Below are 72089 nucleotides of genomic sequence, written 5' to 3' on the forward strand. Positions count from 1 at the left end.
CGCACAATGTCCCCATTGTGCAAAATCATATAATGAAATAAAAGAGAAATGGGAATTTGCGTTAAAATAAATAAAAATGACATGAGATAGGACTCGGAAACTCACAAGACTTTAAGCGCAGCAAAAGGAAACCTCCCCAAACCAGCGTGAGCTAGGAGGTTTCAGTAGTCAGCAGTGCTACCAATAAGTGCCTGAAAAGACAAACAATACCACGCATAAAATCGAGAAAGCAAAATCGGGACGGTAAAATTATGTGCAAAATTAAGAAAATGGAAGAAATCAGAAATGAGTCGGAAAATAAAGTGGAGAAAAGACTCCCTCAATTCCGCAAAACGACCTAACACAGTAGGGGAAAGGTCGAAAACAGGTACAACAGCTCTGGGCGGTCGATCGACCACATCACCCAGTCGATCGACCAGAGTGAACAGGAACAGAAATTCCTGAGATGCGCAGCTCAGTCGATCGACCATACTGGCCAGTCGATCGACTGAGAAACCTGCTGTAACTTTCTGATTTCGTCTAATTAGCTCAATAAATTGAGCTATCAAGGTCTATAAACTTGCAATTACACACAATAACGCGCCCAAAATTGCGCAAAACCCAAAGCAATAGTCTAAAATGTATAAAATCCTAAGCAAACTTAAAAGAGCGAACGTCTCGCGCACACAAAAGCAATAAAAAGAGTTTAACGAAAGCAATAAAAACAATGTTTTAGAAAAGCATTCGATCAACTAATAGTTGATCAAGAACGGCCACGGAATGACCCACTTGGTCGGCTTCTGGCTACTAGAGGTAGCCTCAACAGTGCTCATATTCTCAGCTGCACTCTTCTCAACTCCAACATCCACAGAACTCAATGGATCAACAGCTTCATCATCCTCCCAAGCAATGACCTCTTCTGGCTCATCAAAGTCCAAGTCGAACTCCCTCACTTTGACTGGCTCATCTTCAAGCTCCTCATCAGTGCCATAGCTAAGACATCCTAAGCCGCCTCTTGAGACGATTGGCTCCCTCACAACTGGAGCAACAAGCGGCTCTTCCTTCCCCAAACCAGCTCCTGCGATATCAGAAATAGACAAATCTTCCTCCAATTTGCTCCCAATCTGGGGCGGAGGGGTCACAACAGGAATAGGCATACCAGGAAGTATAAAATAAGATTTCTTCTCAGAAACCATGTTACAAGTTATTGGCCACATGGGAGCTTTCTTCTTAGCTGTCTGGGCAAAGACAATAGAGTGCTTTCCCACTTTAAAGGTCAAAGTTCCTGAACCTACATCGATAACTACACCAGTAGTGTGCAGAAATGGTCTACCTAATATGATGGGAATGTGGGCATCCTCAGGCATATCTAGTACAACGAAGTCAACAGGGAAGAAAAACTTTCCTATTTGAACAGGAATGTCTTCTAAGACTCCTATTGGCTGGACCGCAGATCGGTCAGCCATCTGTACTGTCATATCGATGACTGAAAACCTAGTCAATTTCAATTTCCTAGCTAGACTCAAAGGCATAACGCTAATGCTAGCTCCTAGGTCACATAATGCCTTCTCAATTGAGAAGGTACCAATATTACAAGGAACGGAAAATCTACCCGGGTCAGCTAATTTATGTGGTGCAGTATGGGTCAAATAAGAGCAAGACTCTTCAGTTAGTGCGACAGTATGCACAGTTTCAAGTGACTTCTTTTTGGACAAAAGTTGTTTCATGAATTTCGTGTAAGCAGGCACTTGATTTACTAATTCAAAGAAAGGAACTTGTACATTTAAGCTACGAATAACCTTTCCAAACTTATTAAATGATACATGTTCCTTCGTCGGCACCAATCTCTCCTGATAAGGGGCTCTAAGAAGTAACTTAGCCCTCTCCTCTAAATCTCGCATGCCGGCATCGGTGGACTTAGGCTGAAAGTCCACAACCTTTTCCTTGTTGTAGCTTGACCCCTCTTCAGACCGTCTCAAATGTGAACCATTAATCGACATAGGGTCGTATTTCGGAACCGGGACTGACCCATCAGCATTCGGGTCTTGCCTCAATGTTTTCGGGGCAGTCGTACCCCGAAACAAGTGGTCCCTCAAGTTGTTAGGCATTGGAGGACGAAAAGAATCACCTTCAGCAACGCTGTCAGTCGATCGACCAGGTTGGTCAGTCGATCGACCAGGTTGGTCAGTCGATCGACCAGGTTGGTCAGTCGATCAACTGACTTCTATAGGAACAGAAGCTGTTTCTTTGCGTGCTTCAGTCGATTGACCGGGTGTATCAGTCAATCGACTGATATACATGGTAGACGCCTTTTTCTTGCTACTGTTTACCACGGCTTTGTTCTTGCTCGGTTCCGCCTCACTTTTTTCAGGGACATCCTCAACCATAGCAGGCCCCTCCAGGGTGGACCCACTCCTCAAGGTAATGGCATTAAGGGTCTCTTTTTGGTCCGTCTGCGTTGGTAAACGTCCCGGAGCTCGAGTTGTATTCTTGCTAGCCAATTGGGCAATTTGGCTCTCCAACATCTTCATCCCGACCTCTCTAGCTTGAGAATCCTTTAGCAACAAATTCTTCAACTCAGCAAGATCGAAATTTTGGGACTGCTGCTGCTGCTGAGGGACATAAGGAGGTTTTTGAAACTGTTGTTGCTTATGAGGGGGCACATAATTCTGCTGCTGCTGCTGTGGAGGTTGAGTCGGATTCAAGACATTCTGGCTGCTCCACCTCAAGTTCGGATGGACATTCGGCTCATAATAAGTGTTTGTCTGCCTGTAATGTTGAAAGGCAGCACAAGACTCAAAGGGACTAGGACAATTGTCTGAAACATGTCCCTCAGCTCCACATCTTTTACAGACGAAAGGACCGTCTGAAACAACATTTACATGATAAATCCCTCCTTTTGAAGCTCCTCCCAACTCGTACTTATCAAACCTTGCCGTGAGAGCCTCTAGTGCAACTACAGAAGGAGATTCAGCAGCTCTCCTTTGATTTCCTCTGGAATTCCCATACTCAGCTTTATGGGTGGCCAAGTCATCAATGATCTTCCACCCCTTAGTCTCTCCCATGTTCTCCTGGAATCTGCCACTGGCTGCCGCATCCAGGATAGCCCTCTGATCGTCGTAGAGCCCATTATAAAACCCATGATGCGGAATGGTTCGCACCAGCTTATTGAAACAGACCCATGCCTCATGAAAGTTCTCGTCAGGCCCCTGTTTAAAGCTCGTGATCTGAGCTCTAATGGCATTAGTCTTCGAAGCAGAGAAGTACTTCTTGTAGAATGCCAAGGCCAAAGAATTCCAGTCGGTGATCCCATTAGCAGCTCGGTCCAGGTCTCTGTACCACTCCCTTGCAGCATCACGAAGAGAGAATATAAACATGGTTTCCTTCACCAGTCCTGGGTCACACCGGTCGGCGGGGGTATAGAAGCGAATAATCAATAAATATCTCCATATGCTTGGCGCATCTTCATTTGCGGCTCCCAATTTGGTTCCTCTCAACCAAGTTGATATAAGAAGGCTTCGGTTCGAATTTTCTATCGGCTCCGTAATTCGAACCCCTTATATAGATTCGCACTTGTCGGCTCCGAGTGATCAGCTATAGTTGCTTCTTGACCATCTCTAGAAAATGCGGAGAAGTGACTGTCTCGGCTGATGAAGTAGAAACTGGAGACGAAGGTGGATCCTCCTCAAATAGAGCGTTCTCGTAGTAACTAGACAGAGTACTCAGCTCTTCCTCTGTCGGCAATACCCTAGATGATCGCCTCAACTTGCGCAAAGTCTTCTCAATCTCAGGATTGAACGGTAGTAATTCACCACCCTGTGACCTGCGCATAAGAAGAAATTACAAAAAGAATATGAGAATAGTTTAAGGAACGAATGTCCCTTAAACTAAGAAACAGACTAAAATAAATCAACTAAAAATTAGAACAATTGCCTCCCCGGCAATGGCGCCAAAATTTGATGCCTGTCGTTATGCACCAAAAATAATATTTATAATTTCCAACTACAACTATAGATAGCGGTAGCAGGGTCGAACCACAGAGAGACAGATGTAATTATTAGTTGTCTAAATTTAGTCCTAAGGTAACAATGTGTGGGGGTTTGCTCTGATTTGGTCTATAGCTAAAGGCAATGAATTATAAATTAAACTAAAGAAATGTATTAAATCAAATATAAAGAAGGGTACTAGGATGGTCGGTTCACTATAGTTTCGGCGGCAGCATACTAAGTAGGTCTAAATCAAACACATAAGGCGGGAAAACAAGAGGTCCTCTCTGTCCACTCTTAACAAGTAGCATCTTCCGATCTCGCTACGGGGCCCTAATATCACTATTACTGACTCTCGTCCTGAAAAGTGACTAATAACCTAAACTTTACCTATCTTTCGATCTCAGCATAGTTTAGTCATTTTAATTGGTGGTCTAACAACTTTCCCTATCTTTCGATCTAATGGGTCAGTCAAAACCTAAACATTCAACTAGTCGCTTGCACTCGATTCGTCAAATATAGAATTAAATCAATTAAAACGAAGGTAACACCTCACGTGGTCAGTCGATCGACTAGGTATGGCGGTCGATCGACCAACACGCGATTTCAGGCCATGTTAATTCTAATGCCGCCTAACTACAGATTCCCTACATCCTAGCACGAATAATTTAGCTACTCATGATTATTACGAAAACAACAACAAGATTGATGAAATAAACTACTGAATTCATGCTTGAATTAAATAAACAAACAAATAACATAAACGATAAATCGGTTTCGGGAGATCTAACCTAGCAATTCTATACTACGAATGAAACTAAACAAACTGAATATTGAAACAGATGAATACCGTATAGAGGAATTGCAGAAGAGAGATCAAAAACCGATTGCAAAACGAACTTTATTAATGAAAGAGCAATAATCTAAGAACCCTAATTATTTCCCTAAAGTTTCTGGTAAAAGACTTGATGATTAATGCTTAATGTCAGTTACGTTATATAGAAATATACGTAACACTTATTTCTAAAACCTAAATACCATGGGCTTTGGAATTCTCGATCTTCTTATTCACGTCTGAATCACGGTTAGGTCGATCGACCATGTTGCTCAGTCGATCGACCAACCTATGCTGAGCAGTAGCTTCTGATCTTCGTACCTTGGTCGATCGACCAAAGGAATCAGTCGATCGACCACTGTAGCTGGTACTTTACTTTAAAAACTTCGTGGATTAGTCTTTCGGGCCTCGAAATGCGCACCAAGCTTGTTCCTTGCGTACATACTTCATGTCAAATGCAATGCAAGATACTCGGGGACGGATTTAGCTCAATATCTACTCATTTCCGCATAAATCTGCAATATTACATAAAAATACGAAAGTAGACGAAATGGGGCAAATAGTAGCATAAACTACATAAATGAGCTCTGAAATGCGTGTAAAATGAGGTGTAAAACATCATATAAAAGACACGCATCATATGTTCACCACATCTATTTATTTTCCAATGTGGGACAAAACATACTAAAATGAACACAATTTTATATATTAAGAACTACACCATCTTTAATATGTCCAAATAATATGAAATTTATACTCTAGTGATAACATTTTTTACAACAAAGCTAATTATATTATTTTCATGATTTTTTAACGAAATGTTTTTGACAAATGAAATGTAAAAGTTTGATGTAAAAATTGGAAATATCACTTGAATATAATTTAGGAAATATACATATTATAATAATTAAAAGATTCTCCACTTTATTTTATACATCAAAATTTATACTTTCCTAAATTTATTGGTGATGATGTGGACGCTCTCAGATCACTCGAAAAAACTCTCTTTTATATATATATATATATATATATATATATATATATATATATATATATATATATATATATATATAGATTGGTCCAAAAGGAGAGAAGCCCAAAGGTAATATTTAATTTAATTTATATTTTAATTTTAGTTTAACAACACGACATTTTATTATAAAAATTAACATATTTAAATATACAAATTATTAAAATAAAATTTTAGGTTATCAAAATAAAATATATTTTTTACAAGTCTATTAACTAATTTTTGGGGGCTTTTGGTTATTTGATTAAAAAAAAGAGTTATTAAGTTAATTGTCTGGGCTTTTGGGTTATGTGTTGGTCTTATGCTATAAAACAGTCTTATAGAACAATTTGTGGTTATTATTAAATTATTTACAGGTAATGGACTATGTGGACCAATTAACATTCTGCCCATAATGATCGGGTCAATTCGAGTTATGGATCAATCTCAAGTTCTTAGTTTAGTTGTCGGGCCGTGTATGGTTCAAGTCCTTCGAATCAAGTAAAATTTTACCAGGTCTAAAAATTATGTACTTATGTCCGTGTATTTTTAGGATACAAGTATACAACTCATACATATGCTCCTAACTCTTAAGTTTTAAGGAGAATTTTTAAGGTCTCTTTAAAGATAGATAGACAGGTGGTCAAAATAATTTTTTGTCTTACATAATGAATCTTGTATAAAAATTTCTAGGATCAAAACTTTAGGCTTCTTTAAGGTATCGAGCACTGTAATTTTATACGCTAAATTGCAATAAACCATGACTATGTCAGAAGCTTCATGATCCATAAATTCTAATTATTTTATAGATCTTTGATTCTGATTAAAAATCGCGACTTAATATAGATGAGAAAATAATATTGAAGGAATAGATAATTGAGTAATTGCACAATTGAGAATTAGTTAGAAAATATGGAGAGGGAGAGAATTAGTTGAATATTTGATTTAGGTTACATAAATTTGGGAAACAAAAATTAGGGGGGAAAAAGACTAAACTAACCTTAGTTATATAATAACACTATACCACATGAGGTATTGTGGACATGGGCCACCCGCGCCGCACACACCCGCGCGTTGATTTTGAGGCGGCGACACTTCTCCCACGGAACCTTGGTTTGCCAAAGCACGTCATGGGCCGTTACCGATTTGTGTGGCATTGAAACCGGTGAAAGGTTGAATAAGCCTGCATTTGTGGAGTCGCCACCAATTTATTGTGGAAAAATTGGAAACCGTTCGAATACCTCATGCCATGTCAAGACACAAAGTAATGACATGAACACTAAGAACTCGTTACCCTTAACATTCTATGTCTAGAATGACTCTCGAGATGCCAATGGACACGGATGTCCGGATATAACTGGAGTAAGGGGTGAGGGTACGTATTAGGAAACTCTTTCATTCGAACACCTAATCCCGCCCGCCTCGATAGCGGCCTCTACTAATGATTAGAGAAATTGTTCATATTTGATATGTCGTCGATGTAATGCATGCAATGCAACAAACATAGATTAATCCTAGCATGCGAAATTAGACTACGTCGGTTAACACGTGTTTTAGCAAACAATTTGGGTCAAAGTAGATGTCAGATTCAATACATGTGAATGCCTTACAATTAAATCATACATAATAATAATTACGATAAACGAATTATAATAATTAAAACTAGTGTAGTTCTCGTACTATAGTACGGTATTTATTAGATTGGAATATGATTATTTGTATAAATTGACTGTACTTTTAATTTAATCTTATAATGTACTAAGTATAATATTATTAAGAGATAGAAAAAAAAGTTTACTTACCATCAAAGAACACATTAAATTACGTTGTTTTGTCTTAAATTGTTAATAATATCCTATAATTTTAAATCATTACATGCATCTAATTTAGTTCATTAATAATACATTAAATAAGATATCAGATCTCTAAATAAAATGCGTATTAATCTTATAAAGTAAACCGGTAAAAAACGATATACTACGGATGTTAAAAGACGTTTACAAATTATTAAATTACATTTTCACTTCTTTTTTCCAATTAATATAGCTAATTAGTGGTGGTGTAAATTCACAATGGCCCACCATCATTAATTTAGCAAGAATGAGAAGATTTGAGCGGTAGAATACAATAGTGGGTCCCTGCAGCTTGAGCGTTGATAAGTGCATATTTTATATACTTTCATCCCCTATATTAGCTCCATTTTATTTGTTATTTAGCACTTATCATAGTGTCATAAGCTAATTTTTGTTGTTCTAGTGTATTTGCTTGTCTTAACATGTTTTTGTAGGAATCTAAGCATTTAGAGGCTTTTTTCTATCATTTTATACACTAAGTTCACTAAGCTAAACAAGACCAAGTGTTGGACTAAGCATGGAGCATTGGATTGGGTTTTGCATGGAGAAATTGATGGATTATTATGTATAATGCAAATGTTGACAACAACCAAAGTCAAGGCCCAATGATCAAATCCAAGTCAAGGTGGAAAGCATAAGATTCCAACATGCTTAGGATGCTTTTTGGGAGCTCTAAAGATCATAGATGAGGCATTTACCCGGGTGATTAAGGAGCATTAAAGTATAAACTTTGGATTCCTCACGCAATTAAGAGAGGAATTAAGAGAAATTACCCGGAAACACACGACCCCGATCGGGGTGGGGTGGCCCTGATCGGGGTTACATGCCCCTTGGTATTTACGTTGCATCCTCCTCTCCTATAAATAGGAGAGGTATTCTTAGGTTTTAGGCATCCAATTTTACGTCCCATTTCCACCTTAGAATAGCCTCAAGCATTATAATTCTCTCATTAGTTTTCATATTTTGTTTTCAATATTGTTAAGCATTTGGTTCTTAAACATTTGGTTATTTTATACATTCAAGCATTTGGTTACAATTTGTTCTTCTATACAAGTTATTCTCTATTAAGGTACTCTTACTTCTAGTTTGCAATTTACATTACTATTTTAGTTACCACATAGTTTACAATTAAGTACTTCATTTTACATTAGCTTTTTCCTTTTACATGTTATATTATCAAATCCATATAAATCATACAACCATGTTTAGTATTTCTTATAATTTAGTTTGCAATTTACATTTTAGTATGAGTAGCTAAATTTCCTAGTCTAAGGGCTAGGGGAGCCATGCATAAATCAAGTATATAACATGATAAAATAGATTAATAATAATATTGTTCATATTGCTTCTATCACATGCTTGTGCCACAATGTTTAATCTTTGTTTAGGGCCCTATTCATTTGATTAAGTTTGCTTATTCGTTCTATAAGTCGAGAGGCACGGAATTGAATTAGACTAAGCATGTATAGTAGGACGACCTAGTCATGGACGAGAGTTTCTCTAGGACCCGACCTATGGTTGACACTAATATCGTAAGGTGGGTGTCTCTAAGCCTAAGCAATTGACAATGTTATTAGTACTGAGTTTATCATGATCATATATTTACCTTTGCATGTGTGACCCGAACCCCTTAGACTCCTCTTTATTTATATAATTTACATCGTAGTCTTTGTTAATCATTAAACAAACCAAACCAAACTAAAAACGAAATCGACCTTGATAAAAATCTATCCATAGCAATTCACGACGTAATTCCCGTTTCCTTGTGTTCGACCCCTATTACTACATTAATTTGTGTCTAGGGAAAGTATCTTTGCATAGGTACACGATAAGCCTATCAAATTTTGGCGCCGTTGCCGGGAAAACGGTTTTATTGCATTGTGAATTGTTGATTTCTATCTTGTTTTTCTTTGTCTTGAGGAACACTTGTTCCTTGAGACCGTTACTCATCATTTTCCTAGAAACTGTTGTCTTATGCCCAGGTCCTCTCGTAGTGGAGAATTGCTTTCACCGGATTCCGAACCCGAGAAAACCTTTAGGAGAAGACGACGTTTTTGGAAGGAAGTAAAAGAAGCCACCTCTCCCGTCCAAGTTGAAAGTGCTAGAAAGTCTTACTTAGACGATCTAGAAGTTCTTGAAGAGGAGGAGGTTTCTAGTTCATCATCTCCACCACCACCACCACCATCTACTATCAAAAAGATGGTGAAACTTTCCGATCATTCAAAGCCCACCGCGGCCATGCTTCCGGCCAGTATCACAACTACTCAATTTACCGCGCCGGAATTCGAGACCAAGCCGGCTTTCATTAGCCTTGTGGAGAGAAAGCAATTTGGGGGAAGTCCTTTGGAGGATCCCAATTTACATGTGCAAAACTTTTGTGACTATTGCTCCATGATCCGTCAAACGGGCGTCACTCAAGCCCAAATAAGGGAGATACTTTTCCCTTTCTCTTTGAAAGACAAGGCCAAACTATGGATCAATAGCCTTGACCGCACCACCTTGGGAATCACCAATTGGGAGACATTGGCTCTTGCTTTTTATCAAAAGTTTTTTCCACCGGAGAAAACTCAAACTTTAAGGAGCCAAATCACCGGATTCCGTCAACAAGCTCTTGAGAGCTTATATGAAGCTTGGGAGAGGTACAAGGAGCTTCAAAGGCAATGCCCACATCATAGGCTAGATGATTGGTTTCTAGTAATAACATTCTACAATGGATGTTGTGTCGAGTCCCGAAGGATTCTTGATTCCGCCAACAATGGGCGGTTTGATCAAATTGACACCGACCTTGCTCATGCCACGATCGAGTCTATGGCAGTCCATGATGCTCAATATGTCAATTCCTGAGTTGTGCCATCCAAAGGTAAAGAAGAATCCTCCAACAACTCCGTTTTGCTAGCTCAAATTGCCTTGCTTCAATAACAATTGGCGGAAAGAGATGCTAAAGATTCCATTCAACAACTCAATATCGTGTCTTCAACAAGCCAAATCATTGTTTGTGACGGTTGTGGAGGTGCGGGTCATTATGCCGCTCATTGCCGAGCTCCTATCGAAGTGGTAAATGCTTTTCAAGCTTTTAGACAAAGTTCATATCCACCGGGTACATTTTCCAACACTTATAACCCAAATACAAAATTTCACCCGAACTTGTCTTACAATAGCAACAATGTGCTTAACCCTCAACCCCCACCACAACAAAATGCCTATGTCCCTCAACAACAAAAGTATATCCCTCCACCGGGTTATCAAAATCAACAAAGGCCCCCACAAAACAATTACCAACAAAATCCACCACAAAATGGCCAACAAAATAATCAAGGAGGTGGTAAACTCGAGGGCATGATAGTCCAAATGCAAAGGGAATTGTTGGCTCAAATTCAAAAGAATGATCAAGCTCATAGTGCCGCGGTCAAGATGTTGGAACAACAAGTGGCTCAACTAGCCGCTTCTAGCTCTCAAAGGAAGAACGGTCAACTACCTCCCCAAGGTGAGCAACCACATGAAACTGTTAATTCTATTTCTTTGAGAAGTGGTACGAGCTATGATGGGCCATCCATGACTTTGGATGATGAGGCGGTTGTTAAAAAGGCCAAGCTTGGGGGAGACGACAAAAAGAAGGCTAGTGAAGAGCCTATTATTAGAGATCGTGTACCATTTCCTCACCGGTTATTGATGCTTAAGAGGAAGAGTAAGCTTGATGCTAAGAATGTTGAGCCCCAATTGCCCGAAGATGATGACAAGGTGATTGTTGAAGAAGTCTCTCCTAATGCTAAGGAGAGTGATGTCGTTCCAACAAAGGTGAGTGTTCCCAATGAGGATGAGAAAGTGAAAGATGTGGAGGATGCTCCTCCCAAGGAAGTTGTTCAAATACCATTTCCCCATCGTCTAGCAAAGCAAAAGGAAGAAGGTAAGTTTGGTAAGTTCATGGAAATGTGTAAGAATTTACAAGTCACCGTCCCATTTTTAGAATTGCTTACCCAAGTCCCCTCCTACGCAAATTTTATGAAGGAAATTCTCTCAAAGAAGCGATCCTTCAATGAGGTTGAGACCATTGCTTTCACCGGAGAGTGTAGTGCACTCTTACAAAATAAGTCTCCCCCGAAACTTAAGGACCCCGGTAGCTATTCTATTCCTTGCACTATAGGCACATATACCATTGATAAGGCCCTTTGCAACCTAGGTGCTAGTGTGAGTGTCATGCCTTACTCTCTTTATGAAAAACTTAACATGGGTGCTTTAAAATGCACAAGTACAACATTGCAAATGGCGGACCGTTCTTTAAAGCGACCTTTAGGTGTCTTAGAAGACGTACCCGTCAAAGTTGGCAAGTTTTTCATACCCGTTGACTTCCTCATACTTGACATGGCCGAGGATTCACAAACCCCAATTATATTGGGTAGGCCATTTTTACGCACCGCGGGTGCGTTAATTGATGTGAAAAATGGGAAGTTGACGTTGGAAGTAGGTGATGACCGGGTTTCTTTTAGTAAAAACAACACCATTAGAAGCCCAATGTTACAAGAGTCTTGTTATTTATTTAGCACTATGGACTCTTCTTATACCTCTACTACGCTTGAATCCTTACTAATGGATCCGTTGGAGGACGATGTGGGTGTTGTTTGTTTTGTAGGTGACGATGCTAAAGGCACTAATGCTAAGAGTGTCAAAAAGAAGAAAGGGAAATTTTATTTGAAAAATTTCAAATGGTTGCGGAATGCTAAAGGAGCTATGACATGGAGCTTGGTTGGTGGCAAGCTCAAGAACAAAACTTGAATCAATTAGCTTCTTACGTCGTGCGGGACGTTAAACCAGCGCTTCTTGGGAGGCAACCCAAGCTTTCTATTGCTTTTGTTTATTTTTGTTTTTAAATTTCTGCAATTTAATTGTTTTTCGTAGATTAGTAATAAAATTCTCAACTTGTCGATGTTTTTTTTGTGATTTCTAGGTGAAAATGAAGAAAGGAGAAATTGGAGTGCATTTGACACGCAACCCCATGCAAAAACCCCGTTCGGGGACGTGGTTTTCGAAAAGCGAGAAAACAATTCAAGTTCATAAACGAGGAAGTTAAAAACGGGAAAATACAGTTAACCCCGATCGGGGTTGGTGGCCCCGATCGGGATCGTGGTTCTGTGACTTCTTGGCCTTTGTTTTGTACGGGTAAAAAAAAAGAAGAGATGGATTTCTTTCTATAATTCAAGCATACCCGACGGTACCTCCATTCTCTTTCTCTACCATTTTTTTTCTTCACTATTATTCACCTAAGTCACAAGGAAACATCTTCATCCCCCGAGTTCATGCTAGCTTGGGGGAGGCTAGCAAGTCGAGTAAGTTTTTCATTGCTTTGCATTTTAGTTTAGATCTTGCAACCCATTAAACATAACCTCTAGTCCTTCTTGTTTTGTGCTTTGAGCCATTTTTATGGTTTGATTGGGTGATTTGGATAGTTGGCACATTGAAGACAATGTGATGTTTAGCTTGGGGGGAGATATTGCATTTGCATATAGTGTAGTTTGCATGTAGTGTAGAAATTTTGAAAATTTTTGAGAGAAATTTTTGCTTGTAGCCTACTTTCCTCTTTGCTTATCCTAATAATGGCTTGTTGCTAATGATTTATTCTTTCATGTTGGGATATTAGCTACATGGGGATGTCTTGACATAGTAGGTAGGAGATGGAGAATGAACCGAATAGGCTTGATCTTGACTTGTGGCAAGCTACAAAATGGTAAGGTAGAGCCTCTTTTGACCGATGCATCCATATCCGGTCTCTCTTAGGTGAGTGTAGGTCTCCTTATGATGTGTGTTTCATCAAAACGCACAAGTATGGTTCTCATGTCATCTCTTGGTAAGCATGCATTCATTTGTTATAGCATTTTGGAGCCATTCACATGATATAATTGCCTTTTTGACCCCTTTCATAAACATTTTCCCTAGCTACATGATAACTTGCCTACCCTTGTTGAGCTAGTAGCTTTGTTTGGTTTTGTTTAGGTGCTCAATTGGGATTTGTTTCAAAGGTTGGAAAATCATGTGAGCTTGGTCTTAATGCTCATAAAACAAAAAAATGAAAGAGAAAGATGAAAAAAAAAAAGATGATGAAAAAAGCAAAAAATGAGAATGAAAAAAAGATTGGAAAAAGAAATGAGAAAAGCATGAAAATGAACAAAAGAAAAGAAGTATGAATTGAAAATAAGAAAAAGAGAAGAAGAAGTTGATGTAAGAAGCTCTCATGCATTATTCATATATTTTGGAGAGTTTTCTTATGATTTGAATTGCAAAATTGGGTTAGAATTGGGATTGAGCATCCTTACAATTTGGTTATTGCTAGCTTGACATTAGCTCCACAATTCATAATTCATTTGTTCCCCCTTCTTACCCATTACGCATTGCCTTCTTCCTACCCATTTGGCTTCTTTATCATGCTTGCATTTGATTGTTTTGGCTTACTAGTTTTGATTGATTACCATATTAGATTGCGGGCACATTATTATAAGTCGAGGATAGTTAAGTGTTTATTCACAAAAAATGTCCTTTCACATAAAAAGAGTTTTGAGTGCCCCGTGAGAGTCCATAAGTCGAAAGATCATGCAAGAGCTCAAAGGTTCATTTAAAGTTTTCTATGCTACGCCGTCATGTAAATCTCAACCATGCTTTGCTTTATTCCTTGCCCATGTTGTTTCGGGTTTCTAAATCATTATGCTTAGCTTGTTTGGATATTGCAATTGATGGGAATTGGTTTCTTGCTTGGGGACAAGCAAGGGTTTAGCTTGGGGGAGTTTGATAAGTGCATATTTTATATACTTTCATCCCCTATATTAGCTCCATTTTATTTGTTATTTAGCACTTATCATAGTGTCATAAGCTAATTTTTGTTGTTCTAGTGTATTTGCTTGTCTTAACATGTTTTTATAGGAATCTAAGCATTTAGAGGCTTCTTTCTATCATTTTATACACTAAGTTCACTAAGCTAAACAAGACCAAGTGTTGGACTAAGCATGGAGCATTGAATTGAGTTTTGCATGGAGAAATTGATGGATTATTATGTATAATGCAAATGTTGACAACAACCAAAGTCAAGGCCCAATGATCAAATCCAAGTCAAGGTGGAAAGCATAAGATTCCAACATGCTTAGGATGCTTTTTGGGAGCTCTAAAGATCATAGATGAGGCATTTACCCGGGTGATTAAGGAGCATTAAAGTATAAACTTTGGATTCCTCACGCAATTAAGAGAGGAATTAAGAGAAATTACCCGGAAACACACGACCCCGATCGGGGTGGGGTGGCCCCGATCGGGGTTACATGCCCCTTGTTATTTACGTTGCATCCTCCTCTCCTATAAATAGTAGAGGTATTCCTAGGTTTTGGGCATCCAATTTTACGTCCCATTTCCACCTTAGAATAGCCTCAAGCATTATAATTCTCTCATTAGTTTTCATATTTTGTTTTCAATATTGTTAAGCATTTGGTTCTTAAACATTTGGTTATTTTATACATTCAAGCATTTGGTTACAATTTGTTCTTCTATACAAGTTATTCTTTATTAAGGTACTCTTACTTCTAGTTTGCAATTTACATTACAATTTTAGTTACCACATAGTTTACAATTAAGTACTTCATTTTACATTAGCTTTTTCCTTTTACATGTTATATTATCAAATCCATATAAATCACACAACCATGTTTAGTATTTCTTATAATTTAGTTTGCAATTTACATTTTAGTATGAGTAGCTAAATTTCCTAGTCTAAGGGCTAGGGGAGCCATGCATAAATTAAGTATATAACATGATAAAATAGATTAATAATAATATTGTTCATATTGCTTCTATCACATGCTTGTGCCACAATGTTTAATCTTTGTTTAGGGCCCTATTCATTTGATTAAGTTTGTTTATTCGTTCTATAAGTCGAGAGGCACCGAATTGAATTAGACTAAGCATGTATAATAGGACGACCTAGTCATGGACGAGAGTTTCTCTAGGACCCGGCCTATGGTTGACACTAATATCGTAAGGTGGGTGTCTCTAAGCCTAAGCAATTGACAATGTTATTAGTACCGAGTTTATCATGATCATATATTTACCTTTGCATGTGTGACCCGAACCCCTTAGACTCCTCTTTTTTTATATAATTTACATCGTAGTCTTTGTTAATCATTAAACAAACCAAACCAAACTAAAAACGAAATCGACCTTGATAAAAATCTATCCATAGCAATTCACGACGTAATTCCCGTTTCCTTGTGTTCGACCCCTATTACTACATTAATTTGTGTCTAGGGAAATTATCTTTGCATAGGTACGCGATAAGCCTATCAAGCGTAATATTAGAAAGAAATATACCGTATAATTTGCAACTTGAGCGCAATATTCATGTTGAGCGGGAATAGTTGAGCGGGATTTCCGTATGTGTGTTAATCTTTTAGTATATAGGGGATAAAAGGGGATTGATATGTTGTAAAGATTGCATAATATATTAGGACTAATTAAATGATATGATGTTATTTTTTCGGTTTTTATCTCTGATGAATTGATATAAGATATTGTACATTGGGGGTAATTTATTGTTATTCGAGATATTGTGATTTGAGATTTTCGAAATACTATTGTTAGCATTGCATAGTTTGAGGGGCAAATTATAGTTTGTTTCCCTATAGGATTGTATAATTAGAAAAGTCGAAGCATAATTTATTTCTATGTATAAGATTTCATGAATTATCACGTTAGAATTTTAGTAATGATGCCAAATCAATGCAAAATCAATTAGTTTAAGCCGAGGGCCAACTTAGAACGTGCCTTGTGCTGTTTACAATCCATAAGGAAGGCCCATCAAAGTGGGAAAACACTTGGGTGGGAAAATACTAAGAGAATTTTATTCTCTTAGTAGTAGGGGGGATTACAAACTTTATTTGATCTATGTCAAAAGCACACTCGAAGACGGGATTTCAAAGAGGAAAATAAAAGGAAAATGAAATATGAATTAAAATATGAAAATATGTCAGATTAGAGGTAATAGTACGAATAATAGTTGATTTAAACCGTAATTAGGAACTACGTCAAAGAGAGAAAGAGTTCAGGGACAGAAACCAACCCAGAACAGGCGCGGCATCTGCTGCTTCCTCTGGAAGAGGCGCAACACTTCCTGCGTCTGTTCTAGAGCTGGGTTCTGGCTGTGAAGTTAGAACCGCAACACTGTTATCGTTCGTTGGTAAATTTAAGATGAATTATCGATATTAGACTTGACTTGAAGTGTTTTGACCGATTATATATATCTGGGCAAGACATAAAACGAATTAAAAACGAGAAATTGCAGCGGTTTACAGAATTATGTTTATACGATGAACTCGTGTCGGAAATACAAAAAAAAGGCGAAACTCGAGATTAGACTAAGACGAAACTGGACAAATAAGACTAGAAAGAAAACCTATGTATCAAATTAGGATTTCCAGAATCTCGACATGAACAAGTCGAAACCACGAAGAATCGATTTGAATTAAAACGGCAAAAACCCGCAAGTATTGAATTACTCGGGATTAAGGACGAATTAAACATTGTAAATAAAAAAGAAGTTGTTAAACATGGTTTATATACTGAAATAACAAAATTCACAAAAAAATAGAGAGAGAAAATAGAGAGAGAAACAACAAAATTCTTCTAATTTTCTAGGGTTTTACTGATCACGCAGCAATGGCTCGATCACGAAAATCTAATAAAAATCCTTCACTTAATCTAGGAGAAAATTCACAAAAAAATGGTTCAGCATCTTCAATAAAAGGAAAGGGTAAGGCAGTTGCACGTCATATCAAGTTTTCATCGCTTGATTTTGAATCGGATTTGGAAAGTATTATTGAGGAAGAAGAGGAGCATGACATCCCCATCTCTGAGCAGGAGGAACCAGTCGAATCTGCGCCGGTGATCCGTCTTACGCAGGAGGATGTTGCTGGTGAGATTTCCTATTGGTCTACTTCTGTTTATTGTTACATCTTAGAAGCAAACCCACCTAGCAATGTGATTAGTGGGTTTGTTAAGCGGGTGTGGCAGGCTAATAGGGTTGATAGGGTTTCTTTCCTCCCGAATGGGATATTCCTTGTTCGATTTACAACCAAAGAGCAGCAGAAAAATGTGTTACAGAATGGTCACCTGATATTTGATAACAAACCCGTAATAGTCAATGAATGGAAACCTGACTCGGCCTTGTTAAAACATGATGTGTCGAAAATACCTTTATGGATGAAGATTTATGGGTTAGATATCAAGTTTTTGGGTGTGAATTGCTTGACCAAACTGTGTGGGAATGTTGGTAAGTACATCAAATGTGATGAGGCCACCACCAACAAAACATTCATGGGGTTTGCCAGGATTATGGTGGAAGTTACAATTGGCCAACAATTCCCAGATTCAATTCAATTTTTTGATGAGAATGGGAACATTCAGAGGGCCAGAATTGTCTATGATTGGTTACCTACTACATGTTCTAGTTGTAAGAGGATGGGACATATTGTTGAGGTGTGTAGGAAAGGGAATGCTAATGTGGGACAGAAAGTTTGGAAGCCAAAAGCTCCTGCACAGAAAACAAAGCAACCTCAACCTCTACCTACAGTGGGTCAGCAGCCTAAGAAACAACAAAAGCAGAGAACATGAAAGCTTCAGAATGCTCCTAGGCAGCCCATTACTCCAATTCAACAGACCCCAGTTCTACAGAGGACTACTCCTCCTGGGAATGGGAATGAAGCACCTGTGCTGACACAATATATGCCAAGAAGATTCATCTCAAGATGTATGAAGGGTGATAATGGGGGGAAAAAGGTATTCACACCTGGTGGCCTTTCATTTATGAAAGCCCTGTCCCTCTCCATTCAAAAATCCAAAGCTGAGCTGATTGAGAGGGTAATGTATGAGAAAGGGGAACCTAGTAAGCAGGGAACTGATAATGGGTAGTTGTGGTTTCTGGAACGTTCGTGGTATGAATAATGCTGATAAGCAGAATAAAATAAAATGGTTCCTTAACCAGAATAAAGTTGGATTATTTGGGTTATTAGAAACAAAAATTAGAAGTAGTAACTGGCAAAAGGTGAAAAATAACTTATGTGAGGATTGGACAATATGCACTAACTCTAGTTTACACAAGGGAGGAAGGATTTGGATGATTTGGGACCCTAACTCCTTTTGTGTGGACGTGCAGGACATCACTGCTCAGTGCATTCATTCTAAAGATAAAAATAGGAGGATTAATTTCTGGCTGACTGTAGTTTATGGCTTAAACAAGGCCCCTGAGAGAGAATGTTTGTGGCTGAAGTTGGGCAATTACTACAGGAAGTGTCAGGGGCCATGGATGGTCTATGGAGACTTTAATGCCATCATGGCACCTCATGAGAGAATTGGAGGGGCCACTGTCACTAATGCTGATGTGCAACCTCTGATTCAAACTGTCCAAGAGTGTGAGCTCTATGAACTGAAAGGTTGTGGTTCCTATTACACTTGGAACAACAAACATGAAGTGGATGAGAAAGTGTATAGCAAAATTGATAGGGTATTTCATAATGAGGAATGGCTAGCTACCTTCCCTTCTAGCTATGCTAATTTCTTACCTGAGGGGCTCTATGACCACTGCCCATGCATTATCAATTTTGAGGAGACAGTGACAAGGAGCAAGGCACCTTTTAAATATTACAACATGTGGTCTATGGCCGAGGGGTTTGAGAATGTTATCACTAGAGGATGGGAGATGGAAGTTCAGGGGACACCAATGTTTAAGGTTATGTCTAAACTAAAGGGTATGAAAAAGGAGCTTAGGAAACTGAATGCTGAGCAATTCAGTGATATTGAGAACCTAACCAAGATCACTGAACTCTCTTTGAATCATTTCCAGACCAAGCTTAGGGATGATCCCTTCAATGAGGACCTTTGTCTGGCAGAGAGAGCTTGTTCTCAGGAACTAGAATTCCTTAACAAGGCCAGACTTGAGTTCTTAAGACAAAAATCTAAAGAGGCATGGTTAAAAGAGGGGGATGATAATACCTCTTATTTTCATGCAAGTATTAAGAAGAGAAGAGCTCGAAATAAGGTTTACCAGGTGAAAGATATGAGGGGTAAACTGTGTAATCACTGTGATGATATCAAAAATGCTTTTGAGGAGTACTACATCTCTCTTTTAGGTACCTCAAAGTCTGTTGAGCATGTTAAAGTGAATGTGGTAAAGCAAGGTCAGTGTTTAACTATGTCCCATTCTGAGTTGCTGCTGGCTCCTGCCTCTGCTGATGAAGTCAAGACTGCTATGTTTGCCATCCCTGGTACAAAAGCACCTGGTCCAGACGGTTTCAGCAGTCAATTCTTCAAAGATTGCTGGAGCATTGTGGGGCAGGAGGTTACTTTGGCTATACAGTCTGTTTTTCACAATGGTAAGTTGTTGAAGCAGTGTAATAACACTGTCATTACTTTGGTGCCTAAGATGGATGTACCTGACAGTGTGGTGCAGTTCAGGCCCATTGCTTGCTGCAACACTATTTACAAGTGCATCTCCAAAATTATCTGCAACCGTTTGAGTACCATTTTGCCTGATGTTATTAGTCCCTCACAGAGTGCCTTTATAAAAGGTAGGGACATTGTTGGGAACATCCTAATATGTCAGGACTTGATAAGAATGTACAAAAGGAAAACCTGTTCTCCTAGAATGCTTATGAAGTTGGATATGCAAAAGGCGTATGATTCTATAGAGTGGTCTTTTGTAGAGGAGATGCTTAGAGCAATGGGATTCCCTGAAAAGATGGTGCTACTTAAATGTGTTAGCACCCCTTCCTATTCAATTGCTCTGAATGGGGAGGTTTTTGGTTTTTTTAAGGGGCAAAGGGGACTTAGGCAGGGGGACCCTCTTTCCCCCTCCTTTTTACTCTTTGTCTAGAATACCTTAGTAGAATCCTGTTGCTAGTCCAGAAACATGCTAAGTTCAGATATCACCCACTTTGTAAGAGAATTGGGATCTCTCATTTGTGCTTTGCAGATGATTTAATCCTCTTTTGCAAAGGTGACAGAGCCTCAATTGAGTTAATGGTGAATGCTTTTAATTTCTTCTCTAAAGCTTCAGGTCTTCAGTTGAATAAAGGTAAATCTAATTTCTATTTTAATGGTGTGGATGAAGGCTTAGTACAAGAAGTTGAGAGAGCAACTGGTATGTGTAGGGGCAGTGTACCTTTTAGATATCTTGGTGTTAATGTCTCTCCTAAGAGATTATATATTATGGATTGCAATTGTTTAGTGGACAAGGTGGTTGATAGGATAAGGAGGATGGGATCTAGGCAGCTTTCATACGCTGGCAGGGTGGTACTCATCAAATCTGTACTCAGTACTCTCCATAGCTACTGGGCACGTATTTTTATATTACCTAAAACTGTGATAAGAAACATTGAAGCCATTTGCAGGGACTATCTTTGGCATGGTAAGGATTCTGGCAGCAAGCCTGCTTTGGTGGCTTGGGGTAAGATTTGCAGATCAAAGAAGAAAGGGGGACTCGGTATTAAGGACCTTCTCCTATCGAATTGTGCTGCAGTAGGCAAGTATGTGTGGTGGATTGAGAAGAAAGAGGACCATTTATGGGTGAAATGGGTTCATGCCATTTATATAAAAGGCACACGATGGAAAGATTATGAACCTCCTGTTAATTCTAGCTGGGCATGGCGGAAAATATGCCAAACAAAAAACATTCTAAAGGATTGCATTTGGTCACAGAGTGTCTCATATTCCATTAGCTTGGGATATAATTGGCTAGTATCTATCACTGATAATGTGGACTGGTATGCTTGGCAGCTTAACAATTGGATCCTGCCAAAGCATGGCTTCATTTGATGGGTTATTGCACATCAGCGCCTTCTCACTCAAGATAGATTGATCAGAATGAACATTACATAGCAGAATAGTTGCTACTTGTAGGATCATGATCATCTGTTTTTCCTATGTGATTACAGCTCTAGATGAAGCAGACTGGTCTCTCAATGGTGTTCCCTTCCTTTTCCAACAATGGACTGCATCTCTTGGTGGACTAAATTGAGACTTAGAACCCTGACTCAGAAAAAGATCATTGGTGTCATTCTTGCTTCCCTGATGTACCACATTTGGATGGCTCGAAACAAAAGTCGAATTGACCATGTAGTGCTTAGACCAGAGATGGTGTTTACTCAGGTTCAGTATGATGTAATAGCTAGATTAAAGAATTGTAAGATCAAATGCATGAATGCTGGAGTAGTTGAATGGCTGAATGTACTTAGGAGTAAGTAAGGAGTAAGGGTCTTAGGACTCTGCCTTAAAATTGTTTATATGGAGTCTTTGTTCTTTAATGAGAAAAGCTTACATTTTCCCAAAAAAAATACTGAAACAACAAAAAGAACGAAAGAAAACGAAAGAATAAGAAAAAGAAAGAAACTTGCAGGAAGTCGAGGAAGAAGAAGGAGAGCGGGAGCAGCAAGCAACCTCTAGAAGAGGCGCAGCAATGCTGCGATCCTTCGAAGAGGCGCAAGTGCTGCTGCGTTTCTTCTCGACGTCTGACTTCTGCTGTTTCGTAAAAATGGTTCTAAAAGACGGATTTTAAATCGGTTTTTAAACGTGCTTTTGATATAGATCTACATTAATTGATACGAAATAAAAGTACAATAATAAAATGGGATTTTACACCCTCAGACTTACATGTTTGACGAAACGAGATTGACTAAAGTTATCGTTTTAGTGATTGATCGACTCGAATATGCGTGGAAAGTGCCCTCGTTAGAGGATTTAGCAAATTGATTAGGTTGATTAAAGGTGGAGTTGGTCAAATTGGTCGGTCTATGCAACGTGACTGCGTCTCAGAATGATCTGAGCTTACGTGGTCGATTGATCAAGCACGTAGGCGTCGAAAGCAATATCGTAGTCTAGAATGCAAAGAGAGAGAAAGAAGGGGCGGAACACTCGTGTGCCAAATATGGAGACCGAAGGCCTCTATTTATACTAAACATATGGAAGAGTTTAGGAATGACACGGATTTGGAAACAAATCACGGAAATATTCTGAAAAAGGTGAAAAGAGGGCTGGAGAAGAGGCGCAGCAGCCACTGCAACTGTAACACCCCTAATTTACATAATATAATTTTATAATTTTATTTTCCCATATTTCATATTTTATTTTTCGGGAAAATATCCATTTGTCGTCTTTTGGGCTCGTTGGGCTCGAAAAACGATGAAGACCCGTTTCTTCCTTGGGTCTCACGTGTTTTTGGTGTAGATGGGTAAGTTTTGGGCCTAAACCTAGAATAAACCCATGAGCTTCTCTATAAATAAGAAGGGAAATCAAACCCTTGCTTCTCTTTTCTCACAAAACCCTAAACCTAATTCTCTCCTCCTCTCTTCCTCCTCGTGTCGCGCGCCACCCTACCTAGGGTTTCGTGCCGTCTTTCTTCCTCCTTCGTTCTTCATCGTTCTTCGTGCTTAGATCGATCCTACTTCTTGGATTTATATATCTCCTTCGTAAGTTTTTATGTTTTCGCATAGTTTTATAGTTTTTATAGTTTATATATATAGTTAGTATATTTATTAGATTCGTTATCTTTGGCACGTGATGATTCATAAAGGCGTGGAAGTTGCTCCTGGAGAAGACGTTTATATCGTTGAAGACGATCTCTAGGGTTTATTTACTTAATAAGGTAACTAGGTGTTTTCTTTTAATTGTGTTTATGCCAATTGATGTAATTAATATGATTTAATGAATGTTTTATATGATTAGTACATGTTTGATTGTTTATTATCATGTTAATTATGTTTTCACATGTTTGTATATGTTTTAATGTATTAATTATATATCGTATGTTGTTTATGTGTTTATTATGGGTGTCATGAGCGTAATTAGGGTTTCCGAATCAAACCCTAATGGCGGCATGATAGGCGGCCAAGGGTGCTCTCCAAAGTTATAGCTAAAGCTTGTATAACCTTGATGATGATTCATGAGTTATCGCTAAAGTTAATACAACTTTGGGTAGTTACTCTAGTTATGGCTGAAGCAACTATAACATTAAAGTACGAGTTAAGGTTATAGCTGGAACTAACGTACCCTGAGATTTATGGCTCAAGGTTATGGTTGGAACTAGTATAACTTTGAGTTTCGTGTCAAAGTTATAGTTAAGGTAAGTATAACTTCAAGTCGTATATATTGAAGTTATAGTCGAGGTTACTATAACCTCGCATCAAGAGTTTATGTTATGGTTAGGGTTACTATAACATTGAATGGTTATTGTTAAAGTTATAGCTGAAGTTACTATAACATTGGTTACTTATATTTGTTTCATATGTTGTATTGTGTTCAACGTGTTATGTCCTTGTGTTTGCATATATATTTGGTTGCTCTTGTTCATATGATAAGTAGGATGGTCAGTTATACTATCCTGTTAGTTGAGTCGTGATGTTGTTCACGCATGTTAGTACAATCGATTATCTTTGTGCATTTGTTTGTTGGTCAAGTTGGAATAGATGACGGTAGTATCAATTATATACTATCGGAATGAACTAACGCCACCCGTTGATGCGGGATTTATTTTGGTCTATGTTCGGGGTGGCCAGATTCGTTAATTATACGTTACGGGTCCCGAGTGTCGTTCGTGTCATTATTGCATCGAGAGGTCCGGCCAGTCTTAGGCATATAGGCGGTGGTGATACGCTATACATAGTACCGTGGAGGCGGTGGTGATACGCTTCACACCGATGGAGGCGGTGGTGATACGCTCCGTCGATCGAGGCGGTGGTGATACGCTACGACAAGTTAGAGGCGCGATGGTGATACGCTCTAACGGGCGTTTCGCTCTATTCGCTATGCTTTGTTGCTAGCTTTGTGCCTTCTGTTACTGTGGATTGTGTGTTACCGTATTCGATATGCTTTGATGCTAGCATTGTGCCTTAAGTTGTTAGAGGTCGTGTCCTACAGTGGTTGTTAGCGTACATGGTCTAGTTCTTGCATATGGTTTAGACTTGCATGATTCCGTCTAAGATTGATAAGTCATGGTAAGCTTTGTTGGTTTTTTTTTTCATGAGTATAGATGATCTCACATGTTGACTGGTTTTACATTTCATTTGTTAATGATTGTTGGTTATATTCAGTTGTTGTAAACATGACTGGGGGAGCATCTAGTTACTCCCGACTGATTGTCGACCCCCTTTTCAGGTTGTTCAGTTTGATGCTGTTTGGTTGATGCTTGCTTGGGGAATGTGCGAAGCGAGCTTAATAATAAAATAGGAGTTTGCTTTTAAGTTTTAAGAACCTTTGAATAATGTATTAGTTTGTTTTGGAGTTAGTAGCGAACCGGATTGGTCGGGTGTTTCCGCCACCTTGACCCTTTTATCAGTATCGTACTCTGATATTCTCTTTATATATTAGTTTTTCCTTTGTTTTATAATCCGGGTTGTTACAGTTGGTATCAGAGCGAACACGCTCCCAACTCTCGCTTAGTTGATGACTAAAATAAATGACCTAGTTAATGAGTGAGAGTAAATGGGGTAGAAACCAATAGGATTCGTTGGTTTTCTTATGTTTGTAGAGTGTTTGAGTAGTTGTTTGGAGTGGTACTTAGGTTCTACCACTTATAACGAGATTTCTTTCTTGCAGATGGTGCGTAACGCAAATGGTGAGACTGATGCTGACCGCATCAGGAGACTAGAGGCCGCTTTGGCATCTATGGCCGAAGGTTTCACCAACCACCTCAACAACAACAACAACAACAACAACAACAACAACAACAACAACAACAACAACAACAACCATCCGCAACCGACTGTGTTTGATCGCTTTGCTCGTCACCGTCCTCCGACGTATGATGGTGCGAATGATCCTACTGCTTTGGAGGCTTGGATTCGAGAGATCGAGAAGTTGTTCCTCGCTACTGGATGTCCTGAGGATCAGAAGGTGGATATCGCCACCTATTATCTGAAGGACGAGGCCGACAACTGGTGGGGTCTTGCTAGAGCTGGTCTGGAAGTTCAGCCAGGATATGGTTGGGCTCTTTTCTCTGAGGCTCTGAAGAAAAGGTTTTATCCTGAGGAGATGCGCTGGCAGAAGGAGCAGGAGTTTCTTCGTCTACAGCAAGGCTTCATGACCGTTGAAGAGTACACCAACAAGTTCGTGAAGCTGTCACGTTTCGTTACTTCTGTAGCTATGGATGAGGTTTCGAGGACTCGTCGCTATGAGAAGAATCTAGCTCCTAAGGTCCGGACTGCTATGTCTGGCATTCCTTCAACTTCTTTCCAGCAGGCTTATGATCGTGCTCTTAGCATCTATGATTCTGTCCTTGCTACCGAGGCTGAGGAGAGTGCAAAGAATAAGTTCATGAAGAGGCCTTATGTTGCTCCCGATTCTTCCCGGAAGAAAGCAGTATGAGGCTCGTCCGTATGCTCCGCGTGATCAAGGTCAAGCTAAAAAAGATATGGTTTGCTTCAAGTGTGGAAAGGCTTACCACCCGGTAAGTATTGTGAGACCGTAACCCGATCACTTGCTTCACCCGTAAAGCTCGGACACAAGGTCGTTGATTGCCCCCGAAGCCAAAGCTTGATGCTCCTAAGGCTGATGCTCCGAAGACTGGACGCGTGTTTGTGATGAGTCGTGCCGAGGCAGATGCTAATCCAGATGTGGTTACGGGTACCTTTCTCGTTCACTCTTTATCTGCTTTTGTTCTTTTTGATACGGGTGCATCGATGTCTTTCGTATCCGAATCCTTTTCCGTCCGTCTTTGGACTCTCTTCTTCTTCATCCGTTCATACCTCTATATCCCTTCCTACGGGTGAGATTGTTTCTTGCTCCGTTCTTTTCAAGGACGTACCTGTCAGTATCGCAGGGGCGATCCTTCCTGCTGATCTCGTTCAATTCAAACTCGGAGAGTTTGATGTGATTTTGGGTATGGATTGGTTATCTCGCTATGACGCTAGGTTCCTTTGTCGTGATCAGAAGATCGTGCTTAAGAGTCCTACGAGTTCGAGAGTTTCTTATCGGGGTGTTAGGGTTACACCTACGGTCAAGTGGGTTTCTGCTATGAAGATGGTTAACATGGGTAGAAAGGGTCATCAGATCTATCTGTGCAGTGTTCATGGTGTTTCAGTTGAGCCTAAGTTAGAGGATATCCCTGTGGTTAGAGAGTTTCCCGATGTTTTTCCTGAGGATCTACCTGGTATTCCTCCTGAGCGAGATGTAGAATTCTCGATCGAGTTGCTACCTGGAACTGGTCCCATTTCGAAAGCTCCATATCGTATGGCACCAGCTGAGTTACAAGAACTCAAGAAGCAACTTGAGGATATGATCGATAAGGGCTTTATCCGACCGAGTGCTTCGCCGTGGGGTGCTCCTGCTTTGTTCGTCAAGAAGAAAGATGGTAGTATGCGGTTGTGCATTGACTACCGTGAGCTGAACAAGGTTACTATCAAGAATAGGTATCCTTTGCCGAGGATCGAGGATCTGTTTGATCAGCTCCGTGGTGCAAGTGTGTTCTCGAAGATCGACCTGAGGTCAGGTTACCATCAGATCCCAGTTAGGAATGAAGATATTCCTAAGACTGCTTTTCGTTCGAGGTATGGCCACTATGAGTTCGTGGTGATGCCGTTTGGTTTGACGAACGCACCTTCCGTTTTCATGGATCAGATGAACCGCACTTTCAGCGAGTATTTGGATAAGTGTGTCGTGGTGTTCATAGACGACATACTGATTTACTCGAGAGACGAGGCTGAACACGAGCGTCATCTTCGTCTTATCTTGGAGACTCTGCGTAAGCAGAAATGGTATGCTAAGTTCTCAAAGTGCGAGTTTTGGTTAAAGGAAGTTACCTTCCTGGGTCATGTGATATCTGGCGAGGGAGTTATGGTTGATCCGTCGAAGATTCGAGCCGTGGTTGATTGGGAAAGTCTAAAGAATGTGAACGATGTTCGGAGTTTCCTTGGTCTAGCTGGGTATTATCGTCGGTTTGTTCATGACTTCTCTAAGATTGCGAGACCGATGACTCAGTTAATGAAGAAGGAATCCAAGTTCATTTGGACTGAGGCTTGTGAAGCTGCTTTTCAGGAGTTGAAGAAAAGGTTGACTACCGCTCCTGTGTTGACTCTACCAGAAGAGGGTGTTGAGTTCGATGTTTTCTGCGATGCATCAAAGTTTGGGTTGGGTTGTGTCTTGATGCAGAAGGGTAAGGTTGTGGCTTATGCTTCCCGTCAGTTGAAAGTTCACGAGACGAACTACCCGACTCACGATCTTGAGTTAGCAGCAGTGGTGTTTGCACTTAAGCTGTGGCGACACTACTTATATGGAGTCTCTTGCAACTTTTATACGGATCATAAGAGCTTGAAGTATATCTTCACTCAGAGAGATCTTAACATGAGGCAGAGACGTTGGTTGGAGCTGTTTAACGACTACAAGATTGAGCTGCAGTATCATGAGGGTAAGGAAAACGTGGTTGCCGATGCTTTGAGTCGCAAGGTGTGTCATGCTATGAGATCTGTGTTGGTGTTACCTGATGACTTAAGTCGCGAGTTCCAGAAGATGAACCTTGAGTTAGTTCTTCCTGGTACTTTAGATCTGAGTGCGATGGTTGCTGAACCCGAGATCCTTCATGAGATCCGAGTTAAGCAAAGAGAGGATGAATACCTAGAAGGAGTTCGAGTCGCTATAAGCGAAGGACGTGCCAAAGACTTCGACGTTGGACCTGATGATGGTCTACGATTCCATGGTCGTTGGTGTGTGCCTAGCTGTGAGATCTTAAAATGTAAGATTCTCAAGGAGGCTCATAGTACTCCCTATTCGGTTCATCCTGGTGGTGATAAGATGTATAAGGATCTGAAGCTAAAGTTTTGGTGGTCGGGTATGAAGAAAGAGATCGCCGAGTTTGTGAGCCGTTGTTTGGTTTGTCAGAAGGTTAAGTTCGAACATCGAGACCCGGTGGTCTCTCGCAACCTTTGGAGATTCCCACTTGGAAATGGGATTCGATTTCGATGGACTTTGTTATGGGTTTGCCGAGGTCGCCGAGAGGAATGAATGCGATTTGGGTCGTGGTTGATCGTTTGACTAAGGTCGCGCATTTCATTCCAATGAAGGAGACTTGGAGTCTCGAGGAACTAGCGAATGCTTATCAGCGTGAGATCATTCGTCTTTATGGAGTTCCTAAGGATATCATCTCCGACCGTGATCCGAGGTTTTGTTCTCAGTTTTGGAAGAAGCTTCAGTTGGCTTTGGGCAGTGAGCTTAAGATGAGTACGGCTTTTCATCTTTGTGCCGCAACCGATGGTCGACCGAGCGTACGATTCAGACGCTTGAGGATATGTTGCGAGCTTGTGCTTTGGAGTTTCATGTTAGTTGGGAGAAGAGTTTACCGCTTGTGGAGTTCTCCTACAACAACAGTTATCAAGCTAGTATTCAGATGGCTCCGTTTGAGGCACTTTATGGAAGAAAGTGTCGTAGTCCTTTGTGTTGGGACAATTCTAGTGAGGCTGTCGTCCTTGGTCCAGAGTTGGTTCAGGAATCGATTGAGCAAGTGAGGTTGATCCGCGAGAAGCTTAAGGCAGCCCAGGATCGACAGAAGACGTATGCAGACTCGCGGCGTAGGCCGATTGAGTTTGAGGTTGGCGAAAAGGTTTTCCTTAAGGTTTCGCCGATGAAAGGTGTTAAGAGGTTTGGGCTTAAGGGCAAGCTTAGTCCTAAGTATATTGGACCGTATGAGGTGCTCGAGAGAGTTGGCGAGGTAGCCTATAGGTTGGCTTTACCTCCGAACTTGTCGAAGGTTCATGATGTGTTCCATGTGTCGCAGTTGCGTCGTTATCGCAGTGATCCTTCTCATGTTCTACAGGCTGATGTTATCGAGGTTGAACCTAACCTGACTTATGAGGAACGTCCTGTTCGCATTTTGGAACGTCAGGAGAAGAGGTTAAGGAATAAGGTTGTACCTTTGGTTCGAGTTTTGTGGAGGAGTCAGAAGTTCGAGCAAGAGACTTGGGAAACCGAAGCGTCCATGCGAGAGAAGCATCCACATCTTTTCGAGTGAGGTAGTTCTCTTATCAAGTTTCGAGGATGAAACTTCTTTTTAGGGGGTTGGATTGTAACACCCCTAATTTTCATAATATAATTTTATAATTTTATTTTCCCATATTTCATATTTTATTTTTCGGGAAAATATCCATTTGTCGTCTTTTGGGCTCGTTGGGCTCGAAAAACGATGAAGACCCGTTTCTTCCTTGGGTCTCACGTGTTTTTGGTGTAGATGGGTAAGTTTTGGGCCTAAACCTAGAATAAACCCATGAGCTTCTCTATAAATAAGAAGGGAAATCAAACCCTTGCTTCTCTTTTCTCACAAAACCCTAAACCTAATTCTCTCCTCCTCTCTTCCTCCTCGTGCCGCGCGCCACCCTGCCTAGGGTTTCGTGCCGTCTTTCTTCCTCCTTCGTTCTTCATCGTTCTTCGTGCTTAGATCGATCCTACTTCTTGGATTTATCTATCTCCTTCGTAAGTTTTTATGTTTTCGCATAGTTTTATAGTTTTTATAGTTTATATATATAGTTAGTATATTTATTAGATTCGTTATCTTTGGCACGTGATGATTCATAAAGGCGTGGAAGTTGCTCCTGGAGAAGACGTTTATATCGTTGAAGACGATCTCTAGGGTTTATTTACTTAATAAGGTAACTAGGTGTTTTCTTTTAATTGTGTTTATGCCAATTGATGTAATTAATATGATTTAATGAATGTTTTATATGATTAGTACATGTTTGATTGTTTATTATCATGTTAATTATGTTTTCACATGTTTGTATATGTTTTAATGTATTAATTATATATCGTATGTTGTTTATGTGTTTATTATGGGTGTCATGAGCGTAATTAGGGTTTCCGAATCAAACCCTAATGGCGGCATGATAGGCGGCCAAGGGTGCTCTCCAAAGTTATAGCTAAAGCTTGTATAACCTTGATGATGATTCATGAGTTATCGCTAAAGTTAATACAACTTTGGGTAGTTACTCTAGTTATGGCTGAAGCAACTATAACATTAAAGTACGAGTTAAGGTTATAGCTGGAACTAACGTACCCTGAGATTTATGGCTCAAGGTTATGGTTGGAACTAGTATAACTTTGAGTTTCGTGTCAAAGTTATAGTTAAGGTAAGTATAACTTCAAGTCGTATATATTGAAGTTATAGTCGAGGTTACTATAACCTCGCATCAAGAGTTTATGTTATGGTTAGGGTTACTATAACATTGAATGGTTATTGTTAAAGTTATAGCTGAAGTTACTATAACATTGGTTACTTATATTTGTTTCATATGTTGTATTGTGTTCAACGTGTTATGTCCTTGTGTTTGCATATATATTTGGTTGCTCTTGTTCATATGATAAGTAGGATGGTCAGTTATACTATCCTGTGAGTTGAGTCGTGATGTTGTTCACGCATGTTAGTACAGTCAGTTATACTGTGCATTTGTTTGTTGGCTTGTTTGAATAGATGACGGTAGTATCAGTTATATACTATCGGAATGAACTAACGCCACCCGTTGATGCGGGATTTATTTTGGTCTATGTTCGGGGGTGGCCAGATTCGTTAATTATACGTTCTGGGTCCCGAGTGTCGTTCGGTGTACAGTTATTGCATCTAGAGGTCTGGCCAGGTCTTAGGCATATAGGCAGTGGTGATACGCTATACATAGTACCGTGGAGGCAGTGGTGATACGCTCCACACCGATGGAGGCAGTGGTGATACGCTCCGTCGATCGAGAAGCGATGGTGATACGCTCGACAAGTTATAGCGATGGTGATACGCTCTAACGGGCGTTCGCTCTATTCGCTATGCTTTGTTGCTAGCTTTGTGCCTTCTGTTACTGTGGATTGTGTGTTACCGTATTCGCTATGCTTTGATGCTAGCATTGTGCCTTAAGTTGTTAGAGGTCGTGTCCTACAGTGGTTGTTAGCGTACATGGTCTAGTTCTTGCATATGGTTTAGACTTGCATGATTCCGTCTAAGATTGATAAGTCATGGTAAGCTTTGTTGGTTTTTTTTTTCATGAGTATAGATGATCTCACATGTTGACTGGTTTTACATTTCATTTGTTAATGATTGTTGGTTATATTCAGTTGTTGTAAACATGACTGGGGGAGCATCTAGTTACTCCCGATCGATTGTCGACCCCCTTTTCAGTTGTTCGGTTTGATCTTTGTTTGGTTGATGCTTGCTTGGGGAATGTGCGAAGCGAGCTTAATAATAAAATAGGAGTTTGCTTTTAAGTTTTAAGAACCTTTGAATAATGTATTAGTTTGTTTTGGAGTTAGTAGCGAACCGGATTGGTCGGGTGTTTCCGCCACCTTGACCCATTTATCAGTATCGTACTCTGATATTCTCTTTATATATTAGTTTTTCCTTTGTTTTATAATCCGGGTTGTTACAGCAACCCTTGGAAGAGGCGCAACACCTGCTGCGTCATTGCCCCAGAGGTTTCCTCCTCAGCAAAAAATATTTTCGCGTTTTATTATGGAATTTAGGTAGATATACACTTCTTTATTCCATAAAACACAATATTACGGTAGATATTTACTTAAAATATTAATTTTAAATTAGGAATAAATATCCAGAGAATTCTAGAACATTCCGGAATATTCCGACTCGGCATTTAAACGGTTTTTAGAAAATGAAGCGGTTTTTGACCCGGACTCCAAATGAACTCTAGTTACTGTCAAAACGACTGTATCGGTGCGTAGATGACGACCCTGGTTGACTCGAGTGTTTGAGCTATCATTTGTCGACGAACTTATGAACTGTCATAAATCGTTCCGCGTATCAAACATGCGGCCCAATCATCACTGGGTGGTTGGCGGGAGGTGTAGAAATGAGGTATTTATAGAGCTTCCACTTTGACTGAGGCTTGGACAAGGTGAAAGTCAAAGTATAACCATCAGGTCAATCGAAGATTACAACCTGACGACTATGGCTATGCGAGGGGCTCATGGGGTCTGAACCAAGGACTTGTCGCTGAGAACATTTTAGAGTCTGTCGACTATCGGGGAGGGTCGTTTAAAGTCCATTAGACTACGTAAGGAAGCTCACCCGCCATAAGAAAAAACCATATCTGAGACACCTCTGGGTGAAACGAGACTGAAGGCGCTTCGGCAAAACTCTTTAGTCTGAATATAACTTGGTGTTTGAAGGCATTAGGGGTTACAGGGATTCTGAAGAAACTTCTTAACACTTCTGAAGGCTAACTCTGAAGGCTATCTCCAAAGGAAAGGGCTGAAGGACTGAACATGAGGACTTCTGGAATTTACTGAAAAGGGGTATCTGAAGGTTATCTGAAAGGATTATCTGAGGGTTGTCTGAAGGAAGAACATATGAAGGACTTCTCTTGAAGGGTAATCTGAATGTTATCTAAAGGGTCTTCATAAGTGTCCCATATGAGAGAGCCAATTTCATCTTCATCATTTGGTTCAAGACTAACTAAGAATTCCCGATCAACCACTTTGTCAACCACAATTTCTTCCAAGATGAAATTTTCATCATCCTCAATTTGTTCACTCACTTTCCCTTTTTTTGGAGTTCTCAAGTCCTCCTCCCATTGCGTCTTTCTTCCTCCTTGGTTCTTCCAATTCTTTTCCACCTCTCAAGGTAATTGCATGGACTTGTTGAAGAAGTGGTGGTCCATACTTGGGATTAGAGCCTTGAATTGGAAGGGTGTGTTGCCTTCTTTGACGATTAGTGGCCCCTTGTTTGGTCATGTAAGAGTCAAGTGTCCTTTGGTGTGCTTGGACATTTAAGAGATTGGTCTTCAAGTTTTTGAATTGTTGATTCACTTGAGCTTCTCTTTTCTCGGCCCTTGCGTCTTTTTCTCTTAGCAATATCTCAATAGAGGAGTTGGAATTTGGTGGTTCAATGTATGGTTGTTGTTGGAATTGTTGTTGGTATTATGGAGGTGGATAGCTTTGTTGTGGTTGGAAGTTTTGATGTGGAAATGATGAGCAAGTGTTATACGAATGCCCAATACCGCCACAATTCTCACAAGTGGGAGCATATTGTTTATAGTTTCTTGGAGGAGAGCTTGGTTGAGAGTAGGTCCTTGGTGGTGACCTTGGCTCTTGAATGTAGTAGACCTTGGAGTAAGTTGGTCTCTCTTCATGATAAGCATTTTCATGCTTCCTCTCCACCAAAAAACTATCAAATTTCTTTGACAATTCATCCAACTTAACCTTGTTTTCCAATTCTACCTTTGAAGGCCCTTCACTCTTGGACTCATTTTCTCTTCCATAGTCACCTTCTTTACCTCCATAGCTAATTTCCATGTCGAAAATGTTTTGGATCAACTCCGTGATTTGGGAATTTTTCATATTGTCAAAGTTACTACTGGAGGCCGCCACAATCATATCCCTAAACCTTTGCTCAAGGGTTTTGAAGAAGATTTGAGTTGTCATCCATTTGGAGATTCCATGATGTGGGCAAGAGGTAAGAAGGTCTCTAAATCTTTCTCATGCTTCACTCAAAGTTTCAAGATGCTTTTGCTTGAAGGTTTGGATTTCATGCCTTATTCTAGCGGTTTTTGAAGGAGGGTAAAATTTGTTGATAAAAGCCCTTGACAAGCTTTCCTAAGTAGTGAAAGTACCCGGTTCATGTGAATTCAACCATTTTCTAGTATTATCCTTCAAGGAAAGAGGAAAGAGCATAAGAAGAATTTGCTCTTCCGTGATGCCATCGTACTTGATCATACCCGCTTTTTCTTTGAATAAGACAAGGTGTTCATGAGCATCTTCATTCTTCAAGCCACGAAAAATATCTTGTTGAATAAAGGAGATTGTATGATGACGGAGGTCAAAAGTATTAGGAGCAAGAACTCCATAATTAATTTCCGAGTAAGATCAATTAGGATCCGATCTATGATAGTAACCCATTGGTTGGCCCGTCATCTCTTTGTCAATGAAATTGGTTCTTGGTGTATTTGGTGGGCTAGGTGATGTTGAATGTTGTGAATGAGTGGGTGAGTGATTTGGAGAGTGGTTTGGTGAATGGTTTGGTTGAAGGGTGGATATCTCCTTAGAGCCGATAGTGCTAACCATCTTCTTACCCGGAAAGACTTCTCAATCTCTCGATCAAGATGGAAAAGAGAACCGGTGTTGCACCTATACATAAACTCAAAAAGAGATCAAATAGTCCTAATGCAAAGAATGCACTAGGACAAGGATGGAAAAACAAACAAATAAACAAACTAAGCCTAGAAACAAACAACTAATCTAATCCAATATCGCCGTCCTCGGTAACGGTGCCATTTTGATACCGAGTTTGTCGTAGTCCTTGATATGCAAACAATATTTATAGTCTCAATACCAACCTAATGAATGTAGTAGGGTAAGGAGGTCGATCCGCAGAGACGGTGCTTGACTCTTAGATTGACTGTTTTATTCCTAGTTTAGTTCTTGCAATAGTTGAATGATTGATAAACTAACTACCAAAACTACAACTACAAACAAGTAAATAGACTAATGATTGCTAAAGCGATTTAAGATGATAATTAAGGACTAAGTTAACCGGGTTCACAAGTGTAGGTCAAGGTCGATTATGGTCGCAACTAAGGTAAGTCTAACGGTGAGATTAAGGTAGGCCTCCACCTCTCGGTGCGAGACGATCCTTGGTCTAAGTTTGGTCGAGATCTCTCCCTAACCACCCCCAAGCATGCAATGGTCACACACAAATTAAACCTCACACAAGTTCAAGCTCTTACTCAAACATGGCAATGAAAATAGAAAGAACCTAAATTACTCATTCAAGCCTTTCATCAAACATGTGGTGTGCACAAAACATTGCTACAACTCAAAAGACTCAATATATGTATCAACAACCATAATCAAACCATATTTTCTACACAAGTTCCCCCATCTACCTTAGTGATACACTAGTCACACATGTTAATGAAAATGGAGGCAAAAGATGAACAATTCAACAAGTAAATAACAAGAGGAAGCATAATATAAAGACAAGTGATTAAGCAAACAATAAGCATGTAAACAATTGAACCAAAGTAAATTAAGAGAAGGGTTATACCAATAATGAATAAAGGAGGAAACTTGGTTGAAAATAATAAGGAATGAATCTCTTCTTCCTTCAAATTACAACCCACTAATCTAAATGTAAACTATTGATAATTGTAGAACTTGCATAAACTAAAGAGGAATTGAATATTAACTAAATAAAGATTAAAACTTAATTAAAGGAGAAATTGATAGATTCGGTAATTTAATTAGGGTTCTTACATAATTGAGGGAATAATAGAGAGACTAATTTTCTAATCTAATGTGTAGAATAATCTAAGGTGGTATAAAATAATCTAGGGTTATTCTCATTGGTACCCCTGAGTTATCAACTTTTCTCAATGATACCCCTCCCTTTTTATAATCCCCAATTATGCCCCTAAACTTTCTGTTTTACTTCCAACAGTTACCATAGCTCTTTTCCGTCAAATTACTTCCGTTAGATTATGGCTCAGCTGCTTAGTGTACCATATACCTTCCCTCTCCCAAAATTCACCCATGTTGTCGCATGATCAGGAACTTGTTTTTGCTGATGATATTATTGTTAATGCCAAAATTTGATCTGCTATTATTCGTAATTTGTTCATAAAATTGATTAATAGCACCATAATTCAAAATATCCTGTGATAAACCCAACTCCAAATTATCCCTACTATTCCCATACTCTCCAAAACCCACCAAACCCATGTTCAAATTTGACACTTCCATTCTCGTGTTTGAAAACCCGGAATCTTGACCCAAATTGAACCTGTATCCCCACGAACCCGGAGGCAAATAATTGCTACCAATCAAGTTCCAAGTCTCGGAAATTGTTGCAGAAACAGAGGTACCCTGTTCAGAAACGGAGGAGTCGGAAGGGGATAAGAAAGAAGCGGGGATGGTATCAGTACCAGTGGTAGCAATAATGGCATTTTCTGATTGTTGTAAAAGCCATTGAATAGTTTCACCATCAGATTTTTGACCTCATTCTTTAGTTAATTGGAAAATTTTAGCTGCACAAACTGTTGGCATCCTAATTCTTATACATCTTCCATCAACTTTTTTGTGCTTGTCTTTGCTTGATTTTATTTTTGGTGGGTTTGCTTTTTTTATGTTGTTTGTGGGTTTTTTCATCAAGGTTTTCAACTTGTATGGGATTTGATAACAATAGGGATGGAAAATGGGAAGGTTTTCATTAAGGTTTAGTTATATGCAGCTGAGTGTACCATATTCTCCATATACCCCTTCTCTCCCAAAATCCCTGAGTCATAGTCTAACGGAAGTAATTTGACGGAAAAGAGTAATGGTAACTGTTGGAAGTCAAAAAGAAAGTTTAGGGGTATAATTGGGGATTATAAAAAGGGAGGGGTACCATCGAGAAAAGTTGATAACTAAGGGGTATCAATGAGAATAACCCAATAATCTAAAATAGACTAAGGTATAATTGGTAGTGTAATCTAACTAGTGTTTTTATACTAATCATCTAAGGGTCTTATAATAATAATAATAATAATAATAATAATAATAATAAACCTAATTCTAATTACAAAACACACGACACCCAAAACAAAAAGGGGAGAGGGGAATTATAACGTGAAAACGGGATCCAACAGGGGTGTGGGAGCCGGTCCACCGGCCGCCGGCGTGGGCACCGGCTCGGGATCTTCTCACAAGGGACGAATTTTGATGCGCTCTGAGCCGGTGGAGGGGTCGGCAGACGGTAACCCGTCTGGGAGTGCACTTGTGATGCGAGATGTGTTGCGAGCCGGTTGGCCGGCCACCGGTGACAAGGCCGGCTGGGAGTTCTCTAGGAAATGAAGGGTAATTTTGGTGTTCTCCCAGCCGGTGGGGTAGGCGGCAGACGGGTGCCCGTCTAGGAGCTCGTCTGTATCAGTTTTGATTCCGATTTCATTATTGGTGATTCGAATTCAAGGAGAAGCAATGGTGAACACATACACAACTACTCTTCCCGCCTTCCTCCTTCTTCCCTTCATTTCCAAGTTCAAGCGGAGCTGCTAATGCATCGGGTATCGATGTTGTTGCTGGGTTATTTGCAGGTACAGGTGGTGAAGAAGATGAACTGTTGTGATTGATTTGATTGGCAGAGGTGGTGAATTGGACTGATCTCAGTTTCTGGTTGTGATGGCCGCACGGGATCGTCACGGTGAGTCGAGGCGAGCAGGGAGCAGTTGAGCACGGTTGCGCGTGATTGGATGAACTGAGTTGTTGCTGCTGCTTGTTGATGAGTTTGATGGTGATAGGAGATGAAGGACGGAAATGGTGGTCTAATGTTGATGAATGATGATGAATGTTGGGTTGATAATTGCCATTATTGTTGATTGCAATTGCTGGTAATGGACTATGGTATTGCTAGGATGAGCAATGGCGATCGGTTCGGAATTCAATTCTGAAAGTTCGAACATGGTTATGGCGGATTGGTGCGGTCAGTGGTAGGTTGCTGATGAAGGGGTGCGTGAATGGTGGTGTATACAAGACGGGTTGTACTGGGCTCAAGCTGTTTGGTGGCTCGATAGAGGTAAGGTGGTGGAGCTGCTGATGGACTCGGGTTGAGATGAGGAGGAAACCACGGTGGTTGCGGGGTGGTTTGTTAGTGTTGTTGCTGCTGGTGTGTGTGAACAGAGGAGAGCATAGGAGATGAGTGATGGTGGTGGTACTGTGATCAACGATGGAGATGAGTCGGTAGTTGGCAGATGCAAGGAGGGAATGAAGGTGGATTATGGTGGTCAATTGAGGGCGAGGGTTGAGTCGGGATTGGAAACACGAAGTGCAGGGAGAAGTTTCGAATGGTGGCGGGATGATGTTGATGAATTGTTTGGCGTGAATGGTGTTGAGATGGTGAGGGAAGGAGGTGGAGGCATGGGTCTTGTTTTGCAAAATGAATTGTCAAACTTTGACTTTCTTTGACTTCCTTTGTCTTTATTCTATCTCCTTTTCGACTCCGTCTCAACCCGTCTCATTTTACTTGCTCGAATCTCCACTTTATTATACCACCTCGCCTACAAAATATAAACAATAAAATAATATTATAAAAACTCGAGTAATTATTAAATATAACTAATACGACTAATCATTATAAACTAGTAAAGTAATAGCAATACGGATATTATAATAAAAATACGATTAATTATTAAATATGACTAAGACGGCTAATTATTATAAATTAGTAAATAAATGAGCTATTTAACCATTTAAGCACGCAAAATCGAGTTGGAATAAGGTAATAAGATGAGACTAAATCGTCCTAAATTAGGACGATATCAATCAGCTGTCTACTTGGACATCTTTCACCACCGTTTGCTGTAAAAGAGACCTCTCTTGAGGCACGATAACTTGGAGAATTGATCTAAGACCTCTGTCATCGCATGGACCAAGCACTAGTTTGACTTAAAATAAGGGACTGAAAGGGTAAAAGGGAGGGATAAAGGACGGGTGACGTCTCGGAAGAGATGCCCCCAGGATGAGAAGATGACTCTGGATTTTGGTAAAAAGGAGACTGGGCGACAAAAAGGAGCCCCCAGTAAAGGGGTATAAATGGAAATTGTGGTTGGAAGTTGGAATTGAGGGATGGTCGTAAAATGGGTGTCGATAATTGAGGTTGAAAGTTGATGGCTGGTGTGGTTATTGAGGTTGGAAATTGATGGTTGGTGTGGTTATGTCCTTGAGGACTGCCTACGTATTCACGTGAAGTGAAATCAAACCAGATCGTAGTTCTGACTGTGTGCATAAGCTATCGTGTTAGGGCCTTAAAGTGCATGGATCACAAGGGTATATTCCTCTGGTGACTCGAAGAACCGATTTGAGATAACTCCCCCTGATCATAGACCAAAGAGGTATAACTAATTTTGTAAAAAATTCCTTGTCGTGTGAGCGCACTCGAAAGTGGACCCTAAGGATGGATATGGGTTCGTCCCGTCCTAGGTAGCAAAGTATCTAAAAACTCCGTGTTTGGGTCAAGGTGAAACTGGATTGGATATTTGGAATATGGGGCTCGGAAATAAAAGGCTTTGATGAGCAAATCTCTGGAGCTTTGATTTTGTGGAGTTGAGGCTCGATGGGATTATGTCTTGTAATATAGCTTGAAAATGGAGTCTCTTGGCTTGATGTAGCCTGACCACATAAAGTGAAAGGATTCATTAACCCTTAAATTAAACTCTTTAATTTTATATCTAATTACTCATTAATTAAATATGATGATCTTATGCATGCATAACACAATATAACTAGATAAATTTAGAAAATGCACCTTACATTGATGAAATCGGTTTAAGGGCACAAGCAAGAACTCCTTTCTTACTTGTTCTTGAGCTCAAAATAAATGGATGATCCTCCTTGTCTCAATAGTGTAAGAACCTCCTTTCAATTGCACCAAGACAAACCCTTAATTCTAATTTATATATTAACTAGATATATTTAATTAGAGACCTTAAAATTAATCTTATTATTATTTCTATTACTACTCTTAGTAATCTAAATATAAGACCTTGAACAATTTAATTTTCTTTTCTAAAACTTTATTTTGAAGAGAAAAAGAGAGAAGAGTAAGAAGTGAGAATGTATTAGAATGAATATGTAAAAATAAGAACAATTCTTATTGTATGGGAGGGGGAAAAAATAGGTGGGTATGAGAGAGGGAGGAGAGACAATGCATGCAAAAATGCTCATGCAATTGTTCTTATCAAAACTTGTTAGGGTGTAGAATAGGCTATAATTGTAATCATTATGTATTCCACTCAATTAAACAATTTATCCGTTTCTTCCTAATATCCTCCATAAAACCGATTTTCCTAGTTAAAATGGAGTCCATTTTATTTTTGTCAATTTGTCATTTTGTCATATAATGTGTGACATGTGACATATAACATGTTATTAATAATATTAATACATACTTAACAATTAAATATCATTACATATATTAATTCAATTATATACAATAACACTAAAACTTGGGAGAGACGGTCTCTCACTAAGTTATTGAGAGACCAATATTTCGTACCCTTTTATTTATATTTCGTACCCTTTTTATTGTTGATCGTGACATAGTAATTTCGTACCTATTTACATAATAAATGAACCCATTTTATCATTAATGATGATTTGTACCTATTTTATTACCTTTAGTACCACTTTTTCTTAAAATTGTACAATGGTCACTTTTTCATACAATAATTGACTAGTAATTCCCAATTACATGTAAATAAAATGGTCCATGTTAATATAATCTACAACATATTGCAATTATAATTAACTGTTCATTCTTAATTTAATTGTTTCATAAAGAAAATTTTTACTAATATAACATCTTAATTACTAAACCGAATCTCATTTAATCGAATTACAATAAGATTCATATTCTTACTCACATTCGTGAATTGTTCTATTTTAAGGAATTAATTAATCTGTATCATTATACAATTAATTAATTTTTATCTATTAAGGGAATTGTCCTTTAGGTGTGACCTTAAGGGATCAACTGATCACCACCGTCAAACGACAGTAATTTCAAACTCTAGTCAGCCAATCATTACCGATTAATGTTGATCAGTTGACATATAAAATGAATAATCCCTTTATGTATTCTTATTATGAGTTTTACTAATGTGATCGCACTATTGTCGAGGACACATACTCCAACAATCTCCCACTTGTCCGAGACACGTGTGCGTCACCAATTCTCTTGTCCTATTACTATCTCCCACTCAATGCAAGGTGTCTTGCAGGTCGTTCTTGCAAGTGATCATATCTAGAGTGGTTTCCTCGATCTGGAGAGTAACTGTCTGACCGGAATTATCTACCGTAGATACCTTCCGAGCGTGGCCACGCATTTTCAGCTCACTTCTCCTCGAGTGGCCCTGAGATTTTTAAATAACCCTAATAAGGGGATGGACAATTCCTATCGCACTATTCCCTTTGTTTAGCCATAACTCATCATGACCCAAAAGATGCCCATTAGACCTCATTTACGAAAATCGTAGAGCATAATTTAAAGTCACTCAGAAACTGTGCCAACTTGGGCGAATAGTCTTTAGTCAAAGAATTGACTCAAAAGAATACTATAGTAGCTCTCGCCATGACCAGGCTATATGAATTACCAGAACTCTATAAGCGGTCACAGCCCGACAAAGTGTCTCTTACAGTCTGTCTATGTGATCGACTGGTCATCTCTTATGTCCCTATAACACTTGAACTTGTCATCAATCGACTCACAATCTAGTGACTTAGAGACGTCACCTCATATGAGTGACCAGGGGCAATTACTATGTTAATCCAGTTCACTTTAATAGGGTTCAATGTTGTCTCAACAACCTATTCGGATATAACAAAGCAATAGATGGGTTTTAAGAAACTCAAATGATAAATGTGATTATCACATATGAATAGTCTTTACCATATTACTACTTCATATCTTATAATCTTAGGTGCACTCTTTACAATTGTCAAGGTGCATTAAAAACTTGGTTAGTGGACATACCAAGTATCCATACAATTAAACTATATGAATGTCTTTTTCCTTCTATTCAATGTCATTTCTAATGTCATGAATTTCTCTGAGTACATGTCTAGACTTCTTCATAGACTTGGGCCTTTTAACTTGTAAAATGCTCCCGTTGTTATCATATAACATGTGATAAAATACTTGGCGAAAAGATCTACCCAAGTTCCTTTATTAATCACCATATCACAACGTACTCAGACTCCATTTGTAGAACTTGTAATGATTGATACTAGAACGCTTCTCTAGTAACTTACTCCTAAGTCAATAGAATCAGTCTTGGATTTCGATAAATCCTTATAGGTTCGGAAACTAAAGTTTGTGTAACCCTTCCACACAACTCAGTATGTCATCCAAACATAAGAACGGATCCTCAGTTCTTCTCAAGAATTATAATGGACGTTCTTAGAAGGTTTTCAAATGACCTTATCTTATGAAATAACTTGTCATTGACTTGTTATGCTTCAAGCATATGTTTCATCAGGGGATATGCATTTATTGGCATACATGATCATTCTAATGGCGGAAACATTAGCAATCGATCTCATGTGATCAACAATTCACGGGGTTCAGTGAATGACTATGACTCTATCATAGTAATTCCACTTTCATCTAAATGAATAACCTCCTCAACATTTGTTGGTATTAAACCGATAATGAATCTTATCAACATAAGATACTTATCTACGTGCCAACTTAAAATTCCCTATATAATAATAGATTTGGAATCTTAAAAATGCAACATGTCTTCTTTCATCAAGAATTGAAAACAAAAATACTCCTTCATCGACGGTAGTTTTAGCATGTCATCCTTAATGATATTAATATGAAAGACAATTTCTCCCACTGAACTCCATGTCTAAACATGACAATATTGACTCCCACTTAAATCCATGTATACTTATGGCTTCTCGACAACTCGAGTAAAACCATTTTCTTATCACATAACTTGAGATGATCATTGCAATTTTTAAGTGTTGATTAAAACCTTGTGTTAATGTCACACACTCACACCATTTCTAAATACCTATTTAGAAATTGGTCTTAACATCTAACTCGATTATTTACACTTTGAGGTGTAGCAACAATGATATGGATCTTAGCGTAATTACCCTTAAACTTAGTTTTGCAGACAATTTAATGTCTATGCATGCAACTCTTATGCATAGACTTCACATTGGTTCGTTAGGCTCTTATGTAAGATTGAATTGAAATTATTCGATACAACCACATCATAATCTTTATTAAGGTCTCGAGTTTGACCTAATGAGCTTTATTTTTGTCTCCTCACTAGTCTCGAGTTTGACATAACAAGCTTTCTTTTAGTCTCCTCACTAGTCACGAGTTTGACCTAACAAGGTTTCTTTTGGTCTCCTCACTAGTCTTGAGTTTGTTGCTGATTTTCTCCCACTCTATCTTTTGAAAAATACGCCTAATTTTCTCGAAAGATAGCTATGCAGGCAACAAACAATTCTCAAGAGAAAATGTCGCACATTATGACCTTAATATGCGACCCTCTGTAATGACATTGTAATCTAGTAGTAAGATAGACTAACCTTTATAAGATAAAGGATTGGACTCATATCCATGTCTTATACAATTTTAGGGTCTTAAGACCTCCCATAACTCGTATGGTGTCTTATAAGTGTTTACAAGTCTTAGTTATAAGCGGTGTTCTCAATTGGTTTATAAAATTCTCTACCGGCCTTGAGTTCAAATAACTCTATTTAACTTTTCAATTGTTCTATCTTATCTCAAATAAGATGTGATATTTAGTCATAAAAGCATAAGAGGGAATCAAATTCATGGCCTATGAACTCATTACAATAATCCAATCATTGTAATTTTTTTTATGATCAATTTAAGTCAAATCAATTTATGTTGTTGATGTGAAAGGTACATAATGACAAGTTTTTAGAAAAAAGAAAATTCCATAAACCGAATGACTTGGGTTGAAAGTCAAGCCATTAAAATTCATACAACCATTGTTTGCAAAATGGAAATAAAACAAACTTCCATGTCCAACATGGAAATCAAAAGAAGTTCTAAAAACAATAAGGCAAAATACAATAATACTAAGAAGACAATACAAAATAAAAAGCCAAGCTTCCATAGGCCTTCTACTATGGGCGGCTACACTAGCATCCCTTGTTGAAGATCATCCTCAAGCTTGCTTGTCCTTGCCTTTGTCTTTGCTAACATGCCCTATATCACATTTAAAGTGGTGAGAATCACAACTTGTATCTAAATACCAAAGTTGAGATTTATATCAATAACACAATAAATTAGAGAACTTATTACCTACTGGAGTCACACATCCAGCTTCAACATCTCCAAGATACTTTGGGCAATTTCGCTTCCAATGGCCTGTACCACAACAATAGTGACACTTATCTTCGGAAGATGCACTCTTTTTGGGCTTGGATGAACTATTCCCAATAGCTTTCCCTTTGCCCTTGTTGGGAGTGGGTTTCTTACCCTTTCTAGCGCTTTTCTTGAATTTCCCCTTGCTCATATCATTAATATTGAGCACATCCTTAGTCGCACTCGCATTGAGACCCATGTCTCTCTCGGCTTGTACAAGCAAGTTGTGCAATTCATGGAGAGAGGTTTTCATGTTTTGCATATTGTAGTTTACCCTAAACTGTACAAATGCTTTGATGCGATTCAAGGAATGGAGAACTCGGTCAATAACGAGTTGTTCGGGAATTTCAACCTTTTGCAATTTGAGTGTTTCAACATGCTCAATCAATTTGAGTACATGAGGGCTTACTTTTTGACCCTCTTTGATGTTGAGCTCAAAGAATGCAGAGGCCGCCTCATATTGGATGATCCTAGGAGCTTGTGAAAACATGGTCACAAGCTTGGTGTAGATCTCATAGGCGGTGCCTATCTTAATAGCACTTCTTTGGAGATCGGCATCAATAGAGAAGATCAAGACATTCTTGATCGCGGCCGATTCCTTTAGGTAAGCCTCATAGGCCTCCCTAACCGTGGCGGTAGACCTAGTAGTAGGTATAGCGGGAGCGACTTCGGTAAGGTAACGAAGCTTGTCGTCACCTTCCGCGGCCAAGCGGAGTTGCGCATCCCAATCGGCAAAGTTAGTGCCATTCTTTTCAAGTTTACATCGATCCATAAAGGATAGGAGACAAGAAGCATTTGTGAGAGGTGGAGCGGTTCCACTAGTAGAAGCGGATGAAATCGAAGTTGTCATTGCAAATTAATCGAAATTGACTACAAAAAGGAAATGAAGGAAACAATTAACATTTATCATTTTTACTTGTAAACATTTTAACAAGGTTTTAAAGAAAATATGCATTTATATAATGACCTCGCACCTAAATTATATAAATGATTCCGAGATCCATTTTTATACAAACATGGGTACCGGAAATCGATATAACCCATACATGGATAAATTTGGTGAATTAACTCTTTAATTGATTCTACTATAGAATTCTCGGTCGATGTATTTCATAAAATCCATCTCTAGCCCCTGAACATAAGACTAGTCTTTATATCCCGTTGAGTCCAACCAAATTTCGCGTGTAATAACGTTTTATTACCCCACTTACCCAATGAAAAAGAAAGTACCACGGGAAACCGAATCTACCCCAAATGTCAAAGGGATTCATGAGTCCTACTATTTGGTAAGGCTAATCTCAATTTTAAATATGTGAGAGGTCTTGTCGATTTATTATCTATCATTTTTAAGTGAACTAAGTCGATGAATACTCGATAATAATAATTGACAATAGTCGATAGAATGATAAAATATGCATGTGAAGTTATGGCGATTTGGCAATGCATGCAAACATATAAAGCAAGCAAATAAAGAAAACAAATTTCCTAGTATGACCTTTCCTAAAATAGAAAATATTATATTCTATTACATATTCGGAAACCAACTCCTTTGGTCCCTTGAATCTTCATTTGACACGCCTCCCAAGGATAAACACCGTCTTGATCGGAAATCCTTTCAGAATGGCACCGTCTTTAGGAAACTCCGGGATTACAAATAATTAAATAATAAAATGTACATAGTACTTCCTATTATACATTTGTAAAATAAAATATAATAAAAATGAAATAAAAGTGATACGAGATTACATTAAATTACAACCGAATCAATATTCCCTTACATTACGGGTAATATCGATTAAACTAAGGCCATACAAAGATAAAATTACATAATTCAAAAATATATAAAAGAAATATGACATTCATCAATGAAAAATGCAGCAATATAATATGTGTCTAACACGCCAATTATGTGCCAAATCGCCCTATTTAAATTTATATCATAAATATAAACCGGTTTTATGGATGTTCGCAATTTTAACTTATTAAAATTACACAAAATATTACTAAAATTAAATTTTAGTCCAAGTTAATTATCCTAACCTTTTAGGACTCAAAAATTAGTCATAACTAAATTTTTGACAATAATTCAACTTGTTTTATCATTTATGCTCATTTTTGACCTTAAAATCATAACCTTTTATGATATAAATCCAAATTAAATTATAATAATTTCAAAATTTGAATTTTAAATTTTTGAAAATTATGGAAAATTTTCATGACATTCATAATGTCAAAAATCTAGGTTAAAATTTTCGAATTTATTTTGAGAAAAATATAGTTGCAATTTATCGGTTTTATCTAATAAAACATCTAAAGCATATGAAGATTAATCTAATCAATGTTCTAACTTTATATCTGATATGTGGGATAAAAATTCAACCTAAAATAATTTTAACTTGCCATTTAATTTGTTTTAGCTATTTATGCTAAAATAGTCACCATTTATGTCATTTTTACACCTAAAAATTCATAAATCATGCAAAATGAATCAAGTTCATCTAAACTTTTACACACAGTGAGTAAAATGTGCATGTGACAACATATTAAAATTTTATGGCCTATTTCGAAGTTTAACTTATTTTAACCATTTTACCTCCATTTATGTCATTTTTATCTCATAAAAATTATAAATCATGCAAAATAAATCAAATTTATACGAAATTTTACATACAATAATTAAAATATGCATGTGAGGTCATATAAAAAATTCAAGGTCAGAGACAAAGTTTAACTATTTTTAGCATTTTAAACACCATTTTAATCAATAAAATGTAATAAAATTACTAAAAATTATTAAAATCAGCTAAAAAATACCATAAATCATCAAAATGACCTAAATTCATTTTAGGACCAGAATATATGACATGCAAAATAATTTCGTGGCTTAATCATATAAATCACAAATTTCAAGTTTTAATTTAGTCGGAAAAACTAAGCCGATTATGCATGCAACAACCAAAGCTCTTGATACCACTTGAAAAGATTCATTAACCCTCAAATTAAACTCTTTAATTTTATATCTAATTACTCATTAATTAAATATGATGATCTTATGCATGCATAACAAAATATAACTAGATAAATATAGAAAATGCTCCTTACATTGATGAAATCGGTTTAAGGGCACAAGCAAGAACTCCTTTCTTACTTGTTCTTGAGCTCAAAATAAATGGATGATCCTCCTTATCTCAATAGTGTGAGAACCTCCTTTCAATTGCACCAAGACAAACCCTTAATTCTAATTTATATATTAACTAGATATATTAAATTAGAGACCTTAAAATTAATCTTATTATTATTTCTATTACTACTCTTAGTAATCTAAATATAAGACCTTGAACAATTTAATTTTCTTTTCTAAAACTTTATTTTAGAGAGAAAAAGAGAGAAGAGTAAAAAGTGAGAATGTATTAGAATGAATATGTAAAAATAAAAACAATTCTTATTGTATGGGAGGGGGAAAAAACCGGTGGGTATGAGAGAGGGAGGAGAGCCAACGCATGCAAAAATGCTCATGTAATTATTCTTATCAAAACTTGTTAGGGTGTAGAATAGGCTATAATTGTAATCATTATGTATTCCACTCAATTAAACAATTTAGCCATTTCTTCCTAATATCCTCCATAAAACCGGTTTTTCTAGGTAAAATGGAGTCCATTTTATTTTTGTCAATTTGTCATTTTGTCATATAATGTGTGACATGTGACATATAAAATGTTATTAATAATATTAATGCATACTTAACAATTAAATATCATTACATATATTAATTCAATTATACACAATAATTGACTAGTATTCCCAATTACATGTAAATAAAATGGTCCATGTTAATATAATCTACAACATATTGCAATTATAATTAACTGTTCATTCTTAATTTAATTATTTCACAAACAAAATTTTTAGTAATATAACATCTTAATTACTAAAACGAATCTCATTTAATCGAATTACAATAAGATTCATATTCTTACTCACATTCGTGAATTGTTCTATTTTAAGGAATTAATTAATCTGTATCATTATACAATTAATTAATTTTTATCTTAAGGGAATTGTCCTTTAGGTGTGACCTTAAGGGATCAACTGATCACCACCGTCAAACGACAGTAATGTCAAACTCTAGTCAGCCAATCATTACCGATTAATGTTGTTCAGTTGACATATAAAATGAATCATCCCTTTATGTATTCTTATTATGAGTTTTACTAATGTGATCGCACTATCGTCGAGGACACATACTACAACATAAAGGTAGGTTAAAATGACGTGGGATCAAGTTTTCATGTCTTGGCCTTAAAGGATGGGTATCTTTGACGAGCTTGAGATGACTCTCAAAATTCCTAAATGTCTCCCCGTAATGGTCTCGAAAAGGACTTAGGGTGTGTGATGGGCTAAGTGAGGTTGCTAGCTGACCATCTTCATCGACGTCTTGATTCTATATAGACTTCAGCAGTATTCCGTTCAGCATTTGATTTCAGGCTCGTTCTTGATTCAGACTCATATTTCTTGGTCTAGAATATATCTCGGCTTTTGCTCAGATTCTTGATTCAGGTTTTGAATAGCTTGATTGAGCCTCTCTTTTGACCCTTTTGTCTTGGATTACGGGCATAACTGCGGCCTTGGATATTGACACCAGTTTTTCTTGATTGAACCTTTGTCTTTGATCACGGCTCGTATCGTCTTGGATTTGCTTGCTACCATGGATTTAGGCCAGACTAGCACCTTTGGTGTGAAACGGGTAGGTCTTTAGTAAACAGGTTGTTTATTGTGGGTCGGGGAATGGGCTTGCCTTCCGTCATGGATCGTTAACAAGGGAGATGGTCTGGATTCGTCCTAGAATCTCTTGAGATAACTCGTCCTAAACTGGGGTTATAGCAAGGTTTTTATTGCCAGATATGGAATAGGTAATAAAATGGACACGGAGTTTCGGGTCCTCTACAACTAGGAATGAAACATCATTTAAGTGTACTCACATCGACTTGGCATGCGTTGTTCGTTTTAAAGTGTCTCAAATCAATTCTTGTTGTCACAGAAAAGGGTAAAAGAAAAGATAGGATAGAATATGTGGATTAAAAAGTGTACTTTTATTGAAATGAATAATAAATATATTTAACGTAGACTCGAGAAGACATGTGACTCGTGGGACAGCCCCCAGGTTGTCACTAGGAATGGAAATGGATACCAAGAAAGACACTAGAACAAATATGTGAAAGAAAGCCTAAGACTCGGACGCGGACTTTGATTCGATCCTAGATCTAGACTCCTAATCATCGGCCCATGCTTGAACATTTATTCTTCGGGCAACTGGCTTTGGCATCTGACTTTGAGCATTTATCCATTTGAGCACCTCGTCCTCATCATTGGGAACACTGGAAGAATAACAGTCAAGCAGAGTTTCCTGATAAGTGGTATGTCCATAAGGATTGCCTAAGCTTCCTTGTGGGTTAAAGGTTGAGAGGGACAACTTCCCACTTTCAATCATATCTTGGATCGCATGCTTGAGCTTATAGCACATCTCAGTATTGTGTCCTTTACCCCTGTGATACTGGCAATAGGCATTACTTTCCATAACCTAGACTTCTTTTTTGGATTTGATGTAGGACCGATAGGCTTCAACATTCGTCGTTCCAAGTCTCTGAAGGGCATCGGTGTATGTGATACCAATGTCGGTAAATTTCCTAGGAGGTGTATCCTTCTTGTCGGAAACCTTTGTCAATGACCTTGGAGAGTTGTTAGGTTTCTTTGACGAAGGCTCCATGAGGTTGCCTTTGTTGATTTTGATTCTTGGATGAGAAGAACTAGGAATAGATTGCTCATTTGTTGCGTTCTCCTTAGGACTGTCAGGTTGAGGGTTTGTCTGGACACTTTTCATCTTGAGAGGTTGGGCATCAAGCTTCTTACCCATTTCAGCAAACTGGTCCTCCATGTTGGAAAGCCGAGAGTTTAGGTTATCAATGGCCCCCTCTATCTTGGAAAATTTATTGTTGAGGGCAATGAAAAGCATGAGTATTCCACTTTGGATATCGTCGTCTTCGAGGACATTGATTTCTCCGTCATCACGAGGATCGAGGAGATGAGAACAGTCTAGGGATGATTCTTCATCATGTTTAATGATACTAGACCCAAGAGGGTCGATCTTCTTGGATTGCTTGACGGAAGGTGGCACATGAAGCTTGCCACCCTCGATCATATCCTGAATAATATGCTTTAAACAAAAGCATTCCTCCGTATCGTGTCCCCTACCTCGATGGTTTGACAATATGAATTGCCCTTCCACCTAGGCAATATCTTTTCTGGGTCTGGGGTTGGACCAATTGGATGAAGTTTTCCCTGGGAAACCAGTCTTTGTAGAGCTACTTGATATGTGGTTCCGAGGTCAATGAATTCCCTATGAGCTCGTCCCGGCCTTGTGGGTGGAGTTTCCAAGAGGCTGACTCTCTTGTCTTCATTGGCCTTCTTAGATGAGTGAGTTATGTTGAAGCTATGACCTGGCCTTGGGGTACGAGAAGATGGTAAAGGTTTCATCATGTCTATCTTGTTTTCCATATTAATGACACGAGTGCTCAAGTCTTCGACGGTGGCCTGAAGCTTAATGACTGCAGTACTTAGTCTTTCGACGATGACAGATAAACGTTCTTGAACATTTTCATTGAAAATCGCAGAATTCCTACCGAGAAGAAAATGATGTGCGTTACAACTTGATTTGGCATGGGACCACGCATACTAAGGCGACAAACAAAGAATATGTGAGACGAGTTGACTTTGACGGTGTGACATTTAGATGGTTGACCTGATTGACGGGATTGATGACACGTGTTCATTCTAGACGCGAGTATAAGTGTAGATAACCGAGGTGTGCTTATAATAGGTGTATAAGAAGACGACTGCATTTTAAGACGCTAGACTCAAATGTGAGGCCCATTGAGACTCGTGTGTTGAGCCTCGGAACGTGTCATTAGGGAGATTTTGAAAACACGGCTTTGAAAGAAAATGGATTTGAAAGGTGAGTCCCATTAAGTCTTTTGTGTATGACTCAGGCACGTGTGACTCGAGATGTCGGAAATATTTAGATCCTAACTGAATTGGGGTAGGGGGTCCAAAATGACGGCGTGACGCCTTAGGAGTTGACTTGAATTGGAAAAGACCCAAAATATAAGGGAAGATGGGTTTATGACTCGACAGAGTTCCGACTAGGACATAGTCGGTTTGAATTTTGACTCTATCTTAGCCCAATTGAATTTACATATTTACATTTACATGGTATGAAAATAATTTGATTTAAAATGTTTTTTTGGTTTTTTGGATTTTTTTTTGTTGTTTTTTTTGAGAATTTACAAAGGACTTTTTTTATGGAGAATTGAAAAATGACTCGAACTTTGAAAATGGAATTTTACAGAAAGTGATGTTTTGAAAGGAAATGGATTTTACATTTACAGAAAATTGGACATTATTTGATTTACAAAATGGATTTTTGAAAACATTTTTTTTTTGTTGGAAAATTGAAATCATCTGGTTTACAAATGTGACATTTGAAAGGTTTGGAAATGAATCTTATTTACACAATAATTTTGACATTATTTTGTTTATAAATGAGGAATTTAGACACGTGATTGATTTGGAAAACACACATACAAACAGGCATTATAACAGCATGCTGAGTGCATTTAAAAGGTTTTGGTTTAAAGGGTGGGTTGCCACACCAAGCAATCAAACCCTGGTCTGTGGAGAGGTCCGTGCCAAACATGAGTAAGGTCGGTTCCTAGTCCATTTCCTCGAGTAGTGAAAGCTCTTGATACAAACATGAGTATGAACTGCGGTATAGTTGACGTCAATCGATATCCATCTTTAGGCCCAGATAGGAACTTGGACCATCCGGATGGGATGATTGGTCGAATGGGTTGGTTTAGGGCCTAGGAAGACCAAATGAAACGACCTAAGAAGGTCGAGTAATGAAAATCGACAACTGTCTCGTATAAACTATTCCCTAACTTTGTCCAAGTTTCACCCTGGGTAACATGCAAGTGTATCATCCCCAGCGGAATCGCCAAACTGTGAACATGGGCCACCCGCGTTGCGCGCACCCGCGTGTTGATTTCGAGGCGGCGGCACTTCTCCCACGTAACCTTGGTTTGACAAAGCACGTCATGGGCCGTTATCGATTTGTGAGGCATTGAAACCAGTGAAAGGTTGAATAAGCCTGCATTTGTGGAGTCGCCACCAATTTATTATTGAAAAATTGGAAACCGTTCGAATACCTCATGCCATGTGAAGACACAAAATAATGACATGAACACTAAGAACTCATTACCCTTAGCATTCTATGTCTAGAATGACTCTCGAGATGCCAATGGACACGGATGTCCAGAGATAACTGGAGTAAGGGGTGAGGGTACGTATTAGGAAGCTCTTTAATTCAAACACCTAATCCCGCCCGCCTCGATAGCAGCCTCTACTAATGATTAGGAAAATTGTTCATATTTGATATGTTGTCGATGTAATGCATGCAATACAACAAACATAGATTAATCCTAGAATGTGAAATTAGACTACGTCGGTTAACACGTGTTTTAGCAAACAATTTGGGTCGAAGTAGATGTCAGATTCAATACATGTAAATTCCATACAATTAAATCATACATAATAATAATTACGATAAATGAATTACAATAATTAAAATTACAAACTTTATTTGATCTACGTCAAAAGCACACTCGAAGACGAGATTTCAAAGAGGAAAATAAAAGAAAAATGAAATATTAATTAAAATATGAAAATATGTTAGATTAGAGGTGATAGTACGAATAATAGTTGATTTAAACCGTAATTAGGAACTACGTCAAAGCGAGAAAGAGTTCAGGGACAGAAACCAACCCAGAACAGGCGCGACATCTGCTGCGTCCTCTGGAAGAGACGCAACACTTCCTGCGTCTGTTCTAGAGCTGGGTTCTGGTTGTGAAGTTAGAACCGCAACACTGTTATCCTTCGTTGGTAAATTTAAGTTAAATTATCGATATTAGACTCGAATTGAAGTGTTTTAACCGATTATATGTATCTGGGCAAGACATAAAACGAATTAAAAACGAGAAATTACAACGGTTTACAGAATTATGATTATACGATGAACTCGTGTCGGAAATACAAAAAAAAGGCGAAACTCGAGATTAGACTAAGACGAAACTGGACAAATAAGACTCGAAAGAAAACCTATATATCAAATTAGGATTTCCAGAACCTTGATATGAACAAGTCGAAACCACGAAGAATCGATTTGAATTTAAACGGCAAAAACCCGCAAGTATTGAATTACTCGGGATTAAGGACGAATTAAGCATTGTAAATAAAAAAGAAGTTGTTAAACATGGTTTATATACTGAAACAACAAAAAGAACGAAAGAAAACGAAAGAATAAGAAAAAGAAAGAAACTTGCAGGAAGTCGAGGAAGAAGAAGAAGAGCAGGAGCAGCAAGCAACCTCTGGAAGAGGCACAGCAATGCTGCGATCCTTCGAAGAGGCGCAGCTGCTGCTACGTTTCTTTTCAAAGTCTGACCTCTGCTGTTTAGTAAAAACAGTTCTAAAAGACGGATTTTAAATCGGTTTTCGAACGTGCTTTTGATAGAGATATACATTAATTGATACGAAATAAAAGTACAATAATAAAATGGGATTTTACACCCTCAGACTTACATGTTTGACAAAACGAGATTGACTAAAGTTATCGTTTTAGTGATTTCTCGACTCGAATATGCGTGGAAAGTGCCCTCGTTAGAGGATTTAGGAAATTGATTAGGTCGATTAAAGGTGGAGTTGATCAAATTGGTCGGTTTATGCAACGTGACTGAGACTCAGAATGATCTGAGTTTACATGGTCGATTGATCAATCACGTAGGCGTCGAATGCAATAGCGTAGTCTAGAATGCAAAGAGAGAGAGAGAGAAGGGGCGGAACACTCGCGTGCCAAATATGGAGATCGAAGGCCTCTATTTATACTAAATATATGGAAGAGTTTAAGAATGACACGGATTTGGAAACAAATCACGGAAATATTCTGAAAAGGGTGAAAAGAGGGCTGTAGAAGAAGCGCAGCACCTGCTGCGTCATTTCCCCAGAGGTTTCCTCCTCAGCAAGAAAGATTTCCGCGTTTTATTATGGAATTTCGGTAGATATACACTTCTTTATTCCATAAAACACAATATTACGGTAGATATTTACTTCAAATATTAATTTTAAATTAGGAATAAATATCTAGAGAATTCTAGAACATTCCGGAATATTCCGACTCGGCATTTACACGGTTTTTAGAAAATGAAGCGGTTTTTTACCCGGACTCCAAATGAACTCTAATTACTGTCAAAACGACTGTATCGATGCGTAGATGACGACCCAGGGGTTGACTCGAGTGTTTGAGCTGTCACTTGTCGAGGAACTTATGGACTGTCATAAATCATTCCGCGTATCAAACATGCGGCCCAATCATCGCTGGGTAGTTGGCGGGAGGTGTATAAATGAGGTATCTACATGTATAGTCTAAGAAGTCATTTGGTTCGCTAATGGAATTGAAGTTCCAAGGAAGTAAGAGTTCCCATGATGTTGTAAATCACATGAAATGGAAGAAAGTTGTTTGGTTGGGATGTCGGAAGTGAATTCCTGTGGAATTCCCACTTACTTGGGGGGACCTAGGTAAGTAACTTCCCACATCATGAAGGAATTGGAGTTCCTATGGAACTTCAATTCATGTGATTTGGGGCAAACAAACAACTTATCCATTTTGTAAATCCCATGAATTGCAATTCATGTATTTTAAAATGTGTAAACAAACAACCCCTAAGTTATATTGTCTCAAGTCTATGCCTCCGACAGCACCATAATGTGTTGTAGCCCGTGAGGTTTCAACCCCAAATCAGCGTCGTTTTTGGATATATGCAGTCTGATGAACTATTAATCATCTTGAAAATCTCATATACAAAAAATGGTGAAATCAAACTTGGAATATAGGTAAGCAAGATTACATATATATATATATATATATATATATATATATATATATATATATATATATAGGGTCGGGATCCGGTGAGAACCACTAGTATAATGAGAACTGTGAGAACCACTCACAACCATTAGATGTCTAATCACACGGACGACTGACATTAACTCAGCCACAATTAAAATCAAACTCACATCCAAATTACGTCTTCTCTCCAATTTCTCCCTCTTTTCCCAGCATAAAAATGCTTCCTCAAATTGAAGAACAAGCTTCAATATTCTACTTTTTCCTTCATTAATTGAGTCGGGAATCGAATCATATTTCAGTGTACATAAAGTTCAATGAGGTTTGTTAATTTCTCTATTAATTTCCCTTAATTTTGTCTTTATGAGTTTCGAATTTGTTAATTCGTGAACAAATTAGGGTTGACGAATTGTTGATTCGAGTTTATATACATGTAATTGGGGTTTTTAATTGAAATTAGGGTTGTGAGAAATTCATAATGGGTGTTAACTTCGACATCTTTTAACTTTATGGTCTCCATTGCCAAGTGCAAAATTGCATTTTTCATTGTTCTTACACAACTTCGATGCGTCCATGTCCAGACCGTTGTCACAAAGGAAGACTAGGGCTTTTACCATGATTGATCCTACTAAGGGAATATTTACGTTTTACTGGACCTTCTCATCATCCCTTGGATAAGATACTCGACCTTGGTAAAGGAAAAATCAGCATTGTTTCACAACTCAGTGACCAGGGTGTGACACGAAACGTTTTTGGTCATTGTTTCAGTGCTCAGGGTGGAGGCTACATGTTCTTTGGCTTATACTTTTGTAGGACTTTCAGTCATAGTTTTTTTAATATTGCTACAGCTAACCAGCTGTCTGCTGCTTTGATTGATGGAAAGACCATTGCGGAAGACATCAGACGTGAGATCGCTAATGAGGTGAGCAGAATGAAATCTGCGATTGGAAAAGTTCCAGGATTGGCTGTAGTTTTTGTGGGTCATAGAAAAGATAGCCAAACCTATGTTCGCAACCAAATCTTAGCATGTGAAGAAACTGGATTCAGATCTGAAGTTGCGAGTTGCTTAATGTCTTTGCTCGAAGATGAAATTATCCGTGCTTTGACAAATTTTAATGAGAATCTAGATATTCATGGCGTTCTTGTGCAGCTTCCTCTTCCTGAGGTATTTCTGAACTCAGACTAAATTTTGGATTGAGAAGTCTTTTGGTGGTAGTAGAGATCTTTTGAAACCCCTGTCAAATCTAATTTTTTTTCTTTCTTTTCATTTGAATGTATTTTCCATTACATTGTGCTGAAAATTGTAGGTAGCTGATTATCTAATTTTGCTTTCATATTTTATGTTTTTTTTTGCTCTCTGAAGTCCTCACAATGAAGCTAGAATTCCCATTTTTGGTAGTAACACTTATGAATCGAAGATTTAATAGCGAGAGAACCGAAACATGTTGCTCGGTAGAATTTAAAACTAAAAAGAAAGAGCTTTTGTACTTGTTTTGTTTCGAATGTCCGAATTAATAGTAATTTGTTCTTTGTAGCATTGCTTTGAAGAGTAAATTGCCAATATTAATTTGGCGGAGGATGAGGACATTAGAAATTGGAAGGCAAATGTGAAATACATCAGAACCTTCATTATAAGTGTGTTTGAGAGCTTTTAATAGCTCCGTGTCTACCTCTTTTTATCACGATTATGAAACTGATAGAAAAGATCAAAGCTCCTATTAAAGTATGGACTTTGTGGCAAATCATGGCATTGGAGAGAACTAATACTACGATATTTTTCGATTGACTCCGTCTTTGTAAAAATTCAGAAATTATCTTTCTCTGACGGCAGCAGCAAACATTATATAGTTCTTTAAAGATGTGCTTGTTTCCTAATGTGTTTGATGTGAGCCAAATTCCCCTATTTTCTATGTGAAGCATCATTCTCTACACTATGCTTAGGGTTGGATAGTATAGGATGATTTCAATAGGAAAAAAATAAATAAATAGAGGGTGATTTCAGTTGACGCTACACTATGATGTGAGCCAAATTCCCCTATTTTTCAGTTGACTCCGGTGTGCTGGCCCGATGGAGAGGAAAACTGGACAGACGAGATTGATACGTATTGGTGAATGGAGAAATAACAACAAAGCTAAGTAAGCTTGTAAATTTTTTTCTACTAGGCTATGGTGGACTGGTGGGTAAAGTTAGATACCCTTCACATCTTCTTATCTTGTATAGTGCTTTGATGAGACAAAGATATTGAGCATGGTGCAGTTAGAGAAAGATGTAGATGGGTTCCATCCATCAAACATGGCAAACATAGCCATGAGAGGAAGAGAGCCATTATACATTTCATTGTCGTTTTTACATTATGAATATTTACGTTTTACTTATTTTGAAAGCCAATTAACTCAAATGGCAGAGTATTGTGCAATGCACAAGATGTGGGTTCGACTCCCACATTGGCTATAAAATACCATTCTTTCTTTTAATTTAAGATTGAATATCTTTGTGCAAAATTAGCATTTCGCTCTAGCATTGAGCTAATAGCCTTTAATATACGCTAAACAAATACGAGTATGAAATAACGGCCGTATCATATGATTATGGCCGCCTAAATAAATGACATAAGTACACAAAAATGTTTCTCACATATTAGTCAGATATGTAATAGAAATACTAAATTGCCTTGAATGGCCTGTAAATACATTAAATTTCCTTCACAAATCATTTCCCTTATTTCATGCACATAGGATCTTATTTTATGCACATAGAACCTTATTTCATGCACATATAATGAAAATTAATGTCCGTAACCAACAAAGAATCATCACGGACTAACTGGCATAAGTACCTTTAATAGGCTATATGGGACTCGAACCCATACCTTTGTGCAAAATTTGCACATTGCTCTACCATTGAGCTAATAGCCTTTAAAATACGCTAAACAAATACGAATACGAAATAACTGACATAAGTACCCGAAATGTTTCTCACATATTAGTAAGATATGTAATAGATACACTAAAATGCCTCGTAATTACAAAAAAAGGCCGGTAAACACATTAAATATCCTCCATGGTCATTTCCATGCATTGATTAGTATCATAAAATAACCAACTGATGCAACTGGAGATTTTTTTAATGCACATATAACCTTATTACATGCACATATAACCTTATTTCATGCTCATATGACACTTATTTCATGCATGTACATGGTTGTTTAATGCACATATATTGCTTTTTCATGCATCTACAAGGCTACTTCTGCACTGATAAGACTATTGCACCCAAAAATCTCGCCATTCTTTTAGGACGGGAAAAGGTTTAACTTAAAATTAATGTCTTTAACTAATAATAATTAGTAGTCATAATATAATCACCTGATGCAAATGAAGAACTTTTTAATGCACATATAACCTTATTTTATGCACATATACCCTTATTTCATGCACATATAATCTTATTTAACCAACAGGAATAAGTAAACATAATATAGCCAAACTGATGCAACTGAATAAATTTTTAATGCACATATAAGATTATTTCATGCATATATAACCTTATTTCATGCACATATAATCTTATTTTAGATATTGCTAAGCATAAGTGTGGTTAGTGTGGACAACCAAATTAATAATGATGAACTACTCCACAATTCAGCAAAAAATGAAGATTAGCAACTCCAAATAAAATCCTAGCTTGAACAATAATAGAATAACAATCTATTTTAAACTCATTCAAAATAATATCATTCCCCTATCCAACAATTACTTCACAACTTTTTCCAAATAACTCAAGACATAACTCAAACAATTACTGATGGAAATTTTTATCAACTACTACATAGAAGCTCAGAATGACAAAATCAAATTTGAGTTAAGCGGTTAAATGAAATAAGTTGAAGAAGAGTCAAGAGACTTGTCAAAACTACACCACTATATAATTAGAATAATACAGTTATAACACTACAATAACACAACTACACCATTACAACTACACCACTGTTCTATTATCACAAATTTGTTGTAGAGAAATTTAATCAATTAAGTCTACCTTTGGAATAACATTAGTAAACCATTATAATAACACTCGTGTACCATTAGAGTAACATAATTATGGCTACTATTCCATTTATTACAATTGTTCAAGAGAAACAAGTTAATTAACTATACTATTAGAACAATACAATTAAACAATTAGAATAACACACTTGTACAAATAGAGTAACATAATTAAACATAGTTAATTAACTATACTATTAGACCAGTATCGTAACATGACTACACTTTAAATGTAACATGGTTGGACCATCACTGAAACACAGCTACATCGTTATCGTAACACAGATAGCTGTTTATCGTATCGTATAATGTAGCACAATAACATCATACCTAGAACAAATTCAACTACACTGTTATATAGTAGGGGAATTTTAATGTAGATTTTCATCTTTAAATAAAATCCCCAAGATTCAACTGAAAACTTCATTGGATCACTGGAGTTAACCACAATCGGCGTCCTCAAGGCAAATAGTTAAACTGTTATCCTCAAACAATTCCACCATTCAGCACGATTATTGTAACATCGTCAAATTGTTATTGTGACACTCTTATACCATTAGAGTAACAAGTGAAACAAAAACAAAAGATTTAGTAGGTGGTTTTATGGCCATCCTAGCACAATCACACCTCAAATTAACCATAATTCCACCCTCGAAAGGCCACACAACTTCTATTTGAAGGAGTCACAGGAATCATATGAATCTCTAATAAGTGACAACAAGAAAAAACTTATAGCTAATCAAAACTGAATAAACATACAATTTGGCAGCATATGGCTTATTTAATTTGGAGAAATAACAAAAGAGATGATGAATCAATGCTTCATAGGAACTTAACAATGGCTAAGCTCAAGCCTTATGGGATAAAGCAACCGGAATGACAAATAATGGCTACGATTGCGACAAATATGTATTTTTTTTATTATACGAGACGAAATACAAAAAAATCGAAGTGAAATGATAGAAAAATTGAAATACCTCATACTGTACGCATATTATTGTCGCTTTCCCCTTACTCAATTGCGCCATCACTCAATCGTGTTCCAAATTGAATTAAATAGGAGTAAGAAAAACTTGAGTAGAAACACAATAAGTTAATGTTAACATACACATAACTAATTAAGATAAACCTAGAATTGTAGAATATTGGCAATTGAAACTGCAATTAACAATAGATGCATTCGATTATATTTTTAAGAAATCTACAATTGAAAATTGATGTATAACAAATCAAGAACTAAACTAACAAATGACATACTATAACCATACATTTTGATTGTTGAAGAGTTTGATCAAAATGTTTGTGACGATCGAACATGGACAAAAGAAGAAGCTAGAATGCGTCGGAGGATTTGAAGGTCGAAGACATAGAGAGGGAAAAAAATATGAGAGAGAAAAGAAATTTGCAAAAATGAAAGAGTCTTGAGGGTTCAGGGGTGCGACGATTTTCAAAAATAGAATTAGAATATGTTTAAATCACTGTTCATCTCACCGTCAGATTTTAGTTTGATCCAAGGGTTGTTAGTGGTTCTCATAGTTCTCATTATATTGATGGTTCTCATAGGATCCCGAATCTATATATATATATATATATATATATATATATATATATATATATATATATATATATATATATATTTTTAAAAGAGTTAGATGTTCGAATGCCCATCCTTACCCTCGAGCCTCCTTATCCCATGAGCATTAGGTGATATAAGACTTGCACAATAACTAACGAGCTCAGTTTTGTACTTTGCTTCGAGAGTGTTAGACCACACTTGGTTGATGATGCCAAGTTTCTTTGTCATTTAGTGGTTTGCTTCTTAGTTATTGTTAATAACATTTAAATCTTACAATGACTCCTTAAGATGGTGCAAGAATGATCAAGATGAAGAATATCCCTAGCCTAAGTCAAATGTTGTAAACAAGTTAGTGTAACCTTCTCAATTTGTCAAGTGTTAGCAAACCATGCAACAGTGCAACGCACTGTGGTTTCTGTTACAATGTATGGAGAAATTTTCAAAGGAAATAAATTTCAGAAAAAATGCAAAGCTTAAACTTTCATAAGACTTCTTGTTTTAAAAAGATACCATTTTATAAATTTGAAGCACAAAAAGAATATGCTTTCTAGTTGATTCAAAAGATACCAATCTTGTTCTTACAAGTTGATTTTAATTCCAAAAACGAGTCTTTCCTTTTTCTACTTTTAGCAAAAATGAGAGTTCTCATGAGAAATTATAGAGAACACTCCATGCATTGAAAATGAATACTTCTTGAGCCTTGCAAACTGATTGTTCTTTATAAGCATTTCTTTAATGAGAATAATCTTATTACTCTTGGATAATAGAGTGAAGAAGTGCTTTTAGGATCCTTCCTTCACACACTTCTTCTTCTTCTTCTTCTTCTTCTTCTTCTTCTTCTTCTTCTTCTTCTTCTTCTTCTTCTTCTTCTTCTTCTTCTTCTTCTTCTTCTTCTTCTTCTTCTTCTTCTTCTTCTTCTTCTATAAATAGCCATTCATTTCTCATTTATTACCAAGACTTTGAAGAGCATTTATTGATTACTTTGCAAATCATTTCCGAGTCAAAAGCTTTGTCTTTCTTAAGTATTTGCAAAAACGTTTTAAGTTTTAAAGTGTTCAATTGTTTTCAAAAGTGCTGAAATGTCTCCATGTAACAGTTCGTTGCACTGTGACATAATGAGTTTGTTCCATGATTCTCATGTTTAAGTCTTAATTGTAATCTCCATGTTCTTAAGTGAACCACTGAGATTCTAACTCTATAAACTTGTGAGATAGAACACATGAACTCATGAAGCGGAGTAGCTTTAAGTTTGAGTTGCAACCGAGGTGGTTGGCGAGTTATTTTTATTGTAAGGGGTTTAGTAGTTTGAGTAAATTTTAAATAAGCAATAAAATATCGGTTGGACGTAGGCCTCGGAGTAGAGGCTGAACCAATTTTTTAATATCGTCTGGTTTGTCTATTTACTTTTACGATTCATTTACTCCTTCTCATTTCGCCTTAATCTTGCTTTCTGCTTTATGTCACAGTCAATTACACTGTGACATAGACCTGTGAAATTTCTTGTGAACTTAAAATTGATTAAGTTCCTCAAGTCTTATGCTTAATAGTTCTTACTTGTGTTATCAAATAACCAAGTTAAAGACAAAATTTTAAAAGTACACCTAATTCACCCTTTCCCCCTCTTATGTGTTTATCGTTCTTAACTCTTCAGAGAGTCATTAGTGGTGTGAGCCTCAAAGGCTGCGAAGTTATATCCATAACCCCTATAAACCATGGTGTTGACGATTAGAACATTCTGCAAACACTTTCTTAGTACCGGTGAATCCAATAAATTTTTGAAAGTTGTCAGTCTTGCCCAGTCCATAGGAGGAACGATTTCATCTATCACCCCTCGGCTTTTATTCAAAATGGTTATAATATCACCGGCTGTAAAAAGTTTATCGTATGTAGATAAACACCCATTCACGACAAATAACAATTTATCAATACATTCATCCTGATTGGTAACGTATGACGAAAGTGCGCTCACCTCGAAATGAGAAAATCTGTCGAACATCTCAGTTGCTCAATCGAAGGAAATAATTTTTCTTGGCAACCCCGAAAGACCCATCCAATAGAGATTTTCATTAACCAATACTACTGAGCTACGTAGGCGCATTGGGCTTCCTTAAACCGGAGTCATGAGAAGGAGAAACATTGTTGTCGATTATTTTCCATTTATCGGACCTAAATGAGTAGGACATGAACCTTATAAGAAGTAGGATACCATTCATTAGAAACCCGAACAATCTTGTAGTCATCAACAGCAGAGAGATACCCAAATCCCCAATCAACAGAATAGTGTGCGGTATAGAGGTTAGTGAAGGGACCGCGGTACATCACATGTAGCAGCGGAAGACAGAAACGTGGTCCTCCTGAGACCTATTGCATTTAAAAATTTGTAAAACTGAGTAAAGGGACACATACTTTATGTGTAGACAATAAATTGGTCTAGCCCCGAAAATACGGAGTCTCTAGTGTATCCACACCGGTAGATAGACTAACGTTCTCAACCCTTAAGATGACCTCGGATAATAGAGAAACACTTTCTCACTTTTATAAGTATGTATTAGAGTAGGTCGGAATCGGAACTCTTTCCGATTGTAGTTATTTCCATGATAAAAACTCACGGCCAAGCCTCCTATTTATAGGAAAACGTTGCTTGGACAACAAGCATGAGTCTTCATGGCCTATGCTAAGGAATGTAGCATGCAAAGGCACGTAGGAAGGGATAAGAAAATGAATCACCATCCTTATCTCAACAAACACGTGGCCCATGAAATAATTCATCCAATGAATCATTCCAAAACATACGTAGCCTATTAAGGTCATGCAATACATTTTGATCCGTCTCTCATACAAATGTCTTTCTTATATTAACTATATTTCCGTGTTAGCGGACAATATAAAAATATGTCATCGAGATTATTTAATTAATTATCTCATAATAAATTAAATAACCGTAAACGTTAAATATCATACCGTAAGTGTGTGACCACATAGGTTCATCGCTAAACCGGTAATAATTAATCTATTAACTATTAATCGAGGTTGGCGTCTAACAACACTCCCCGACGGCCGGATAGCGTGAATACCAATATTCACTGTACTCGAATCTGGTAAAGGACACTTTAATTATTTCCCTCCGTCCTTCCAACTCCGGATCATCTTAGGGTATGGTTTGACTGTCAAGCCCTACTAGATGACCACTATGTTACATGTCGATCATTATCGGTCGGGAATGACTTTAAGAAAACTCCTTTCTTAAATCATTCGTCTACCCTAGCCAAGGTTTTGATATGACCAATAAGATTAATGACAACATAGAGTTCAAACTCATTACCTTGAGCTGACGGATTCCATCTTGACTCACCACTAATTAATTACATAGGTACTTAATTATACCCAATGACCATTCAACTAGCATTTTTACACACTAGGTGTCCGGTATCTAAGTACAATAAGTAGTCTATTAACTATAATGATGATCTCAGGTCAAAGGATAAAATATACAATTACTCCTTAAGATAATTTCCACATTGACAGTGTATAGGTAATAATAACCATTTGGGAAATCTCACTGTTGATCACGTTCAATAATCATATCTCCATATGCATTATTTATATTATAACTTAATGAATGAGATCCATTAATACTCATCCTATGAGTAACGTTATCAATATATTGGTCTATCCGGATGATCATAGTCCCGTTCTGATGATCCAACGACCAAGAACACTTTTAGACTAAACTCTATAACACTAGGGCGCCGAGACAAAGAAAGGAAAAATTCTGGGTAAAGGAAGGATTGGATACTTAGGTATCAATATCTTTCGATTTGAATTGACACTTTAGTGAGATGAGGAAACAACTTACTTACAGCGAGAGAATATCTTGCGATTTGAATTCCTAGCTGAGCTTCGGTCGATACCCCCCACAACACATATCATACCATCAAAATTCTGATCGTTCCGCGATTTCAAAGTGCAACGTTGTGGACATGGCCCACCTGCGTATGCCCAGCCGATCTGTGGGCAATGGCAACGGTCTTTTGAAAGCCACGCTCGGCGGCGTAAAAATGCTTTCGACCGGATCGTTTTAGATCGGTCGGTTTCGTCTCGGCAAGAGTCTCGAAACGATTAAAGATATTCGGAGTCGCCACCAAGAATTTGTGGGATGCTTGGAACCCGTTCGAATCCACTTTATACCTCGGTTAAATGAAGCACAAAGCAGTGTTTGACATAGGTACTAAAGATAAGGAATCGTCCTTCTTTAGCATCCTATCTCTAGAATGACTCTCGTACGCCCTGGATAAGGTCGTCCACTATCCAAAGTTTCTGAGTAAGAGGTGAAGGTACGTATTGGGAAGCCCTTTAATCAGACACCCAATCCCACCCGCGTTAGCGGCCTCTACTAATCGATCTTCGTTGGTTGAATGCAAAAGTTGATAAAACGGTTTAAATGCATGAATGCGCATCCAATAATTTAAACCTAACATGTGAGAGCTTTCTACGTCGGTTGATTTAATCCAAGTATCAAGTATAAGATGTCGAGTTGGATTTATGGTTTTTTTTTTTTTTTTTTTTTTTTTTTTTTTTTTTTTTTTTTCAAATGTAAAAAGAAAGGTTCCTTAGATAGTGCTTAGTCGACTCTCGGAGTCAGACTTTATTATTACATTACCTGAAACATAAGTTAAACTAAGAATGGGGTTAGCAAAAAGAAAAGGCTTCTTGAGTGGACGATCTGAGTTTGCCAAATGAGCGAATTCTTCTTTCCTCTTCTTAGTCAGTTGGGCTTCAGAGGAGTACCTGCAACAAGACACACTTACGCCTCAAGGACGTAGAGATTTACGGGAGAAAGACCTACTTGTAGAGCAAGTAGATACATTGTGTCTCGGAGATTCATCCCCGTGGCTTTGATTCTTCTTGAAGTTAAAAGTTCTCTTCGTCTCACTAACTTGATGATTAGGAGGATACCTGCAAAATCTAAATCTACCTAAGGGGTTCCTGCAAAGCGTACGTGTAGGCGAGGCACGTGACCGTTTACCAAACAAAGAAATCTTGCACCTCTTACGTCGAGCTGAAAAAAGGAATGACTCATGTTCACTTGGATCTTTATGGGCTTGGAAGCAAATAAAGGTGTTGGTCATGTCATTCACCAAAGAAACAGGTAAGCAGGAATTAGGGGCAACAACCATATGGTCTCCTTGGAGGATTTGAGAACCAGAAGAAGATAAGTCATCACAAATAGAGAAGGAGCTCGAGTTAACACCACCAATAGAGGACTCCCTCGAAATAAAACCATTCCCATTGATGGCTCCTGAACAAGAAATCGTGTCTTCATTTACCGTGTCTTCATTTACCACCTCCGTCTTCAGATTCCGCTTTTTAGAGCGTCTCCTCCTCTTCTTTCTTTTATAATGTTCTCTTGCAATTCCACCCTCCTTTGTGACCTTGGTAGTAAGGATCCAAATTGTCATAGTAGACATGTCTCTTTTATTGTAAAAGCTCATCTGACTACCTTGAAGCATTTTTTGATAAGCTTGTCCAGAGATCCTTAGCCTTGAATTTCCTCCACCCTTCCTTGAGAACTCATGAACCGAGTTTTTAGGAATATACTCGTTATCACCCATTTGAAAGTCTTTGTGATTATGATCCAACTCAAAATTAGGAATACCATCATCCGAAATGGAGTTATCCATGACAGTGGAGTCAGAAAGTGGAGTAACGCAAGAGCCACAAGAAGATCCCCCATTATCGTTAACTAAGGTGTCCCGGGTACTTTCATCAGGGATAGGTCTTTTACTTTCCCTAACCACCTCACATGACAACTGGTCCTCAATACTTCTCTTACCGTTATGATTAATAGCCCGTAAATTCTTGACAACATTGAGTTCTCTAAGAATATCTTTATTCTTAGGTTCAAGCATTGACGCAGTTTCAAGATCAGTTTGCGCTTCCATGAGTAAATTAGTCTTCATACAAGCTATAGCTCGACGAAATAGAGCCTTAGCATTTTTAGGGAAGGACGACAAAACCAAAGAGCAGAAGTTTATGGCCGCCTCATACTCATGGAGCTTATTAGCGCAAGCCGCTAGATTCAAATTTAAAGAAACTGCTAATTGCAAGACAGATTCAACCTCATAGTCCTCCATGGATTCCAAGACCAAACATAAGAGTCGACATGTCATTTCATAGCAGCCGCCAGCAGAGTCAAAAAGATTTTGCTTAAAGAATTCATTGCCCCTCTCCTTAAGGAATTTAACCTTTATCAAATGAGGTTCTTCCATTGGTAAGAAAGAACTAAACAGTAACCAATCATCCTCCTTGAACTCACTATTTCCGTGAGCAATAACAAAGTGTTTTAGAAATATTTCATTAATAGAAATGGTAGCCATAACTTTGCACAAAACAACCCCAACTCAAAATGTTATGATAGAACACCTTTAAGAGGTGATAAGGAAAACAAGTACTCTTTTCAGAGTAAATTATTATTATAAAAAACGAAAACTAGTGAAAGAACTTATAAACAAGGATTTCGGACAAAAGATTTCAGAAAAACCACCGCATCTGACCCTAACCCTCACCACCGTAAACACCCATCCCGAGTCTACCCAAAGCCCACTCTTCTAAAAAAACTAGACTACCAACACGCAAACCCCAGCAGCATCACCCAACACTCTTCAACATCAACCCTCTGATAAAATTACACCACAAACACACTTGTAACCCTTACATACACAAAAACTCCACAACTCATAAACACGGGGGAGCTAAGTTGCGGGAATCAGAGAACCAAATTGAGAATCTTAAAATGTGAAAAACACCTCATCATCGTACCACATCAGAAGCGTTAGGCCGATGGGTGTCGGACAAAAACCCAAAAACAGTAAAAGCATCAAGCTGAGAAATCAGGCCATATAAAAACCTTCAGTAGACACCAGGTGAAACTGAAAGACTCAAAGTTCAGACAATCAGCCAAACCAGGTCCACGAAAATCTGCTAATGCCTCAATCCTTTCGGACCACAAGCAAGAAATCCTACAAAAGACTCCTTTAGATCGAACAACAAACCTGGAAACACCCACCACGACGTAAGCAAGACCAACAAAAGCCCAATCAGAGAAGAGGATGGACAAATAAGAGGGTGGTGAACCGCAACAGCCAACGACCACAGTCAATCGTGAAGACCGATTGAACCACGAAGAGAAACAAAGGGGGATGAAACGGGTAATCAAGTTAATTAGAGAAGAGTGAGAGTGCGACATCGCCGGAGATGGGGCTTTGAGATAGGGCTTCGAAAGACGGCCCCATCTCCGGCGCTAGGGTGAGACTCAAGAGGGACGGTGGGTGGAAGGACGATGCGGCAGTTTCACGATTGGGATTTCTAGGGTTTTCTGTAGAGAGAGAGAGGAGAGCTTTTTTCGGTTTTTCCTTTAAGTACTTAAGGTTACTAAACTTCAAAGACCGGATTTATGGTTGATTTGCATGCAAGTCGGAAATTAAACACCCATTTACCGAGTTAGGTTTATGGTGCATAACGTGATCCATTTGTCTTAGTAAGGCATTTTGCAAACACGATTTTTGAATGAGCAAAGTAGTCGTCTGATCCGTCCGGTATTCGGGTTAACCGAAGTCGGGATCGTCCTAGAGTAATGCTGGAAAGGGAACAGACCCTGCAAAAGGCAGCCAGAAGAGGCGCGAGCCTATTGGCGATGCAAGAGGGTCGCCCCTGGTTTGAAAACAGAAAAAGGAATGGCCTGTTTAGGCGCGAGTCAGTCAACGATGGAAGACGTGTTCTGACCATTGAAAAACGTTTATAAAACGTGTTGAGAAAGAGGTATTTGAACCCGTTTTGTTTTGAAAAGGCCGTTTAGACCGCTTTTGTGTTGATTTGAAGAACGAGACTTAAATAATCGTCATTGCTTTGACAATATTCGATGTCGGGTTCGACTTTGCAAGCTTGACATGAATAGTTTTGAAAATGATTATGAACTAATTGTTTTAAGTTCATTCGAATATAATTAGTTGACATTCATCATCGTACTCGGGTTAAAATCCGACATGGTATGTAGAACCAAGGATGACTTTGTATTGGTGACTAATACATTTATTTTGAAAATGTAAAGAAATGATGGAAGGCTTTAAAATACCTCCCAAAATGTAAAGAAAGAAAATAAAAGGCTTTAAAATACCTTTTAAATGTAATTAACCAAATATTATCACTGAAACACGAATTAAACCGTCATGGTATTAAGAACCAAGGGTGAAAAATGTTTTATGGTTAAAACTTGTAAAAATGGTTCGGAAATACTTGAAAATGGTAAAAACCGTTTACAAATATGAAAATAAAGGAGATGAAGAGACCAAACACGGTTTGGACTTAAGGCTGGGCAGGGTCCTTTAGGCGCGAGCCTATCTGCTACGTAAGTAGCCTCTGCCTTAACCAAAAGTACGGTTTTGGCTCATTCTTTCCATGTTTTGGACCATGTTATGCATGATTTAGCATGTTATAGTCATAAAAAAAATGAAAACATGATAAAAGAAGATTTTTACACCCTCATACTTACATGCTAGGCTTATGGTGAGAGATCGACGTAAGTGTATCAACTCGTTTGGTCGGAAAACTCGGTTTAAAAATGTTTTGGTAAGTAAAAAGAGTGTTTGTTAAGTTTAGTGATGGTATAGTGGTCGAGATGGTCGGTCAAGTGGCTTAATGCACGATGACAGTACCAAACAATGTGTAAGGCTTGTGTTTACGATCGGTAGGTCGTAAACACGTGTCGGATTGTGACTTAGGAAGTCGAGTCGAGAATTTCAAGGGAGAGGTGAGGGGGCGGACACTCGCGTAACTCTCAAATGGTTGCATTTGAGGGGTATTTATAGGAAAATGAGTGGTTGTGTGATTTTTGAGCGACGTGGCCACCTGGGCTGCTCAAAGAGGCGCGAGCCATGTAGCACGTGTTTGAGGTGTCTGGTCGCTTTCACAAAAGTACAATCATGATTTGTTCTATCCTAGTATTTGGATGCACATGTTTGGTACTTGACTATGTAAGATTCCGGGAAACCTTAACATAGAAGCTTTTGAATGGTTTTGTTTTTTGTGTTTGACTCGGTTTGACTCGTTGTTGGAGTCGGGATTTGAATTTTGAGTCGGTTTTTGGTCCGGTGTCGGTTTTGACTCTAGTTAGTGTTATTGCGACCCCGTCGTCATGCATTAAATACTCCAGGTACTTTTGAAAAGTTTTGAAATAATTTATTTTCGAAATCGTTTTAAGTTTTCCGACGTAAAGTTGTACACGAACTGTCGATCAAACGCTGCGATTCCTAAGCATGTTATAGTCCGATAATCATCGGGTGTTTGTTGGAGTCTCAACAGATACTGGGTATCTACAGAGCCCCCACTTTGACTGAGGCTTGGACAGGGCGAAAGTCAAAGTAGAGCCCCCAGGTCAATCGAAGATTACAACCTGGAGACCCAAGCGACGTCTAGGCGGCTCGAAAGGATTTGGGCTAAGGACCTGCCGTCAGGAAGGGTGATGCCAAGGCGACTCGAGGGTACGAGCCAAGGACCTGTCGTCGGGAACAGTTTAGACTCTGTCGACTGTCCGTGCGGGTCGTTTAAAGTCCGTTAGACTACGTACAAAGGCTCGCCAGCCATAAGAAGGAGTCATACCTGAGGCATCTTCGGGATATGTCCTCGAGTTGTGTCTTATTTGCGGATAAAGGCTCGCCAGCTGTAGGGAGGAGTCGTACCCGAGGCATCTTCGGGATACGTCCTAGGTTTGTATATTGTTTGCGGACAAAGGCTCGCCAGCTGTGTGGAGGAGTCGTACCCGAGGCATCTTCGGGATACGTCCTCGACCTGTGTATTGTTTGCGGACAAAGGCTCGCTCGCTACTGTGCGTATATGAAGAGGGCTCACCAGCCGCGGTGCGTATATGAAGAGGGCTCGCCAGCCGCGGTGCGTTGTAAGGCTCGCCAGCCATTGTGCGTATATGAAGGGGCTTGCCAGCCGCTGCGCGTTATAAGGCTCGCCAGCCATTGTGCGTATATGAAGGGGCTCGCCAGTCGCTGTGCGTTGTAAGGCTCGCCAGCCGCTGTGCAGGGTCGCTTGATCGACCATGAAAATAGCCGCGTTGGATGGCCTTGTTTTGAAATAGCGGGCTTCGCGAGAAAGCCCCTGACATCCCGTTGGGGAATTTCGGTGTTTGTATTGAATGTTTGAGGGGATAACGGGTTTGGGTCCCGCTACCTGCTTGTTTTTTTACAGATGGGGCTTTTGATGCCGTCGTGGAAATAACGAATTTTGAATTTCACTATTATTGTTTTTGAAGTGACGGTTTTTGTTGCCGCCGTTGACATTTGAAGGAAATAGTGAATTTTGAATTTCACTATTATTTTTTGAAATGACGATTTTAATTGCCGTCGTTTGAATTTTGAAGAAATAGTGAATTTTGAATTTTCACTATTATTTTGAAATGACGGTTTTAATTGCTGTCGTTTGAAAATAGTGAATTTTGAATTTTCACTACTATTGTTTTTTTTTAAAGACGGTTTTAATTGCCGTCGTTTGAAATTTGAAGGAATAGTGAATTTCGAATTTCACTATTATCTTTGAAAGGCGGTTTTTATTGCCGTCGTTTGAAATTTGAAGAAATAGTGAATTTTAAATTTTCACTATTATTTTTGAAAGACGGTTTTTATTGCCGTCATTTGAAATTTGAAGAAATAGTGAATTTGAATTTCACTATTATTTTTTGAAAGATGGTTTTTATTGCTGTCGTTTGAATTTTGAAGAAATAATGAATTTTAAAATTTCACGATTATTGTTGAAAGATGGTTTATGTTGCCGTCGTAATGAAATTTGAGGAAATAGTGAATTTGAATTTTCACTATTATTTTGAAATGACCGTTTTAATTGCCGTCGTTTGAAAA

General features: G+C 38.3%; 2 protein-coding genes and 2 non-coding genes across 4 annotated transcripts; 2 read left to right on the forward strand and 2 right to left on the reverse strand.

Moving 5' to 3' along the window:
• Positions 1-10232: 10232 nt before the first annotated feature.
• Positions 10233-10340, reverse strand: LOC141610148 (small nucleolar RNA R71). Its single transcript, XR_012528045.1, has one exon. It is a non-coding gene; the product is annotated as a small nucleolar RNA R71 (small nucleolar RNA).
• An 874-nt stretch (positions 10341-11214) lies between these two features.
• Positions 11215-21495, forward strand: LOC141608138 (uncharacterized). The gene is made up of 6 exons (XM_074427496.1): positions 11215-11457; positions 17323-18255; positions 18343-18543; positions 18641-18727; positions 18839-20483; positions 20654-21495. Exons 1-6 carry the CDS (start codon positions 11215-11217, stop codon positions 21493-21495), a joined length of 3951 nt encoding a protein of 1316 aa, XP_074283597.1.
• A 12586-nt stretch (positions 21496-34081) lies between these two features.
• LOC141609664 (small nucleolar RNA R71) lies at positions 34082-34188 on the forward strand. The gene has a single exon (XR_012527585.1). It is a non-coding gene; the product is annotated as a small nucleolar RNA R71 (small nucleolar RNA).
• A 1983-nt stretch (positions 34189-36171) lies between these two features.
• Positions 36172-36928, reverse strand: LOC141608139 (uncharacterized). The gene is made up of 2 exons (XM_074427497.1): positions 36901-36928; positions 36172-36593 (listed from the first exon to the last, which is right to left on the reverse strand). The coding sequence occupies exons 1-2, from the start codon at positions 36926-36928 to the stop codon at positions 36172-36174; spliced, it is 450 nt and encodes a 149-aa protein (XP_074283598.1).
• Positions 36929-72089: the final 35161 nt, after the last annotated feature.

Source organism: Silene latifolia, chromosome 10, assembly GCF_048544455.1.
Source record: "Silene latifolia isolate original U9 population chromosome 10, ASM4854445v1, whole genome shotgun sequence".
In the NCBI taxonomy this organism is placed as follows: Eukaryota; Viridiplantae; Streptophyta; class Magnoliopsida; order Caryophyllales; family Caryophyllaceae; genus Silene; species Silene latifolia.

What these genes read in the sequence shown, in the direction of transcription:
- LOC141608139 (XM_074427497.1), bottom strand. Translation starts at nt 36,928, where the DNA reads ATGACTCAGGGATTTTGGGAGAGAAGGG. An exon ending in GGGATTTTGGGAGAGAAGGG is followed by an intron (nt 36,594 to 36,900) that starts GTATATGGAGAA and finishes TACAACAATCAG; the next exon opens with AAAATGCCATTATTGCTACC.
- LOC141608138 (XM_074427496.1), top strand. Translation starts at nt 11,215, where the DNA reads ATGACTTTGGATGATGAGGCGGTTGTTAAAAAGGCCAAGCTTGGGGGA. An exon ending in GAAGTAGTAACTGGCAAAAG is followed by an intron (nt 18,728 to 18,838) that starts GTGAAAAATAAC and finishes GTGGACGTGCAG; the next exon opens with GACATCACTGCTCAGTGCAT. An exon ending in TCTGAATGGGGAGGTTTTTG is followed by an intron (nt 20,484 to 20,653) that starts GTTTTTTTAAGG and finishes TGTGCTTTGCAG; the next exon opens with ATGATTTAATCCTCTTTTGC.